The 72089-nt window shown below is 42.5% G+C and overlaps 3 protein-coding genes and 1 pseudogene across 9 annotated transcripts; 3 read left to right on the top strand and 1 right to left on the bottom strand.

The window, feature by feature from the left end:
* The first annotated feature begins 14560 nt into the window (after positions 1 to 14560).
* Positions 14561 to 15871, top strand: LOC148714467 (uncharacterized). The gene has a single exon (XM_088719153.1). It carries the CDS (start codon positions 14700 to 14702, stop codon positions 15642 to 15644), a length of 945 nt encoding a protein of 314 aa, XP_088575279.1. The 5' UTR covers positions 14561 to 14699; the 3' UTR covers positions 15645 to 15871.
* An 18154-nt stretch (positions 15872 to 34025) lies between these two features.
* LOC103716273 (pentatricopeptide repeat-containing protein At3g29230 pseudogene) lies at positions 34026 to 35901 on the top strand (annotated as a pseudogene). Its single transcript, XR_015976768.2, has one exon. The product of XR_015976768.2 is annotated as a pentatricopeptide repeat-containing protein At3g29230 pseudogene (transcript).
* Positions 35902 to 39576: 3675 nt separating this feature from the next.
* LOC103716259 (uncharacterized) lies at positions 39577 to 40249 on the top strand. The gene has a single exon (XM_026808173.3). It carries the CDS (start codon positions 39717 to 39719, stop codon positions 40110 to 40112), a length of 396 nt encoding a protein of 131 aa, XP_026663974.1. The 5' UTR covers positions 39577 to 39716; the 3' UTR covers positions 40113 to 40249.
* Positions 40250 to 45662: 5413 nt separating this feature from the next.
* On the bottom strand, positions 45663 to 66522 carry LOC103716258 (transcriptional corepressor LEUNIG_HOMOLOG-like). 6 transcript variants are annotated; one of them, XM_008804184.6, is made up of 18 exons: positions 66281 to 66522; positions 65923 to 66010; positions 65661 to 65758; positions 64497 to 64606; positions 64080 to 64390; positions 63918 to 63993; positions 63725 to 63830; positions 53403 to 53452; positions 53015 to 53320; positions 52615 to 52701; positions 52208 to 52438; positions 51967 to 52108; positions 51789 to 51898; positions 50407 to 50556; positions 48135 to 48290; positions 47936 to 48052; positions 47591 to 47788; positions 45663 to 46159 (listed from the first exon to the last, which is right to left on the bottom strand). In XM_008804184.6, the coding sequence occupies exons 2-18, from the start codon at positions 65952 to 65954 to the stop codon at positions 46016 to 46018; spliced, it is 2424 nt and encodes an 807-aa protein (XP_008802406.1). In that variant the 5' UTR covers positions 65955 to 66010; positions 66281 to 66522; the 3' UTR covers positions 45663 to 46015. The 6 variants fall into 6 exon arrangements, with proteins under 6 accessions (XP_008802406.1, XP_008802409.1, XP_088575275.1 ...); XM_008804187.6 differs by having other exon boundaries at positions 52003 to 52108; XM_088719149.2 differs by having other exon boundaries at positions 65923 to 66018; positions 66281 to 66516.
* Positions 66523 to 72089: the final 5567 nt, after the last annotated feature.

The raw sequence follows: 72089 nt of genomic DNA, 5'->3' as shown, positions 1-72089 counted from the left end.
GGTTATGTCTATTTAATGAGACCCAATTGATGGGACTTGACCCAATTGGATTGGGCTTGATCCAAATCAATTAGAAGACCTTATTTGATGAGGATTATAAGTCCAAATAATCAGAATTGGATAAGAAGAATCCCTAAATTTTAGGAACTCATCCTTATCTTCTTGGAGAAGAATGATACCTTAATTTATTCCCAATATTTCTACGCCTATCCTCTTTATTTTTGGCCAAAAATTGGCGTGAGAAGAGAGGAGGCGTGGGGCTATATTTTCTATAAAAATGGCATCTTAAATCTTTCTAGAAAGATTTAGATGAATTTCCTAATTTGTAGGGATTGCATGGTGCATGAAATAGGGTGGTCTGCAGCTGAACTTTGGACGCATGAATTCCTATCTTTTAGTGATCCAAAATGCACGAAATTTGGATATGTTTATCTCCTCTTAGCTGCCAAACCACCAAAAATTTTTGGGAATTTTATCAGCCAAATTAGTTGGCTAAATTAGGTGTGAGGCATGGGATAGTCTTTTGGCTATAAAAGACCCCCATGCCTTGGGTTCAAGATATACTATATTTAGAGGTTTCAAAAAAATTTTGAAAAAATTCTCTAAGGGCCTCCATCCCTTCTTCTCTTTCTTCCTCACGTCCATCCTCCATCTTCTTGAAGAACAATCAAAGGTTGAGTGTTTAGAAAGAAAAAGCTTCAGTCATTGCTATGTTCCTGCGCGAGCTAGCACTCCCGCGGAAGACAATCTACCTAGGGCTTCGCGTATATTTCTCATAGAGGCCATTCGTGTGCGTGGATGCGAAGTCAAAGATCAGATCCATAAGTTTCTTCCATCATAAAAAGTATTAATCCTACATCAATATTTTATTTTGGAGTCAGGGTCTAGGTCTGATTCCCCGAGGTTTTACCCTCCTTTAGGGCACCTCACGGAATTATCTCCAGAATCCATTCGATGGATATTCGGAAATTAATCGGAATAGAGTGTTACTCTTGATCACAAGATCAACAAATACTATGAGAGCACCTTGCTCTGATACCACTTGTTGCCCAAGGTGACAAACAAACAGAGGGAGGGTGAATTGGTTTCTCTAAATTTTTACTACTTTAATTGAGACAATTGGTGAGTGAGTGAAATTAAAACAAAACACAATGCAAACACATAAGAAGTATAGTGGTTCGGTGCTCTCCTAAGCACCTACGTCCACTCCCCAAACGACCCCTTGGAAATTCACTATAATTCCGCGGATTACAGTTGGATTGTTTTTCGGGCTCACAATTCAAAAACCTTTATACTTTAGTTTTCCGGGATCACCAAAAACCTATGTTAGTTTTACGGGCTCACCAACAAACCTTCACAGTTGGTTTTACGAATTCTCCAACAAACCTACACCGTTGGTTTACGGGCTCACCAACAAACCTTTACAAGGTGATTAAGAACAAGAAGAAAGTTGAAACTCTTAGATAAGTAAATATAACAACTATGAGCTACAAAGAACAGTTTAGAATATAGTTATCGCTTTGATAAGACTTCTCTCTTTTTTGTCTAGATTGCTTCACTCTTCAAGAGTTGATGGAGCTCTTAATGTTTCTTAGAATCTGCTCAATCACTTTCTTTTGGCTCTTTGAATGAAGCACTTGGATGAAGAAAATTAGGGCTCTTGACATTCTTGTGTAAGCTTTGATATTTTGCAAAAGGATATTTTCTCTAATGAATAGTGTCACTTTAAATACTTTTCCTCATCCATTAGACACCTTCCATTGGTTAGATTTCAAAAACTAGCCGTTATTTGCTGTTGTGAGGTCAAAAAGTACTTCTGCAGAACTAGCCGTTATGCTTCTGCCCGTGCTGGGGTCGACCCAAACTTTTCTGGGGTCGACTCAAACTACTGTTCATCAGACTTGGGGTCGACCCAACTTTCACTGGGGTCGACTCCTGCTATATTGGGGTCGGCCCTCTCAGAAAACACAGAACCTTATCTTTCAGCTGTTTTTCACTGGGGTCGACTCAACTCTTTTTGGGGTCAACTCAAGCTACAGTGGGGTCGACTCAAGTTCCATTGGGGTCGACCCTCTCAGGGATTCCAGAGACACAGTTTTGAACGACACAGCCTTGGGGTCGACTCATGTTCAGTTGGGGTCGACTCCATTAGGGTCGACTCAAGCATTCCTGGGGTCGGCTTAGTGAAGGTTGGGGTCGGCCCTCTCAGTAAATTCCAGAGACTTATTTTCTTAAGGCTTGAAGATGGAGTCGACTCAAGCATGCTTGGGGTCGACTCCACTACTGTTCATCCGTGCCAATTTCGCAGAGGTGTGCCTAATGGTTCCATGATGTGCCGGGGTCGACTCCACCTTTCTTGGGGTCGACTCATTCCACACTTTGCTGCATCTTAAGGTTAGATTCATTCATACAATCAATGAAATATGCTTCAAACAATTTTGAATGTATGCCATGGTAGTGTTACATACTCTTAACAATGAAAGTTACTATTGTGCCCTTAAGAGTACGTTTCACTTGAAACTTTGATGAATTAGAATTTAGAATTCACTATCCCTTTTCTATCGCAAATTTTATCTCATTATTAATCATTGAAAGACATCTTGATCTCATTCTTCTAATGTATCGAGAGTGTCGAACTCAGTAATGATGTATCATGTTAACTTGTAGTATTTAATTAGATATTCCCTCAATGGTTGTGTTAATCATCAAAATAACACTATCATCCTCAGAATTACACACTGCGCAGCATTTCAGATTTGAAAGGGGATGGTGAGGCTGATGCTGGTTTCTTGGTTTTACAAAAGCATGTGTGAGTACAAGTGCTCATACCAATTAATTGCATCTATGACTGATGATCCAAAAGTTTATAGAAAGAGGAATTCAGTATACACAATTTTCACTAGAATAGGTTCCATGTATCAAAATTAGACAGTGCATTGGAAACAGAAACTATGTTCTCATAAGATAAGAAGGTGAATTGACCAAGAGAGAAGAAACTAGACTTGTTAAACACGCCAGAGCAGGTCATGTTCTTCAAATTGCTTCAGCTACCTGAAAATCATCTTCTAGACCAAAAGATCTTCAACAATATTAAGGACAAAAAGGAGAAACTTTTCCAATTGAACGTATAAAAAAGCACAAAACATAAAGCATTCAGTGTCAACAAGAAGCCTTACCATGGAACAAAGGAATTGACCAAACTGATCCACAACATCAGATCCAAAATGTTTTAGAATCAATACAAGAGTCAAAAGGTAAGGAAGATGAGAATCAGTTCTAGAAGCAAAAAAATATAACTAGTCAACATGTGCCAGAGCAGTTCTTGTACCTCAAATTTCTTCTCACTTGGGAGTCAACTACCAGAAGGAAGTGTCTTCAGTTAATTCAAGACAGCATAAATTTATAAGTTGTTCTATAACAATGAAGAACAAGGATAATACAGAAGGTAAAGCACAACACCGTCCAAAAAAAAAAACTAGATTACATCATACTTCAAAAGAAAAGAAGCTAAATCATTTGGAACAAAACTTACAGATATGAGTATATAATGTGACTTCATAGTTCAACAAAACAAATTTAATAAAAATGAAGCAAAAAAATGAAAAAAGCCACTCGAACAAAATAAAAATAGGCCAAATAGATAAATGGACAAAAAAACGTAAAAGACATGAAGGAAAAAATGCATACCTGACAAGAAAAATAAAAAACTTGACTACTAAAATAAAAATGTCAATGTAATTTGAAACCTTCAACAAACATAAAATAAAAAATAAAGCAGTTGTATAGTGAATAAAGCTTATAACTAAGATAACGATACTTTTCATGAAAGATGAAGAAGATTATTTAATAATTCAGATAACAATTTACTAGAAAGGAGGGACAAGCAAAAAATATAAGTCAAATAAGGTAAAACTACCTAAAAACAATTAATAACAAAATCTAAAAGACCACCAAAGCAACCTATACAAAATTGAATATAAAATGAAAATGTCATTTATAATTTTAAATATTCAATAAACAAAAGAAAGTTCTAAATTGCAAGGAAAGAAGATTCACAATGATTGAAAAAGTTGAAACATTTGGAAATAAAATGCACACTATAAAGATGATTGAATGATTGAACAAAGTTATCCGGTACTCAAAAAAGAGGAGTCAAAGAAAAATAAATAAATAAGAAAAAAAGAGACCAAAGAAGTTAATCAGCTCAAAAACAATTGATAAGAAAATGTAAAAGAGCATAAAATAAAGTATACACCTATTGGAAAAATAAACAAATAAATGTCAAGGATTCATATAGCATCTGATACTTAACTGATGAAACATTTAAAAGTGAAATATTTCTGCAAAAGGTATAGGAACTCATAAGAAAAGTTTAAAGAAAAATTACTGAAATTGAAATGCAAAGTCGATTGCAAAATTATAAGTTAAATAGATAGCAACACATTTCAGTTGATGTAACTTGTAAGTATGCAAGAAGAGAAATCTGGAAAAAGAAAAATCATCAATCAAGTTAAGAAAAGCTTACATATATTCCTACTTCAAGAACAAGCTATCGATTATTATCATTGTATATTGAATAAGTAGTCTCTTCTAGATAATCTTGGCCCTTATCCATGTTACCAAGGTCTTGCATGTTTGGACTTACAGATATATCCTTGGGTTGGTCAACACTAGCAATGATTTCCATGAGTGCTATATTATGCCTTCTGCACATGTTAATCTATGAAATGAATGTCAATGTATATGTTCCAATATTTGCACCAAATCTAACCACTGCAAAAACCTCTTTTGAAGGCATTTAACTAGTAGTAGATGACTGCCCAATCTTTCTACTAGTTAAGATGTACAACAAAGTAAAAGATGGAAACAAAAAAAAAAAAAAATGAAGTCAATACCAGAAACATATAGAAGGGAACAACTGAGTAATACTTGGTTGAAAACTCCTCGATTCATTTGCCAAGGATGCCAAACTGAATAGAGAACATTGCCGTGAGACTAAAGTTTCAAAATAAAGACCATTATAATACTAATCTAGAACAGAACTTAGTTCTGTTTCAATTTCAAAAGAAAGGCTATCGTAACCTGAATTTGTTAACGAGAATCAAATCTTTTTCAACGGTTAGACCCTGAAGGGATCTCTTATATCTTATGTATCACAAACGAGTAAACAAATTCGGTTTTCCAGGGTTACGGTTAGAAGCCAGAGGATCTCAGAAATCTCACATCTTAACGAAAAGAAGAATTAGAACCAGAAAGAATCCCAAAATCTCAGGTCTATGGTTTCTCACGTTGTCGAAGTGGGTTTCTAAGGTTTAATCTAAAACAGATTGCAACGATCTTGGGTCAATCCAAGAAAAAGGTGAGGAAATAAGAAGGAGTAGGAGGACCAGCGGATCTTTTCTAAAAAGGAGAAGAAATTGTGAAAAAGAGTAATAATTGTTTTTTAGGTTGAACCGGAACGGATCATATAAATTGGAAATAGTTCACAAGAACCCTAGATAGGTTCAAGAAGAGAAGGAAAGAAAAGAAGAGAAAAAGAGGACGTAGGATTTCAAGAACCCGAAACCTTCATCTACTTGAAGGGATCAGCAGTCGTTCTTGGATCGTTCATCCTCTGGAAATTTTCTCGACCAAGAACTGGACAGATCTTCGAATAGATGCAAAAAATCGACACGTTCTTCACCGACGAGATGGATCGAGCTGGAAAGGGAGGATTAGGATCAAAGCTAGCTTCGAGGAAGATCGGCGGCATCTGTTGAGCGCTGGCTCGGCCTCGAGGGTTTCGACAAGAAGGTGAAAGCGGGGAGAAGAAGGTTGAGGAGAGAGAGAGGAGAAACAAGGGTTCTCCCCGAAGAAAAGAGCGGGCTAGCGGAGATTCAAAAGGAAGGGCGGGTCACGGTCCATGCCAAGGCTGGGGGGAATTGGATATTTATAGCGGCTTAAGGCGGTGCTTTAAATTAACGCGACCATTATATAACCCTTTCGGGCTTTTTCCGCATGCTGTCACGGGAATTTTTTTTTTTTTTTTCGTTACCTCATAACGTAACGGTGAAAAGATGAACGTCGTTATAATGGGCTATTTTGCGTTAGAAGTTATAACGGGAAACAGGTTCGTTATTGCAAGTAATCGCTGATATAAATTTATAATACAAATAATGATAGAAGGATCATAAAACACCCAAATGGACCTCAAATCTATGTAAGCTGTTGGAGCTGGGCCTCCGAGTACACAGCCCTCTAAGCAAAGTCACACCCAAGACACCTAGTAAGGTTTGAACCCAGCTAACGTTATATCCATATATATATATATATATATATATATATATATATATATATATAGACACACACACGCACACACGCACACATACATACATAACCATAGTGCATTGAGAGGATGTCCTATGTCGTATCACCAATATCCATATATATATATATATATATATATATATATATATATATATATATATAGACACACACACACACATACACATACATACATAACCATGGTGCATTGAGAGGATGTCCTGTGTCGTATCACCACCCCTAAGTAAGGGGATGTTTGCATTATTGGGCTGAAAAAGACCTCAGCAGACTTTTTTTCCCACTATGGGATGCAGGTCGGCCCACTCCAAGACTATTCCTAGATAATTATAAATATAAGCCTAACCTAGTCGATAATCTTATGGTTTTGCTCATTATACTAGCTCAATCTATGAATTTAATAGGATTTTCAGTCTAATCATCCAAATAAATTCTAAATGGATTCTAGACGGAGATGACTCCTGCCATAAGTATACAAGCTGGTAGTTTGCTAGATTGATATCATCTTAATAGAAGTGTACACACTGGGTCGAGCTAAGAATGAGTAAGAGAAAGGGAGGCATAACTACCAACCCTCTAATAGAAATATACACCATGTTTTACAATTCGATAATATCTCATGCTTGCTCGACTATATGGCAGATTATGGAACAACTATTAGGATCTGAACAAATCTAATAATATATTTATTAAATACATTCCACTTATAATATATTTTTATTTTATTCTTAAAAAACTAATTTATTCTTCTATTATATAAATTTATATTTAAATTTTTATTTTCTCCTCTCCACCCGTGGGTATCATTATCGAATCTCTCTACGTTGGATGTATCGTTACCAAATCTCTATGCGTTGGATGAATCTTTGGTACACTTGGAACCACCGGATCTTCCAAGTATCTAGTCAAACCGGTCTTCAAGTCTGATGCTCTGCTCGTTACTTGGCCAAAGAACATATCCAGGCTATGTCTAAATCCGTGGATCGGGGCAAGATTTGTTTTTAAAACGACACATGGTACGCGGATACGTGTGGGAGTGATAGTGAAGCATCCAAATTTATTTTTTTTAAAAAAAAAGTTGACAAAGAGATAAAGGAACAGCTTTGAGGCTCTCCCACAAAAACTCTCTTGAATGATGCGTAGCATAGAAAGTAACCTAGTCGATGGTACTATTTGCTTTCCAAAAGACATAAGTGACCCGGAAAGCTTTAAACCCTAAACCATCTCTTAAACGAGTGTTTCTTTGGTTCTTGGCAAAAATCTTCTCCAAGTGAAGCGTCGCCCCCCAAGCTTGGGTTCTCTGCGAGTGGTCGCGTGTCTAAAAATAAAGGGTTGGCATGTTCTTGTCATGACCTCACAAGAAAGAAATCATGGTTCTAATTTTACTTGTAGTAAAGTAGGAATGGAACCGGGGAGAATGAAATAATCTTTTGAAGCTTGATTGATTTGATATTACATCTTTTCTTTTTGTTTGCTGCTTCCTTGTCCATCCTTATGTTGATTGCATTTCATAAGATTAATAAACACGGTTGATGGAGATTTGCCCCATCATCTTTTTTAGAAACAAAATTGATTAAATGCATTGAGTTTGGTAGTTGATGAGATAAGAGTAAATCCACAGGAGGTAGCAGTCACTGGGAGTGACTCAGGCCCTGTTTGGGGGAGCTTTTGGAGGGCCAAAAAGCACTTTCTGGCCCTCCAAAAGTACTTTTAGCTAAAAAATGGTGTTTGGTAAATTTTTTGAAAAGCTGTTTCAGCTTTTGCGGGAAGCTGAAAACAGCTTTTGGAAGGAAGCTCCAATTTGGAGCTTTCCGAAAATGCTGTTTTCAGCTTTTTCGGAAAGCTGTATTTTTGACCAAAATACCCCCATGTAAAAAAAAAATTCCTCCCCAAAAAAGGTTCCTCACCGCCTGTTCCTCTCCCAACCGACCCGCCCCCCCTCCCCCCGGCCCTGTTCCTCTCCCAAACCACCTCCCAACCCACCCGCACCCCCACCCCTCCCCCCCGCATCACCGCCGCCGCTGCCGCTGCTGTGCCTCCCTCTCCCCCGCCGCCGCACCCCGTCCCTCTCCCCCGCCGCCGCACCCCCTCCCTCTTCCCCGCCGCTGCAGTGCCCCGCCGCCACACCCCCTCCCTCTCCCCCGCCGCTGCAGTGCCGCACCCCTTCCCTCTCCCCCGCCGCCGCAGTGTCTCCCCGCTGCAGTGCCGCACCCCCTCCCTCTCCCCCGCCGCTGCACCCCGTCCCTCTCCCCCGCCGCCGTAGGGCCGCACCCCCTCCGGTGCCATCGGCCACCGAGACTGCCGCCGGCCACGGCCCGGCCCCCTCCCGCGGCCGCCGTGGCCTGGCCCCCTTCCGGTGCTGCCGGGTGTGCGGGAGGAGAAGAACGGAGAAGGGGGCAGAGGAAGGAAGGAGAAGAAGAGAAGAAAAAAAGAAAAGGAAAAAAAAGAAGAAAAAAAAATAAAATAAAAGAAAAGAAAAGAAAAGAAAAGAATAAATAAATAAATAAATAAATGCATAAATAAATATTTATATAAATGAATGAATGAATGAATAAATAAATAAGATAATAAATAAATATATTTCAATGGATAAAATAATAAATAAATAAATGCATAAATAAAAATATATATACGAATGAACGTATAAATAAATAAATATAAAGAAAAATAATGAGTGAGTGGCAAATAATCTGATCCTTATGATATTGATAAGTACGGTGAATTTGTCGCCATTGCAAATAGTTAAGTAAAAAGATAATCTATTAAACAAATAAATAGTTATTTATTGTTGTATTATACTATAAATATATTATTATATTACATTATATCATAATACATTAATATGTAATGTTAAATAATTTAATATTATGTTATATTATGAAAAATTAATTTATACTAATAATATATTATTTTATACCTTTATTATTGTATTATACTATACATATTATATTATATTACCTTATATCATAATACATTAATATGTTATTTTAAATAATTTAATATTATGTTATATTATGAGAAATTAATTAATACTAATAATTATATTACCATTATGCTATGCTATGCAATATCATATTACTATATTATAATAATAATATTTTATATTACAGTAATATTATACTATATCGTATATTATGTATTAATATATGTTATGTTTTATCATGCTCTATTGTATAATACTATGCAATGTCCTTTATGGTAATTTTGTCATATAAAAGTACTTTCTCAGTTTGTTTACCAAACATATGTTAAAGTGCCACAGCACTTTAAAAATATAGTTACCAAACAACAAACAGCTTTTTATAACAGCTCTACTTCAGACAGCTCTACTTCCAACAGCTCTACTGCCAACAGCTCCCCCAAACAGGGCCTCAATGCCTTTACTAACGCGGTGCACAACGTTGTCAACCGGAGGATTAGGATTCCGACCTCCACAAAGAATGGCAGCTCAGACCTCTTTGTTTTCGTTTTGTTCAATGGCCACTACTTGGAACCACTCACAATGTTATGCCTTGTTTCACTGTATTTTATAAGAAAAATGCTTGTCACCAAACAGGATCTACTATATGAAAATTTTGGACGAATCATTCTATCCAGTTTTGCAATATTTTATTTTTAAATTTTTATTAATATCTTTATTTCTGTTTAATATAAATCAGCCGATTTATTTTTTTAAAAAAAGAAAACTGCTTGTTGGATTTTAAACTATGAGTGTCACTTGAAATTCCACTTGATCATTGGATGACAGTATGTTTAAAGGATTATCAGAGGGCTTCAAATACACATGTTTGTTTAATGAACGTGAACGTGTAAAACATAAAGGGAAGAGGTGAGACCAACATCAAGCCAAAAAAGAGAAGAAAAAAAAATTATTACTGATATACGTGATAGAAATTAGAACGTATCATCCTTGAATGGTTAGGAATTTGTGAACAAAGACATGGGCGCATACGTGCATAGATGTATGAGAGTACATATAAGAATAAAAGTTGAAGACAGCTTCATTGGATGGATCCTGCAGGGGTCCGAAGGGGTCGGTGATTACCATCCGCTGCTGAGAGATATCCAGACTATGGTTTGTGGTGAGATAGTGCTCCAAGCGAAGCACGTATTTAGATAAGCTAATGGCGCTGCAGATTGGATGGTCTTTTTTGTTGCCGACCATTCGGAGGATCACCTCTAGGTAGAAGAGGCAGAGTTGCCCGGCGCACTCCGTGATGTACTGTTTTTTGATTTTCTTAGTTGTATCTAACTATCTATAGACATTATGTATGATACTTTCGTTTTCAGCTTAAAAAAAAAAAGAAAAAAGGGGCAGCTCAAACTATTTAGATGATTAGATTAAAAATTCTATTAGTCGGACTAATACAACCAATAAAATCATAAAATTACAGAATGGATTAGACTTATATTTATAAATAAATAAAAATAATTTTGGAATGGATCGATCTGAATCAAATGATGAGAAAAAAGAAAAAAAAAAGATAGATTTTCTTCTCCTTATGTATTTAGAAGGATTTAAGGCTTCCATGTTCGTCTACTGCTAGAGTCTTACGTCTTCAATACTTCCCTTCTAATGGCAAATTCTTTAATTATTGCAAATGCAATCGATTGACACTTTTATTTATTTGCAATCCCCCCCACTCCAAAATAAGAAAAAAATAATAAAGCGTGTCGTGATGCACCGGGCAGAGCAACCATCTCTGCTGTAAAGGTGATAAAAAAAAGCGTCATTATCGGCTTTCATATAGCTTATAAATTTACTCCCGAGGTACAACAATTTGAAAGATTGAAAAAACCAAAAAAGGTCAAAAAAAAAAAGAAGATATGTCAACTCTTGAAGGTCAAGCACTGTCCAAGTGCAATGATCTAATAGTCAATGTAATAAATAATCTAACCTATAGTTGAGGCATTTGAAGCACGGACGTGAGTCGCCTCGCCACCTACTTTGGTGGCACTGCATGCCAGGTGGGCCATAAGGTGGATCCAAAGACCCCGTAAATCCTACTGCAAGTGGGATAAAATATTGCAGTTGACGAGAACCATCGGAATTACTCAGTGGGTCACATGAAACCATCAGAATTATTCATAGCCCTTGGAGCAAAGTACTCATCTTCCTGTTATATTTTCCCCTTTTCAAAAGCTTATTTTTGATAACTTTTTAAAAGAATATGCATCTTAGGACAAGCATAAACATAACATTATAAAAAATAAGAATCCAGAAGAATCTACATATTTATTGCAGACTATTTTGGCCATTAGAAGTAAAGCTGGACAAAATCTAGAAGAAAAATCTATCACATTAAAAAGCCGACGAGTCGTAAGCCAAATTTCCGAACATATTAATTTAGTCGCATGACGTTCGATTGAGACGATTTTTTTTTTAAAAAAAAAATCAGATAATTTTTTGAGATCTACAACATGATGTCCTATGTTTTAGAGGTTCGGGATCTGAAAATGGCCGATCAAACCAAAAGTTTTCTTTTTAGGTACGACTTTAATCGAGCATATTTTTCAATCCGAGAAGAATCAAAGAGTGACAGAAGATAAACTTGATATAAAAATCGATATCTATCTTCAGAATATTTTTAGCTTTTTGAGATTATTTCTATTAGTAAATTCTATTTGAAGAAGAAGAGCCTTATTAGACAAGAGCAAACTTTATTATTATAAATAAAAATTATGTACTTTAATTATATGTATATATATATTTTAAAATTTGAATTAAGTGAATTGGAAAAAAAAAAACATCTTTCCAACGAGATCAAATCATCTCTTATTAATTTACACCCGCAATCCATGGACTCAAGGGACATCCATTAAATTTCCAGCTCACGCTTAACAGCAAACTAACAACTGCACCGCTGCATGCTGCATTTATGGTACTGCCATGCTGATTTAGAGGGCAAGGAGTACTGCAACCGTGCATCGGAGCCGTTCTGTGGACGGAGCCGCCCTGTTAGGCGGCGATGGTTAATGTCATCCGTTCGTATTCTTTGGGAGCACGGAATAAATCATTGGAGGCTCCTCTAGAAGACTACAGCATGTATCCAATCGTATTTTACGGCTGTTCTTACACCCTTGTAAGAGTTCGAGCATGCATCGTACTTTAACCGTTCAACACTTCTAGGCTTACGGTGTAATTAATTCTTGTATCCAATAGTGTTTCTTTCTACTGTTTTTATGCACTATTGTGAAAGGAGGCATTGTAACTTTTTTTTAGGTTTCATGAAAGTGGAATTTTAATTTTTTTTGTTTCCTTCATCGAATTTATTTGGGTCATTTTTCCTGATTGGATCATAAAGAGTTACAAGGACTATATTTTAGCTGATAAAATCATTTTTTCCTAATTTTTTTTTTACTATAAACATTGCTTATTTTTATCATTGAAGTCATTCTTGCGTCGGCATGTGACTGACCCCATCTCACTAAATTTTAATTAACCACAAGGGGCGTGAGGACTATAAATAACTTTTGATCATTTGATAAACTACTCTTCCTATTTGACATTATTTCATCATAAATATTGCTCACATATATCGTTGAAATCGTTCTTGCATTCAATGAGTCCACTCAGACTTCTACTCTTTTCTTCTCTTCTTCTTCTTTTTTTCTCATGGTAGATTTGTTCTTTTACTAATCACTCTTCCACTTGGTTACATACTTGTTTGCCGCACTGCTCATCTAGTCACCACCACACCCAACCTATTAGGCTATTTATTAGTTACTACTTCTGGGCAGGGCATGAATGAGTTCCATTGATCTAGATAAGTTACTGGGCAACATAAAAGTACTGAGATAACAAACAATCTCCGCAAACATAGGGTTTAGTCACTTGAGTTAAGTCACATTTTCTTCAGCATGACATTTGATTTAATTAGATAGGCACCTCATCGAGAAGTCCAAATTATCTTGGATGTTGGACAAGTGCACAATTGAGATAATTGAATGGCTAGAAGTAGTTATAATTTAAATCTTGATTGCCAAAGAGTTATAGCACATTATTTTGAATTCCCTAATTAGTAAACAATGTCTGAAAAATACAAACTAGATAGACATCTGCTCGTTTGGAACAAGAGCAATGAGTAAATGCATGAAGATATAATCTAGAATGTGGATAATAACCTTCTAGTACAACAACATGCTTTTCTTTTTTTAGGCAGTTTACTTATCAAAGACGCTGCTAATTTAGTCGTGATAGAAAATTATCGTCATCATCTATGCCACACCAATACAGTCTACCATTGCATCAGCCAAAGAGACTAATCAATAAGTGCGGTGATGTGACAATTGGTCGATGTAAAAGCTCAGATTGTTTAGCTAAAAATCCGTCAACTCTAGGCAAGGATCAAAGTAGTTGTATAGTCAAGAGTACATGAAATATGTTAATTCTACAAGCATTGTTAAAAAAACACATATAACCTTCTAGTACAACAGCATGCATGCCTTTCTTTTTTTGGGCAGTTTACTTATCGAAGACACAGCTAATTTAGTCGCGATAGAAAATTACTGTCATCATCTATGCCACACCAATACAATCTACCATAGCATTAGCCAAAGAGATTGATCAATAAGTGAGGTGATGTGACGATCGATCCATGTAGAAGCTTAGATTGTTTAGCTAAAATCCATTGACTCTAGGCAAGGATCAAAGTAGTTGCATGGTCTAGAGTACATGAAATTTGTTAATTCTACAAGTAGTGTCGAGAAAACACATATAAAATTGTAATGGCAATTCATGCATAACAAATATTTAAGTTGATGTATTTGTTTGCAATGGAACCAAATTAATGAATGGATGAAGGAATGTGGGTAGGAATTAATGAATGGATGTGACCATAAAATAAAGGATTCATTTATAAACTCTCTCTTTGTTGCTTTCACGATTCCTTTGTATGATGATGAAACTTTTAGCTAGATCCCTTGAGTGTTGGATGGTTATGTTATACGATTAGGATGTGAGATAATGACCTTCCTCCTCCTATTTGTCGTATGTCACGTTAGAGTGTATGCTCACATTTAAAACTACCTACCCATTATTTTCTAAAATACAAAAAAAAGGGCATTCACTTTTCGCCGAGGACCTGCCATGCCATCCCAAAGGAGGAGAACAGCCTAAAGAAAGGGCTGCCGGATTGATGAGCCGTGTGGGGAGCAGGTGAGCTCCCCAATTAAACTGGGCAAGTAAACAACCGTGTCCTTTCTCTCACGGCCAACCAGTAAAGCGCGTGGGCTTTAAGAGAATTGGTCCTCGGCCACAAGGGGGGAGCCACGGACCGTTGGGTTCATTTAGTGAGCCCCGGCCTATAAGAGGAGGGCTCGAACCATCCGGGTCGGGCAGAGGCAATTGGTTAGCAAGTAAACCAAAGCGTAAGGATATGGGTAGGGCGAGTGGGTGGGCGGTGCTCTCGGTGCTGCTGCTCTGTTTGAGTGGCCTGGTGGTGAGTGCAGTGGGGAGGGAATTGGGGAGTGGTGATGGAGAGGAGAAGTTTTTTTGGAAGAAAAAGGGGGTGAAGTTTGGGATCGGTAAGGGAGGAGGTCTAGGTGGTGGATTTGGCAAGGGTGGTGGGCTTGGCGGTGGAGAAGGCGGTGGGTTTGGCGGCGGCGGCGGTGCTGGTGGAGGTGCGGGAGGGGGAGTTGGCGGAGGTGCCGGCGGAGGTGCAGGTGGTGGGTTTGGAAAAGGTGGTGGTTTAGGTGGAGGGATTGGAAAGGGTGGTGGTCTTGGCGGTGGTGCCGGTGGAGGTGCGGGTGGTGGATTTGGAAAAGGTGGTGGAATAGGTGGCGGAATCGGAAAGGGCGGAGGTGCTGGTGGTGGTTTTGGAAAAGGTGGCGGAATCGGGAAGGGCGGTGGTGCCGGGGGTGGTTTTGGAAAAGGGGGTGGGATAGGCGGTGGAATCGGAAAAGGTGGTGGACTTGGCGGTGGTGCCGGGGGTGGGTTTGGTAAAGGTGGTGGGATTGGAAAGGGTGGTGGACTTGGCGGTGGTGCTGGCGGTGGCGCAGGAGGTGGTGCAGGTGGTGGACTTGGAGGGGGTGAGGGCGGTGGAATTGGTTTTGGTGGGGGATTCGGCAAGGGTGGGGGAATAGGCGGAGGAGGAGGAGGCGGTGGTGGTGGAGGTTTCGGCGGTGGCGGTGGCGGCGGGGTCGGCGGAGGCTTTGGCAAGGGTGGCGGGATTGGTGGCGGCTTTGGGAAAGGAGGCGGGATCGGAGGAGGATTTGGAGGAGGCGGTGGAGGTGGCGGTGGAGGTGGCGGAGGGTTTGGAGGAGGTTTTGGAGAAGGTGGTGGTGCTGGTATAGGTGGAGGGATCATTGGAGGAGCACATTAAATTAAGTGGGCAGTACGTACGTTGCATGGCCAACTTAATTTGGTCCCTTTATCATTGTTAAGTCGCTATGGTGTCGTCCGACTCTGTCTTCTTTCTTACCTTTTTTTTTTTTTTTCCTTGAAGGAAATGTCGTATGTTTCTAATAAAATAATATTCGTTAACGAGTAAATGCTATACAGTGATGTTTCGGAGCATTTATATAAAAAAACCCCAGTTTCAGCAGTCAATTTAATCTCTTCAGCCTCTGACTGGCCAATTAACTTGCTCGATTTCAGTTTCTATTTCAAGAACTCCACCTCGCTGCCATATATTACTCTTGGTATAAAAGCATGTGCGATTGGGGTGCCCGATTCGCACCGTAGATGCTGTACAATATTTAATGATCATCGTAAAAAATGAACGACTATCAAACAACAGAGGATTCTAGGTCGGTCGGCATGAGCAACACCTCCCATTCCCATGCACGGGGATGGATAATTATAAAAGCATTAAATATGAATGACTGGGTAGGACTAAATCTTTGATTGACTTTGCTGGATCGATTTATGATGTTTTGGTTGTTTGTCGAATGGAGTTGTGTGAATTTACATTTTATGATAATTATAATTTTTTATTTTTACATTTATTATATTTATACTTAATATATAGTTTGTAAAATCTAGATGTAATAGGCAAGTGGATGCCTCTAAAATTTTCTGTTGCATGAAACTAGCATAAAGAGTTTTGTCGTTTGAGCCAACCTATTCATAGTCCAAGTTAGACCATAAAACTGCAACTGATGCACCCTCCAAAAAGAAGAATTCTTGCACATGAGTTGATTTGAATTTTGATGATAGATTGCTAGAGCTATCATAATTCTATATACAAACATGAAAATCCTCATCCACATCATCAATGCTAAGAAATCATGTTTGCGGTATTGGACAAGTAGAACTCAGAATTAGCAAATAATATACTGGCATTCTCGATCTTTGTGACAATGGGCAAAAAAGTAAGAACAAAGCCCAATTAGAAATGACACTTGTGCCGAATGCCGATCAGGAATTAAGGATGCTCATTATTAGATGCCAGTTGGAAAGGAAGCTTGACGTCTGTCACTCATTGGGAAGGGATGCTCATGGTAGGGTGGTAAAGTAAGAAAAAAAACTCTAGCCACTCAATCTCAGAGAGATGAAAGACTTCGAAGAGATCGGAAAGTTGCAAAAGTGAAAGAAGAGCCTTATTTTCTTATAAAAATAATTTTGACTTTTTACAATAGATAAATAATTTTACTAGCGTTGTCAATTTAACTAGGCGTAACTGTAGGTTTTACAAAATATTGGATGTAAGTAAAATAAACATAGATTTTACGATAGTTTTCGTAAAGTTATTTTAGTCATTTTAAATTTTTTTTCGACATGGCACTTGTGTTCCATTAAAAGTTAACGGTTTAATTAATGTTCTCTTATGTTATAGGCTAAAGTATTAGATAAAATTTAATCTCAAAGGGGCAAGCGTAGGTTTTTCCTATTATTGGGTGTAAGAGTAATTTGTCCTTAATCTCAGCGAGATTTTTGTAATTTATTCAAAGAAGCATTCGTTAGCAACTTGTCAGCAATCTAGTTGCAATCAATATTGGATGGTGATGTCATTTCACCAATAGAACGGAATTTTTTACAGTGCAATTTTTGCAATGCAAAATATAGTACCATTGTGGATAGCTGCCACATCTTTCATGTTGAAAATACTCAGCTCTTCTTTATCTATTTAGTGCAATAAAACACGAAAACAACATGCTCTTATTGCATCATCGTTCTCAGCAGCGAAAAGGGGACCAAACCATGGAAGTACAATATTAAAAAATAGGATTTAATCTTAATATTCAATCTATTGATAGAGTGCTTGATGTATCCAGAGAAACATTAAAGGGCATTGGCCCTAGCCGTTTATCTAAAGCTTTTTTGGTAGATGGGTAACTTCTGAAGGGCTGTACCTTTGTTGTTGAAGGAGTAACCTATTCCGTGGGATAAGTTCCTTTTCGGCAATTGATTGAAGAGATGAGTGGAGAGAATAACAAGAACAAATTCGCCTCCTCTTTATTTTCTCGCTTTTTGGAGTGTTTAAAAAGTGAACGTAGACAAAATCGTGACTGAAAGAATAAGTTCTTCCTTTCTATGCGATAATTTCATTTAGCCAATTTGATGAATAATTTTATGAGGATATTCATATAATTTGCATATATATATATATATATATATATATATATATATATATATATATATATATATATATATATATATATATATATATATATATATATATATATATATGAATATATATTTGCATGTGTACCCGTACCATTTAACATTATTAAAAAATAAACGACTTAAAACTAAAATGATTGAAATACTTTATAGATAGATAAGCAAAAAAAGAAGTTATTAGGGTACACACGCAAATAACAACTTCACGAAAGTATTCGTGCAATTTCTTATATTTAGAATTGTTATGGGGGAATTGAGCCGCCATGCCCCACGTGATCGGCACGCGTATCCAGGAAAGCTACAGCTGCCCTATGATCCAGCACTCCGACTCCGAGTCGGACCTCCTCGGCTCCGCAGCCCGACCCCGGGTCGGCTGCCCTATGATCCAGCACTCCGACCCCGAGTCGGACCTCCTCGGCTTCGCAGCCCGACCCCGGGTCGGCTGCCCTATGATCCAGCATTCCGACCCCGAGTCGGAGATCTTTTGATAACGACAGGCTATTCTCCAGAGGCACGCCGCGGCCTCCTGCTCCACTACTCCCTGCAACGGCTGTACCCGATGCTGCCCACGATCTCCTGTATCAACCGTACGAAGCGGAGCTCCACTACGCCCTGCCATGACCGTACCCAGCGCTGCTCCACGACGCCCCGTAACGGCCATGTCAGTGGCCATTCTATCGTGCCCCACGACGACAAACCCCCCTGAGAGACCTCCCAGCCAGGTATATATGCGGCTGGGGGGAGAAGGGGGGGTAAGCAATACCTCCCAGAGCACTCTCTCCCACTTGTGATTATCATCTCTCCTCCTCCAATCTCCTCTGACTTGACCGTCGGAGGGCCATCACCACCCTGGTGGTGGTGCAGGCTTGTTTGCAGGTTCCTTGGCGGAAGGTGGAGCGCAACCAGCACCAACCAAGACAGCTCAGGCGGAACCCCGTTCACACCGTCGTGTCAATCGTTCTCGGTTTGGACCACCAGCAACAGTTGGCGCTAGAGGAAGGGCCCGAATCTCAGAACGATCGTAATGGCACGGCGAGGTGGTCGCGGAGCTTCCAATGCTTCCGGTCGCGGAGCCTCTCGCGCCTCTGGCCGGGAGGCTGCTGCGTCCCCAACACACTCTCAGCAGCATTCCACCGCTTCTCCTCCCATTCAGACGGTCGAACCTGCTCAGTTCGACCAGCTAGCCCAGCAGGTTCGCACCCTCGCGGAGGCAGTGCAGAATCTGCAGGGTGTGATCTCTCGGGTGCCGCAGCGGGCTCAGGAGCCGCTGCTCCCCGAGCACTCGCCTCTTCCTCACAACCCGCGCTCCTTCCTCTCCCATGGAGAGGAGCGCCGGCGCGGGGAGGATTCTCGAGTGCGGTCCATTCTGCCAGGACCTTCTCATCGGAGCTGCGCGGGGTACGAGAGGCGGACCCGGGCGCGTTCTCAGACACCCCAGTCCTCGAGGGGCCCGCACTCCAGTCGGTCCCCCTCGCGCCGCTCCTTGTCTCCCACCCACCGGTCGCGCTCCCTGGACCGGCGGGTGGACGATCTCCACAGACAGCTCCAGGTCCTGAAGGGCCACTCCAAAGATCCCTTCGCCGACTTGGAAATCTCCTCCCAGCCGGCGCTTGCCTCAAGGATCCTGCGAACCCTAAACCCGCCGGGGTTCAAAATGCCGGCGATCGAACCCTACGACGGGGCGGCGGACCCACGGGACTCTTATGCTCCTCCATGGAGCATCGGATCCTCTCCTCTGCAAGGCCTTCCCGGCGACCCTCCGCGGCCCGGCAAGGGCGTGGTTCGCCGGCCTGGAGGCTAATTCCATCCAGTCCTTCCACCAGTTCACCCGTCTCTTCATCAGCCATTTCGCCGTCAGTAGCCGGCGAAGACTGGTCTCCGACTCCCTCTTCGATGTCCGGCAGAACGAGGGAGAGAGCCTGCGGGATTATCTCACCCGCTTCAACAAGGCAACACTGGAGGTCCGGAATTTGAGCCAGGAGGTGGCTCTCTCAGCCCTGAAGCGAGGCTTCCGGAAGGGCAGACTCACCTTCTCCCTGGACAAACGCCTGCCGCGGAGCTTCCCGGAGCTGTTGTCTCGGGCAAACCAGTATGCAGACGCCGAGGAGGCAGCCTCCCACCGGAACAAGGAGGCCGCCGAGGCCCCTCTAAAGCCCGGGAAGAAAAGGCGAAAAGAGGCACCCCAGAGGAGGAGCCCGACGCCTCAACGCCGGCGCAGAAGCCCGTCACCAGCAAGGAACCACGGCGCCACACGCCCTCGTTCTCCGCACCGACGCTTCAACCGGTACACCCCACTCCTGGCCCCCCGGGCCCAGATCCTCATGGAGGTCAAGGGGCGGGAGGACCTTCCGGTCCCGAGGCAGATGAAGAAGATCCCTGGGAGGAAGCCTTCTCGGGCGTACTGTGAGTACCACCGAGACCACGGCCACGATACCGAAGACTGCTTCCAGCTTCGGGACGAGATCGAGGCTCTCATTCGCCGAGGGCGTCTCGGTCGATATGTAAACGACCGACGTCCCCCCGCAGACCCGCGTCCAGCCGACCCGGCCCCTCAGGAGCCTCGGGAGCAGAATCGACCCGTTGCGGGAGTGATCCACACCATCACTGGGGGCTGCTCTCGGCCCGTGAGGAACGCAGGGGGCTCGGCGGAAGTATCAGGAGTGGCCGTCGCGAAGAGGCAGCGGGTCGGAAATGTAATCACTTTTTGTGATGAAGATGTAAAGGGGGTTCAGACTCCCCACGATGACGCCATGGTGATCTCTCTCACTATGGCGGACTATGATGTAAGGCGTGTTCTTGTGGATAGTGGAAGCTCAGCTGATATTTTGTATTACGAGGCCTTCCAAAAGATGGGCTTTTCCCGACAATTGTTGCACAAAACATCCACCCCCCTCATAGGATTCACTGGAGACGCTATCTCGGCCGAAGGTGTCATCGAGCTGCCTGTGACTGCGGGCATCGCACCCGCAGAAGCCACGGTACGGCTCGGGTTCTTGGTCGTCCGTGTCCCCTCGGCCTACAACGCTATCCTCGGACGACCCGGACTGAACGCCCTTCGCGCGGTGGTTTCTACCTACCATTTGCTCATGCGGTTCCCCACAGCGGCCGGGATTGGAGAGGTCCGAGGTGACCAGCCGACCGCACGACAGTGTTTCCTAGCAACTCTCAAAGGGAAGAAGCCCATGGAGGCCCTAAGCGTCGAGTCACTTGACGCCAGAGACGAAGTGGCCTTGCGGCACGGGGAGCCGGCCGAGGGCGTAATCGAAGTTCCCCTCGAAGAAGGCCGCCCGGACCGCACGGTCCGGGTCGGTGCCAACCTCGACTTGGAAGCTCGGCTCCGGTTAGTGGAATTCCTCCGAGCCAATGCAGATGTGTTTGCCTGGTCGGCGGCCGATGTACCTGGGATCGACCCGGAGGTCGTTTCTCACGCCCTCAACGTCGACCCGACCCACCGACCAGTAAAGCAAAAGAAGAGACACTGTGCCCCGGATCGGATCCGGGTGGTCGACCAGGAGGTAGACAAACTCTTGGAGGCAGGTTTCATAAGAGAGGTGAGCTACCCCGAGTGGCTGGCAAACGTCGTACTTGTCCGGAAGGCGAGCGGGAAGTGGAGGATGTGCGTCGACTATACCGACCTGAACAAGGCGTGCCCCAAGGATAGCTTTCCGCTTCCACGGATAGACCAACTGGTCGACGCGACTTCCGGATATCAGCTACTGTCTTTTATGGACGCCTTCTCCGGCTACAACCAAATAATGATGGCTCCACAGGACGAGGAGAAAACTGCCTTCATAACAGACCGGGGGCTGTACTGTTACAAGGTAATGCCCTTCGGTCTGAAGAACGCTGGCGCCACTTACCAGCGCCTCGTCAATAAAATCTTCAAGGAGCAGATCGGCCGGAATATGGAGGTGTACGTGGACGATATGCTGGTAAAAAGCCGCCATGCAGACCAGCACATTGCAGATCTGGAGGAGACTTTCACCACCTTGCGAAAGTTTCGCATGAAGCTAAACCCAGCGAAGTGCGCTTTTGGTGCTTCGGCCGGGAGGTTCCTCGGTTTCATTGTCAACCAGCGCGGGATCGAGGCCAACCCGGACAAGATCAAAGCCATCCAAGATATGTCCCCTCCGACCAAAGTGAAGGAGGTTCAGGAGCTCGCTGGAAGGGTCGCCGCGCTCGGACGATTTGTGGCAAAGTCGGCCGAACGCTGCCAACCATTCTTCAAGGTGTTGAAGCGCCCAAAAGACTTCCTCTGGACGGCCGAATGTCATGCGGCGTTCGACCAGCTCAAGGAGTACATGGCGTCTCCTCCCCTGCTGTCCAAGCCGCAAGAGGGGGAGATGCTCTACCTTTACCTGGCGGTCTCCCCAACCGCAGTCAGCGCAGTACTGGTTCGGAAAGAGGCAAGACTTCAGAAGCCTGTATACTACATCAGCCGAGTCCTCCGGGATGCCGAGACGCGGTACACGAAGGCTGAGAAGATCGCCTTCGCGCTGCTGACTGCGACCAGGAGGCTTCGCCCCTATTTCCAGGCTCATTCTGTCACCCTTTTGACCGATCAACCACTGCGGCAGATTCTCAGCAATCCAGAGAATGCGGGACGGCTGGTGAAGTGGGCAGTAGAACTTGGTGAGTTCGACATCCGCTACCAGCCCCGACCAGCCATCAAGGCCCAGGTGCTCGCGGACTTTCTCGCTGAGTGCACTGTGCAGGAGGCGGAACCTAAGCCGCCGGAGACACCCAGCCTCGATCTCCCGATCTGGACGCTCCACATTGACGGGTCGTCGAACCCTGAAGGTGGAGGGGCTGGGCTGGTCCTCACCAATCCCGATGGAGTGATAGCCGAGTATGCCTTGAGGTTCGGATTTCCAGTGACCAACAATGAGGCGGAGTACGAGGCCCTAGTCGCGGGACTCAAACTCGCCAAGGAGCTCGGCATCCGGCGTCTGAAAGTCTTCACCGACTCCCAGCTGGTGGTCGGGCAGGTTCGAGGGGAGTTCGAGGCGCGGAGCCCGACCATGCAGAGCTACGTCCGGAAGGTGCAAACACTCATTCCCGACCTCGGCAGTGTTGACATTCAGCAGGTCCCGAGGAGCGAAAATGCCAGGGCCGACAGGTTGTCCCGCCTAGTGGACGCAGACGCGCACAACTTGTCGAGGGCAATCTACCTGGAGACCCTGGATGCCCCGAGCATTGACGGGGCTGGAGCGGTGATGGCAATTGATCCGGAGCCGTCTTGGATGGACCCGCTCGTCGCCTACCTCGCCGAAGGAATCCTCCCTGAAGACGAAGATCAGGCCCGGCGGCTTGTAAAGAAGTCCGCCCACTACGTACTTTATGAAGGGAGGCTGTATCGGACCTCGTTTACCGCCCCCCTCTTAAGGTGCCTCCGCCCCGCGGAAGCGGCCTACGCCCTCGGCGAAGTCCACGAAGGCATCTGCGGATCGCACTTGGGGGCTAGGTCCTTGGCGCATAAGATCATGAGGCAAGGCTACTATTGGCCGACCTTGTTGGAGGACTCGAAGGACCACGTGCGGAAATGCGACGCCTGCCAGCGCCACGCCAACGTCCAGAGAGTCCCCTCTGTCCCCTTGGCGCCAATCACCGCGCCCTGGCCCTTCGCACAGTGGGGAATGGATATCCTCGGACCATTCCCCGTCGCTTCGGCCCAGCGGAAATTTTTGATTGTCGCCATCGACTACTTCACCAAGTGGGTGGAGGCAGAGCCACTGGCCACCATCACGGAGGCACAAGTCCGGAAGTTCGTGAAGAAGAACATCATTGTCCGATTTGGAGTACCTCGGGTCCTCATCTCGGATAACGGTCGACAGTTTGATAACAAGCACTTCCGGGACTTCTGCGAGGAATTCGGGATCGAGCATCGGTTCACATCCGTGTCGCATCCCCAAACCAACGGCGAGGCCGAGGTCACAAATCGGACAATCCTCCAAGGTATCAAAGCGCGGATCGGCCGGACGGGGCAAGCTTGGGTCGAGGAACTCGAGAATGTCCTTTGGGCGTATCGGACCACACAACGGACTCCTACTGGAGAGACGCCTTTCAGCCTAACTTATGGCACGGAAGCCGTTGCCCCCGTGGAGCTCGGACTCCCCTCGCCTCGGGTGGCCGCGCACCGACCCGAGGCCAATTCAGAGCAACTCCGAGGGAACTTGGATCTCTTGGAAGAGGCAAGGAAAATGGCTCAGGTACGGATGGCAATGTATCAGCAGAGGGTGGCCCGATATTACAACTCCAAAGTCCGACCGAAGCTTTTCAGAATTGGAGATCTGGTGCTGAGGCGAGCTAAGGCATCTCAACCTACGGAAGGTGGGAAGCTAGCGCCAAATTGGGAAGGCCCGTATAAAGTTCGTTGGGTAAACCGACCTGGCTCCTACCAGTTGGAAGCCCTAGATGGCCGAGAAATTCCAAGGGGCTGGAATTCCGCTAACCTGCGGATGTATTACCAGTAGAACAACAAGGCCAGAAAGACAATTTAAAAAGGTGCAATACTTTTCATTTCAATAATTTCTGGTTACAGTGGCGTGCTCGTGTGATTACAAGGAATTCCCAGAGGGGAATTAGGGAGTAAAGAAAGTAAAGAAGAGGTGGGGACCCAAACCCTCAACCCAGGGCGGCTGCAGTCCCACCAGAAGTGGGTGCTTCTAACCGGAGGCGCCATCCAGCACCTCACCAAAAAGAGGAGGAGCCGCCGCAGAAGAAGCTCCCGCTGCCCCCAGGGGAACGCCGCCTCCAAAGGATATTCCCATCTTCCCCAGTGGTAGGGAAGAGAAGGGATTCGAGGGGGAAGAGTATATGGAGGCGCGGTCCCGGATTGAGCGTCCGGCGCAGAGCTCAACTGGGAGGCTGAACTTCAAGGAGGAGAGATGTGATCCCGGATGAAACGCCTAGAGCGGAGTTCCGCCGGGGAGACCCTCCTTGTTGATCCCAGATGAAACGGCTAGTTGGCTGAAGTTGTAAGGGGAGCGCCTCCCCTTTCCTTCGACAGGAGTCTCTCAGTCATATGCCAAGGAGGAGGTCCGCGATCCATGGCAACCTGCAGCTCCGGCTTGGCAAATTCCATCGTACCTGCACCTGTATTTATAGCCAAGCTGCGGCCCCCTGGTAGTTCCGATACGGGTGGCTCCAATAAATGCAGGCGCACTGAATCCGGAGCCGTTCCGGCTCCCGAGGCGTATCTCCCCGCGATTTCCTAAGCGTCATTCTCCTTAAATCGCATTCTTTGTGTAGGACGATCCGGGTGACGTATACCCCTAGGTCCACGTGTCTCCGCTCGCGCCCAGGCCGCATCCTCCTCGAAGAACCCGCGTATCGCGGCCGCTCAACTAACACTCCTCACCAGCAGCAACTGGCGATCCGATTTCCCAGGTAACGCATTAATTAGCGTTTAATACCCTTCTCGTGTTCCCCCCAGGCAACGCTTGGAGGAGAGGAGAAACACGGTCGCGGCTGGGCACAGAGAAACCCCGATGGGCGGCGAGCGACAAGTGGCCGACCAACGAGTGGAATGTCCCGAGGCTCGGCCCGACCAACGAGTGGAATCTCCCGAGGCTCGGCCCTCGGATGCCTGGCTAACCCGATGATCATCCCGGGAGCAGACTAGCCGGAAGCCCCGACCGGTCGCCTCGGCTTGCGCCAGCCTTGGCCGACCAACGAGTGGAATCTCCCGAGGCTCGGCCCTCGGATGCCTGGCTAACCCGATGATCATCCCGGGAGCAGACTAGCCGGAAGCCCCGACCGGTCGCCTCGGCTTACGCCAGCCTTGGCCGACCAACGAGCGGAATTTCCCTGAGGCTTGACAACCCTCAGATGCCTGGCTAACCCGATGATCATCCCGGGAGCAGACTAGCCGGAAGCCCCGACCGGTCGCCTCGGCTTGCGCCAGCCTAGGCCGACCAACGAGTGGAATCTCCCGAGGCTCGGCCCTCGGATGCCTGGCTAACCCGATGATCATCCCGGGAGCAGACTAGCCGGAAGCCCCGACCGGTCGCCTCGGCTTGCGCCAGCCTTGGCCGACCAACGAGCGGAATTTCCCTGAGGCTTGACAACCCTCAGATGCCTGGCTAACCCGATGATCATCCCGGGAGCAGACTAGCCGGAAGCCCCGACCGGTCGCCTCGGCTTGCGCCAGCCTTGGCCGACCAGCGAGCGGAAGAATTTCCTGAGGCCTAACCCTCGGATGCCTGGCTTAGCGCCGGAAGAATTTCCTGAGGACTAACCCTCGGATGCCTGGCCTAGCGCCGGAAGAGTTGCCTGAGGCCTAACCCTCGGATGCCTGGCTCAGCGCCGGAAGAGTTTCCTGAGGCCTAACCCTCGGATGCCTGGCTTAGCGCCGGAAGAATTTCCTGAGGCCTAACCCTCGGATGCCTGGCTTAGCGCCGGAAGAGTTTCCTGAGGCCTAACCCTCGGATGCCTGGCCTAGCGCCGGAAGAGTTTCCTGAGGCCTAACCCTCGGATGCCTGGCTCAGCGCCGGAAGAGTTTCCTGAGGCCTAACCCTCGGATGCCTGGCTTAGCGCCGGAAGAATTTCCTGAGGCCTAACCCTCGGATGCCTGGCTTAGCGCCGGAAGAATTTCCTGAGGCCTAACCCTCGGATGCCTGGCTTAGCGCCGGAAGAGTTTCCTGAGGTTTAACCCTCGGATGCCTGGCCTAGCGCCGGAAGAACTTCGGGAATCAAAAGTCAGCAAGAAGCAACCAAGAGCTAAAAAAAAAAAAAAGAGGACGAGGGCGAGATGAAGAAATATTCAACGTGCATTAATTTTCAGGGCAGAGGCCCATACAATTGGGCAAAACGCCGACATACAAAAATAAAAAAGACAATAAAAGGTACAAGAGGTCAGCTTGGAGGAACTCCCGGGTCGGGAACGCCGGGCTCGTCCGCGGGAGGTAGGGAAGCAGCAGGAGAACCAGCAGGCGATGGCGCCGGAGAGGAGTCCAGGAGGGAGATCTCGCTCAGGTCAACTTCGGGATACTTAGCCGACACCCTTGCCAGGCCCTCCTCGAAGCCCAAGGTGAAGGCTTCGGCCCCCGCGTCCGACGCGTCATGGACAAACTCGTCAGACTGGCGATAGGTCCGCACTGCCTCCGACATATCATGGGCGAACTCGGCGGACTGGCGATAAGCCTCTACCGCCTGACGCCCGATTTCCGCCCTCTTCTCGGCCAGCTCCGCCTCAGCTCGCTCCATAATCTGAGCCTTGGCCTCCAAGACCTTCGCCACAATCCGGCCTTCGGCCTCAGAGGAGACCCTCAGCAGATCAGCCTGAGCCTCTTTATGCTTCGCCTCGGTAGCAACCCGAGCGGCCTCGGCTTCCTTCAGGCGCGAACGGAGCTCTTGGACGTCCGTGCATGACTTCTCCAGGGCCGACTCCAGTTCGCCTAGTTTGGCTTCAAAAGAGCGGATTCGGTCGCAGGCGTTGTCGGCAGACCGCTGGGCCTTCTCCCACCGCTCTCGATAGTCCGCGATCTTCCGGGACTGCTTTTCAGCCCGTTCCTCCGCCTTCTTGACCCTGCTTTCGAGGCCCGAGGCGGCTTTGAGTTGCTCCCGAGCCTCTGACAGTTGCTCCTCCAGGGCGGCGAAGCCGAGTGCCCGCTCTTCGGCCTCCCGGAGCCTCGCCTCGAGGTCCCCGGTCGTCCTGCCTGCCGCAGCCCGGCCTCCCTCTTCCATTGCTTTCAGCCGGTCCTCGGCCTTCGCCAAAAGCCCCGCCTGTTCCTTGTAGCACTCCTCCAGACGGATCATGTACTGGGCGAGCTAAGAAATAGGAAAAATAAGGGAGTCAGGCGGAGAACAACAGAGCCAATAAATGGTGAAAGACGGCCAGAAGAACACTCACCGACATGAGACAGACGCAGCTGGCGGCCCCAACGTCAGAGACATCCAACTCCCGGACCCGCCGACGGTCCTTCTCCAGCAACACTGTTTCGATGAGATTTCGGGCGCCATCGGTAGTGAAGGCAGACCCCGATTTCTCCCCGGAGCCGGATGGTGGTTCTGCAGCCTTACCCTTATCCATCGCCTGGGGAAGAGTCCGGCTGATCGCGCTCGGGGCGGGGGTCGCCCCAGGAATTGATAGGGTCCCGCTCGGCCGGGGCCTCGGCGCGTCCCTCCTCGAGTCATCAGGAGCCGACCGAGTCGAAGGCCGGGTCGGGGACCGATCACGTCCGACCCGTCCGTCTTGAGCAGGCTCAGGTGGCACCTCCGGAGTAGCGGCAACCTTACCACCGGAGGGCTGATACAGCGTCAGCTGCCGGTCGGTGCCCACGACATCTCCCTGACCGGTGGGCCCGGACTCGTCGGTCGGCATCGGAGGTATCTCCTTACGGGACTTCTTCGCCGGTGGGGCCCCGCTCGGAAGAGCTCGTTTCCTCCTCCGGACTGCTTCCAGCAGGGACGCCCTACCAACAGCCTTCGACTTCACCGACCGCATGACGTCGTCGACCTCTGCAAGAAGGACGGGATGGTCAGGGACTGAGAAACCGAAAGGAAGAAGGAACGAAAGAGAAGAAAAGAGCTAAAGAAACGATGGCGGACTCACGGTCGGTGGGGACCGAGCTCAAACCGACGTTCACCAAGGTATCCTCAGAAATAAGGCGGCCCACCGGGGGAAGCTGGCCCTCGGCGACCAACCCCTTCAAGGCGGCGACGCCCTCGGATTCCTCCCTCGACAACTTCGACAGGCCAATTGGGGACTTCACCGGCGTCCCCCAGATTGCCCTGATTTTCCAGGAGGGGTCTGCATCAACGAAAAAGAAGCGCTCCTTCCAGTGGTGAATGGAGGTGGGACCCTCCTTGACAAGGCCGCACCCTCGCCGCGCTGCGAAGCACCACCACCCTTTGTCCTGGGGGTGGCCGCTCAGGCCGTAGAGCTCCCAGAAAACGTTCAAGGTGGCGGGAATCGCATGCAAGCGACAGAGAACCTGGAAGACCGTCAGAGCACGCCACGAGTTCGGCACCAGTTGCGTCGGTGCCATTCCTAAACCCCGGAGCACCTGTAAGACTAGGTCTGAAGGGGGAAAGCGGAACCCGGCCTGGAGAATGCCCTCATTGATGGCGATCTTCCCTCGAGGAGGATGAGACATCCTCTCCTCAGGCCCTGGGAGCGTGACATTGCAGGCCTCGGGAAGGTGGTACCGAGCCACAAATCCGTCTAAGTCCTCGGCGACCAGTTTTGACTTGATGCTATCTGCTCCCACTTCGCCCATCCCTAATGGCCAATCTACGGTCAGGACGGGGTCAAGAAGGAGGGAAAGGCCGGAACGACTGGGGTGCACTAGTACAAAAAGAAAAAGTATGAAGAGCTCAAAGTAGAAGAGTGGGAAACTCACTTGAAGAGGAGGAAGAACGGCTCCGAGAGCGTCAAAGGAAAAGCAAGCGAACGTTTCGGCGGCAACAATGGTAGCGCAAAGGAGAAACTCGAAAATGTCCGTAAAGAAGAAGACGGACGGGGGAGGGCCCCCGATTAAATAGGCGAAAGGGCAAGTGACACCTCGATGACGCCAGAAGACGCCTGGCCGCCGAAGGGTCGCTCGCACCCCAAAGGCGAATCGACACCATTAAGGAAGGATGTCCGCCGAAATCCTCAGGTTGCCAGGTCAGCAGCAACCGCCATACGCCATAAAGAAGGCGGGAAGCTTGAAGCGCGCGCGCCTCTCCGAAGGATGGCGGCAATCTCGAAACATCACTCCCTTCACCTGTTCCCCTTCTGGTTCCAGGCTCGGAAGTGGGGGGCTACTGTTATGGGGGAATTGAGCCGCCATGCCCCACGTGATCGGCACGCGTATCCAGGAAAGCTACAGCTGCCCTATGATCCAGCACTCCGACTCCGAGTCGGACCTCCTCGGCTCCGCAGCCCGACCCCGGGTCGGCTGCCCTATGATCCAGCACTCCGACCCCGAGTCGGACCTCCTCGGCTTCGCAGCCCGACCCCGGGTCGGCTGCCCTATGATCCAGCATTCCGACCCCGAGTCGGAGATCTTTTGATAACGACAGGCTATTCTCCAGAGGCACGCCGCGGCCTCCTGCTCCACTACTCCCTGCAACGGCTGTACCCGATGCTGCCCACGATCTCCTGTATCAACCATACAAAGCGGAGCTCCACTACGCCCTGCCATGACCGTACCCAGCGCTGCTCCACGACGCCCCGTAACGGCCATGTCAGTGGCCATTCTATCGTGCCCCACGACGACAAACCCCCCTGAGAGACCTCCCAGCCAGGTATATATGCGGCTGGGGGGAGAAGGGGGGGTAAGCAATACCTCCCAGAGCACTCTCTCCCACTTGTGATTATCATCTCTCCTCCTCCAATCTCCTCTGACTTGACCGTCGGAGGGCCATCACCACCCTGGTGGTGGTGCAAGGCTTGTTTGCAGGTTCCTTGGCGGAAGGTGGAGCGCAACCAGCACCAACCAAGACAGCTCAGGCGGAACCCCGTTCACACCGTCGTGTCAATCGTTCTCGGTTTGGACCACCAGCAACAAGAATGATATACATTCAAAAAATTCATTTAAAAAAATTAAAATTTGACCAAAACTTGCATTTGCATGTGTATCCTTATAAAGCTTTTTTTTGTACATCTATCTGTAAGAATATTTCAGTTATTTTAAATTTAAATCGTTTATTTTTTAGCAGCATTAGATAGTATGGATACACATATAAAAAAGAAAAAAAAAGATATACATGTAAAATAAGTAATTTATGAAGATATACATACAAATAGTAATTTTATGAAAATATTCATATAATTTTAAATATTTTGGAGAGTATATATGAAAAAAAAACCTCTAAAATTAATTGAATATATTTATTTTTTAGACTTATTTAATAAAGCTATTCGATGGCCTCCCTGCGTGTCCGACAAAAACATCCCTCCATATATCCCCTCTATAATACGCACCCTACAAATACGCATCATTTGGCCGACTTTGTAGTGTTAGCGGCAATTCAAGAAAATGTGTAGTAGAAACAGAAAAATAGAGTTTTTTTCTAAATTTAATAGGTTGTTAATAGCAGATGCTTATGGATTTGATTTTGTAAGAGTTTTAGGTCTGATTTTTCCCCCCTCTCAATGTAACAAAGAAAACAACCACCTCTATAAGTCTCTATATAACTCGTTATGAAACTCCTTCTAATCACTAATTTGTACTCTTTTGCATGCACTCTTTCTTTTCAATGCATAACTCTTCTAAGGAATTTAAAAAAAAAAGAATAAACCCTCCTTTAATCACTAGTTTGCTCTCTTTGGCATGCACTCTCTTTCTTTTCAATGCATAACTCTTTTGGCTCCAGACAAGGCTCCGGGACCAGATGGGTTTTCCCCGTTCTTCTTTCGACGATATTGGGGTATTATTCAGACAGCGGTGGTTGAGGCCATTCAGTGCTTCTTCTCCCAGGCGGTGATGCCAGGGGATTGGAAGGCTACCTTCATCACGCTCATTCCGAAGCGTCAGGAGGCGGCCGAGCCCTGCCACTTCAGACCCATTAGCTTGTGCACTACCTTGTATAAGGTTGTGGCCAGAATTATGGTTCGGAGGATGAAGCCCCTTCTGCCTGGCATCATCAGTCAGGAGCAGGGGGCGTTTATAGCTGGCAGAAACATTTCCCATAATGTTCTGCTGGCTCAGGAGATGATGTGGGACCTTCAGCGAGCATCGAAGCGACATAGCCTGATGGCTATTAAACTGGATATGGAGAGAGCTTATGACAGGATCAGATGGAGATTTCTTCAGCAGACACTGGAGGCGTACGGATTCCATAGGCAGTGGATCGACTGGGTGCTGGGGTGTGTCAGGGGGCCAAAGTTTTCGACTTTGGTCAATGGCACACCTTTTCCTTTCTTTGAGTCTACTATGGGGCTGCATCAGGGATGCCCTTTATCTCCTTACTTGTTTATTCTTTGTGCTGATATTTTGTCTCGTGATTTGCAGAGGGTGTGTGCCCGTAGGGAGTTGGAGGCCTATGTTCCCGCCCCGGGGGCTAGTCCTCTTTCCCACTTACTCTTCGCTGACGATTGTCTTCTCTTGGCCAGGGCGCGGGTTTCTGATGCACGGGTCCTTCGTAGGGTGGTAGCAGATTACTGTATGGCGTCGGGCCAGAGAGTCAACTTCCAAAAGTCAGCTGTCCGCTTCAGTCCGAGTACGGAGAGCAGGGTCAGACAGGAGATTCGGAGGATTTTGCAGATTCCTGAGCAGGAGGAGACATTGACCTACCTGGGAGTTCCCATCACAGGCCGCAGATTACGAGTGGCAGAGTGTTCCAGCCTGGTGCAGCAGGTGGAGAGCAGGTTGGAGGGATGGAGAGCAGTTTCCCTATCTATGATGGGGAGACTGACTTTGATCAGATCAGTGTTGGGGTCCATGCCAGTTTATCTCATGGCCAACACTGTGGTTCCGAAGACGACCTTACTGAGGATCGAGCGACTGTTGCGGTGCTTCCTGTGGGGGTCACATGGCGGAGGCCGCGGGGTGCATCTGGTAACCTGGGAGCACGTATGCCGGCCTACCAGCGAGGGCGGTCTCGGGGTGCAGTCCCTGCTGGAGCGTCGCGAGGCCTTCATAGCTCGGCATGCAGCTCGGTTCCTGCTAGAGCCACACGGGCTGTGGAGTCAGGTGATGGCTGCCAGATATGGACGTGACGGCTCAGAGGTGGCATGGAGTGGGCGGCGAGTCTCCTTCATGTGGCGTGAGATTGGGAGGTATGTGCCGACGGTGTCGGCAAATACCAGGTGGATAGTAGGCGATGGGTGGAGTATTGATGTGACTGTGGACCCATGGGTGGACACTGTCCCACTGAGGTGCTGGCCGACCATGATTGATGCTGCGGCGGCGGAGGGACTGCGGGTTTTTGATCTTCTGGCCCCAGGAGAGTCAGCATGGGATGATGCCAGGTTACGTCAGCTGTTTGGGGGACATCTAGCTGAGAGGATCCGGTCTCTTCCGGTGCCAGGCTATGGGGGGCCTGATGTTAGGGTTTGGGGCACTTCCTGCCGATCCAGGGTCCGACTGGGAGATCTCGCCGGTGTTATCCAGCAGGAGCATGAGCCAGGACCGGACTACACTTGGATCTGGAGGTCAGGGCTTCACCCGAGGGCTGCACTCTTCCTATGGAAGGTGGCGTGGGACCGTCTCCCGACGAGAGCAGCGCTGAGTAGGCGAGGATGTGAGATCCCTGCGGAGTGCGGGACATGCAGTGTGGAGGAGTCGGTCGATCACGTGCTTTTCCAGTGTACGTGGGCGAGGTCGGCATGGCAGTGGGCAGGGTTCCCGCAGGAGGTCTGGCATGGGAGGCCTCAGTTTTTACAGACGATGCAGCAGTGGTTGGCCCGCCCTCGGACATGTCAGGAGGCTATTCGAGCGACTTGCACAGCACATCAGATCTGGCTGGCAAGGAACGCTCGTACCCTCGGTGAGCGCAGGGTGTCACCGAGGTTCGTGGTGGAGCTAGCGCGCGTTCAGGCATTGGAGATCAGATCCTCTTCAGATGGACCTCTGATAGCTCGGGACACCTGGGGTTCTCTTTCTGCTTCGGCAGCTTCTCAGATGGTGTTCTTCACCTGGGAACCCCCACCCCCGAGTTTCCTCAAGGTCAATTTCGATGGATCGGTTTTGGATGGAGGCGCGCGAGGTGGTGCGGGCTTTGTGATACGGGACCCGCACTCTAGAGTCGTGGCAGCAGGGGGCTGTCAGCTGTTCGGCACGTCGGTCCCCGGGGCAGAGTTACGAGCTGCCTGGGCCGGTCTTCGATATGCGAGGCAGGCTTTGCAGGCTGGCTCGATTGTTTTGGAGGGCGACTCAGCCACTGTCATCAGTTGGATTCAGAAGGGGCTGAGGGGTGAGGGCTCAGACCACCCCTTGGTTCGGGACATAGGGATGATGTGTGGGGTTGGGGTGGCCATTCAGGCCAAGTATGTATTTCGAGAAGCCAATGGGGCAGCCGACTGGGTGGCTGCCTTCGCGGCTCATCATTCAGGATACACCCTGTGGGTGGGGGAGGGGGAGCTGCCTCTGGCTCTCCGTGAGTTAGTATTTTTTAACTTTATTGGATGTATTCGTACACGTTTTGTATGAAAACCCGCTTTTAGAAAAAAAAAAAAAAAAAGAAAGGAGGAAAAAGTGATTGCGCTCTCTCTCTCTCTCTCTCTCTCTCTCTCTCTCTCTCTCTCTCTCTCTCTCTCTGTGTGTGTGTGTGTGTGTGTGAATGAAAACCCTATAATTCCTTCCCTCCTAATTTGAATTCGAACTCCATGTCCGTGTCCTTCAGGAGAAGGATTTATCAGCTTTCCAGAGACTGCAACTCCATCTCCCATCTCAAACAACTTCTCACGCAAATCATCCAATCCCACGCCTCCAACCATGCTTCCTCTCTCGCCGCGCTCCTCTCCTTCTCGGCCACCTCTCCCCACGGCGACTTGCGTTTCGCCTCCTTGCTCTTCACCCATTTACCCAATCCCAACTCTTTCGCCTACAACTGTATGATGCAAGGCCTCGTCGATGCCCGCCTACCAGACCAAGCATTCCTCCTTTACCTCCGAATGAATCGGGAGAGTTTGGCCCCGGACAACTTCACCTTCCCCTTTGTCCTCAAAGCTTGCTCGCTTCTGTCGGCCGTGAGCACCGGCAAAGCCATCCATGCAAGGATTCTGCAGCTCGGGTTTTCCTTCGACCCCTACATCCAGAGTGGATTGGTACGAATGTACTCGGAGTTTGACGAGGTCGGGACCGCTCGTCACTTGTTTGATGGAATCCCGGAGAGAGATGTGGTTCTTTGGAATTCAATGATCGGGGGGTACGTCAAGTGTGGGAATTTAGATTCGGCTCGCGAGTTGTTTGAAGAGATGCCTGCTAAAAATGTCGGCACATATAACGCACTGATCGGAGGCCATGTGAAGTTTGGATGCATGGATGATGCTTCTAGATTGTTTGAGGAAATGCCTGAGAGGGATGTTGTGTCATGGAACACGATGGTCGGTGCTCATGCAAGAGCCAGCTCTGTGGCAGTTGCAAGGGAGCTTTTTGATCGTGCACCGCAGAAGAATGTCGCTACATGGAGCGCAATCATTTCGGGGTTTGCACAGAGTAGTCGATTTGTCGACGCTCTCGACGTGTTCAAAGACATGCTAGTCAAGGGACCAAGGCCTGACCAATCTATCTTGGTGAGTGTTTTATCATGTTGTGCGCACCTCGGGGCTCTAGAGCAAGGAATATGGATTCATGGCTATATCGATAGGCAAGGGATTGAGGTGGATGACTTGCTTGGTTCATCTCTCATAGACATGTACTCCAAGTGTGGGATGCTACAAGGGGCGATATCAGTGTTCGATAAATTACAGAAAAGAGAAGTCTGCTCATGGACTTCAATGATTCATGGGTTAGCCATATATGGGCATGCCCATCAAGCATTAGAAGCATTTGAAGAGATGGAGAGATTCAAAATTATACCCAATGCTGTTACATTCATAGCCATCCTCAGCGCTTGTTCTCATACAGGAATGGTAGCCAAAGGACGTGAAATTTTTCATCGGATGCATCAAGTTTATGGAATTATCCCGACGATAGAGCATTATACTTGCATGGTTGATCTTCTAAGCAGAGGAAACCATATAGAAGAAGCTCGAGACCTCATCAAGTCAATGCCGATGAAACCGGATGTGTTCGTGTGGGGTGCATTGCTCGGAGGTCTAAGGATACATGGCCAACATGGCCTGATCTATGAACAAGAGTTGGGTAGAGAGATTGTGAAGTTGGAGCCGAGGGACAGTGGGGCATACATGCTAGTGTCAAACATTTATGCATCAATTGACCAGTGGGATGATGCTGTAAGGACGAGGAGGATGATGGAGAGGTTTGGAATTAAGAAGAACCCAGGGTGTAGCTTGATTGAGGTGGATGGTGAGGTTCATGAGTTCTTAGCTGGTGAACGATCAAATACAAAGTCTGAACAAGTGTATGAGATGTTGGATCAGATATATAAAGTAATAAAGATGGATACTCTGTTATGAACTTGTTGAGTTTGGTTTTGTGGGTTCAGGTGCCAACTAAATAAGCTGATCATGGCCTACATTTGTCTGCGTAATTATTTTGTTTTGCCAAATATTATGTCGGAACCTACACCTGTTAAAGCTTAAAAATACTCAGACAGACATGAATGGGTTTGCTAGTTTAGCATAGGTTCCAGACAATCCCATGAGGGCATGGTTGGAGATTCAGTTTGTAGGGCCAAGAAAAAGATCAGGGTGGATAAAACTGAAGAAGAAATTTTGCATGCTTTTCCTGTTTCAGAGTATAAGAACCATGTTTGGTCAAAAAGATGAAAAAAGCTATAAGAATCACAGTAAAGTAGATTCCTAATGTTGGCATAAGGTTACAGTCTTCAACCATTCCTCGAAAAATATGAACATTATGATTCAATTTCAGATCAAACACAAAAATACTAAAGATTTGGATTCTGAACTTTAGCTATGTGTCCTTATAGTTTTTTGTTTTAAGTTTATAGACTTATGATAGAAGGATGCCATCATTTTAATAGACAAAAAATAAGTGGCAAATTTTGATTTTATCTTATTTTATAGTTCACTTCATAGATTAGCATTGGCTACACAGTAAGGATTAGCTTTCTCCTAACAACAAATAATGCAGGCTGATGCAATCTCACAAGCTTGCCTCCTGTTCCATCATGTGCAATTTGGTGCAAGCCACTTTATGCTATAAACCACCCTCATATCATCTAGAATAAGCTTTTGGACGATGCCGCTCGTGTTTGCTCAAAAAAGAGAATTTTTCTGTGGTGGTGAACCATAAACTACATTCTATTTGCTGAAGTTGAGGCATATCTTGGACTGAGAACATCTCATCAGCAATTTGAATTGCTTTTTTTTTTTTTCATATATGAATTATGCATTAATATCATAACCTTTCTAATAGGAGAAGGCACCTTATCATATTAACAATACATTTTAAGATTCATGAATCTCAAGTTTGCATTATGAACGATATCATAGTGTACTGCAGACTAATTATCCTGAAAGAAGCCAATGACACCCCCAAGTCCCAACAGAGAGATGATTCTCCATGGAACTTCTAAAGAAACACAGTACTCTCGAAAGGCTGCTTAAAATTCCTCGGCACTCTTCCAACATTTTTGCCATTGTTGTTGTCACCATGTCCGCGGAATGAGTTCTCTCCATTCTTCTTTTTCTTGGAAAGAAGATAGTCTTTCTCCCAAAAAATTGTTGCATCGAAACAATTCCATATTATCAAAAAGGTTTACGCCCCCGTCTGCATGGGGCACGTGAGACACCCAGTGCCCACATGGGAGCCACATGAGGGAAGAATACGGGACTTTCCTGCCAGATATTGTCCGGTTCCGGGGCTTCACGCAAGCGTCCTTCATCCCTCCACGGTTTTATTTTTTACCCAAAATGCGTCTGCAGGATTTGGAGACACCCGCCTTATATGCCCAGGCTCTGGATAATCCTTTTAAGAAGGACAAAGCCGTGAGGGGAATATTGCCCATTAAGAGCTGCATACGACACGCGTCGCGCGATACGTACGCACTTTTTCTAAGCGGACAATATCTCTGGTCGGAATGCAGTTACTTTTCCGCTCTAATAGACGGTAATAAAGATTATTTTATTTTCTTTTTCAAAAACAAAGGTGTCAAGAAGACATTGAATCCAATGAACATTTTTCATGCCGAAGGACATAGATTTTTCTTGCTAGTTATAATTAGTCTAAAATGACAACAGAATAAGGTGTAAAGACTTACCTTGATAATGAAGCTATTTGATAATAAGGTTTGTCTTCGCTAGACTAACGATGTGCAATGCTAGGGGCTATCAGATTGACTGCTTTGTTAAAATAGGAAATTGCGTCATTCTAGATGAAAAGATAAAACCTTAGTTGATGACTAATTATCGCCATTGATTATGATGTAATTAATACTTGCTATATTCTCTTAATAAAGATTACTTTATTTTCTTTTTCCAAGCGGTAGGATCGTCGTGCACAAAAATGTCGAGGGGACATTGAATCTGATAAACCTTTTTTATGCCGAAGGATGCATATATTTTTTGCATCGGCCATAATTATTGTAAAATGACAATAACAAAACCCAAATACTTACCTTAATTATGAAGCCATTTTATTTATATTGACTAACGATGTGCATTGCTGGTGGCTATTAGATCGATTGCTCTATTATAATTAAAAATTTCGTCCTTCTAAATAAAAAAATAAAACCTTATTTGATAATTAATTATCACCAGTGATTATGATGCAATTATTGCCAACTCTACTCTCCGCAAACCCCTACTTTAAGAATTTTGGAATTTTCTAAAAAATCTAATTTATCAATTTCTTCGAATATTACTATTCACCATCCAAGGCCTTATGGTCCATAATATTTACCCTTTGTAAAACTTTTGTCGATTAATTCTTCTTGAAATATTTATAATAAATTGCACCACCTCTTGCTGCCCAATGTAATTGTAAAAAAGCGACATACATATTTCATATTGCACGATAGGTTGCACCAGATCAAGTTCAGAGTATGCCCACCGCCGATTGAGTGGGCCCCACCCAACTGAACGGTCGAGATGGGAGCACACCGAATTTGGTTGGACCCGAGGAACACTCACTCGACCTACCCCGTCATAAATCATTCTCCAATAGAGAGGGGCGTTTTGGTCATTTACGAAAGAGGAGTAATCCGAGGTAGCGAGCCCATACGGCTCCCACCGCACCCCCAACCGCGGTCCCGACACGTGGCGCAATCACACCCCCTTGGAACACCATCACGTTCGGGGGCACCGACATCCCACCGTCTTCCAGATTCTCCTCTTTTCCGCTCCCCACGCGTGCATCCGTCCATAGAGTTAGAATGACCATTTTGCCCTTGATGCAGACTTGGGTCCCCCACTCCAAATTGAGAAGCCAATTGCCGTCGTCGCTATCTCCATTCGCTGGAATTTTCTAGGGTACCAAACCGGCCCGATGGCCTGCCCTTATTTACGAAACTGCCCTCTCCCACCGTTTCAAGTGATCCCGCCGGACCCCACCACCAGCGAGCGTCCGATCTCCATCAGTCCATCAGACGGATACCATTCACCTAACAGATCCACATCGGCGAATGTAAAGAAAATGACCAGAATACCCCGCATTCTTGATCTTTTTAGCAATCAAAAAAATTTCTTAGAAAAGTATCACACCATTAATAGGTGCCATTCAATGACATGCAGACAACCAATCACATGATGCCACGCGCAAGGTTCATGGGTGAGCATGGAAGTTTACTACTATTTTCATGCGGTTGCAAAAATAAATTAGGTAAAAAATGAAGGTTGTTTTCGTCAATTCAACAATAGTGAGATGGCAATCTAGATATTGTTCTAAACAGTAGGGACATAATTTAATGTCCCTCACTATATATATACAGCTCTACCTCTTCCTCTGGAAATCCTCTCCTCTCAAATCTCCTGCCCCTCTTTTTCTGCTCTCCCTCCCTCCCTCCCTCTCTTTCTCGCCTCTCTCTTTCCTCCTCCGGTCTCCGGTCGCGAGCTTCGTCCGTTTGCCGTCAAAACGGCGGGTGGCGGATCCCGATCATCCTCTTTTCACCTTCTCCCATCGCCTGCCTTTTGTCCTGGCTTTTTACAATTTTACCCCTGAGCTTTTCGTCTTTTCACACCCTAATCCCATCTGGTTTGGTCTTTGTCGTCTTTTTCGGTTTTTTTTTTTTTTTTGATATCTCTCTCGCCGTTCCTCGTAAAATTATTTTGGCTCGCACGTGCTGACGTGGCGGGAGGAGCAGGAGAGCAGGGATGTCGTGCGACGCGCGTCCTGGATCGACACTTGGGGCGTCCAGGAAGCGAAAGGACCGGGAGTGGTCCGACGCGCTTCGGATCCAGGTGCCACACAAAGCCGAGCCGAACTCCTCGGCGGCGGCTCACGCGGCTCCGTCGAGCAACCGGCTTCTAGCCGGTTACCTGGCCCACGAGTTCCTCACCAAAGGGACTCTCTTCGGCCAGCGGTGGGAGCCGGTCCGGTCCGAACCGGAGAAGAGCGTGGAGACGGTTCGACCTGCGGCCCGGGACGAGCCGAACCCGGCCAAGCCGCAGAGGGCGTACGTGGAGGTGTCGCACTTGCTGAAGATGGAAGGTGTCCAAGTTCCGGGAGTCGTCAACCCGACGCAGCTGGCTCGGTGGCTCCGGATGTGAGGAAGGAGGAGGGTCCGCGGGGCACCACACCGTTTCCAGACGTTACGTGGCGTGGATCTCCTGGTGATCGGACGGCGTTCGACTCGTGTACTAATTTAAAAAAGAAACAAAATCTTCGGCCGCCGCCGCCGCCGCCGCTGCTGCGCTCGCTGCATGCATGAGTCTCGAGGTGGTGGTAAGTGAACCGAGACCCAAAAAATCGAAGGAAAAGAAAGAAGAGAGGGAAAAAAAAGGGCTCCGGAAAGAAATGGAGCTTCCCCTTTTTCTTTCTTTCTCCGCTCTGAAAACTAGCTTTTTAATTTGTTTGTTTGGCATGATATTTATGGTAGAATGGTGATTATTGTTTAAGTTTGCATTAGTGAATCTTTTGGTGTCTCAGATGTGCTCTTAGTAATAATCTGTTATATCTTTTTCTGATAGAAAATAATATTTGTCTAAGATAGTATTAAGATGCATGCATGCAAAATAAAACCTGGAGTGAATAATGTTATTTTCCTCTTGCACTCGAGCTGCATCTGCGTAACATATGAGACGTGAATTTGTGAAAATCTCGACATATGCGATGCGTGTGGTATTCATGAGTTATGTAAGAAACTAAGAATATGTGTTTCATGGGTGGATATGATCCTGTCAACCGATGAATATATTTGCAACATATTTGATCACAAGTCTTTCTTTTTTAAAAAAAGAATTTATATACTTTTTTATAGTAATCACTTGTTAAGCGATTGTGTGTGTGTGTGTGTATGGTGAGTTAAGAGATGATCAGGTGAAAAGATGAATTCGTCTAATGGAGGCAAAGGATAGAGTTTACACCATAACAGTAAATATTCAAATAATAATTAGAAGAGTTAATTAATCTTATTGGGGCATTTCGGATCATTCTTTCCATGGATCCTCTCTCAAGCATAGGGGACTGCATATATTGTTCTTAATAGAAAGGAGGATAACCCTGTCATGCCAATGCTTATAAATTTGGGTTTGGATCTTCTACAACACATGTTTTGCACCGCAAAGAGCTATAAAGCCTTAAATAGCTGCCACATTATTGATTTCGGAGATGGACAGCTATTTCTCGTGTCGAGAATTCAATCAATTATGCTCGATGCCAAAAACAGCATGCACTCAAAACAAGCGGCAACCATCTGTCTCCAATATAGATGATGTGGCAGCTATATCCAAAGCGGTGCATCTCTTGCACCATAGAGGATTTCGACTCTATAGAACTATCTTCTTCTTCTTTTTTTTTTTTTTTTTTTTTTTTTTTTTTTTGCGATGGATGTTGCTGGTTATTTGCTTAAATCCTTGGTAATGGCATGAAACTAATGCCATCGGATTGAGTATGGTCCACGTTTTTGTAAACCTTAAACAATTTTGATCGAGTTAGAGGTCTGAATTTTATATTTCATGCACTGCCATTGAAGGATTGGATTAAATCCAGATTTGAATAATAAAAATATATTAAAATAAACTCTTCAAAAAAGCCTTTGAGTTGGGTTGAGGTATGTTAAAGACCGCACACTTCCCAAAATGTGTTGGTTTCATTTCGGTGTGGGCTAGATCCATGTTCCCACCAAGTGCCAAAAATATATATTGAATACAAACTAAACTCATCTATGGTTTCAATAGTTTATAAATAAAATAACCAATTATATACTATAAAAATTAAATCATGAACAACAAATACTTTGATAGTTAACTATATATAATAAATGATCCGACTAAAAGTTGAAAAAAATGCATTTGATTTATTGCCAAATACAAATACCAAATATGTTCCAAAACTTGGTTATAGATGTAAGAAATACCGGGAACTAACACCAATTTTGAATTATCTTCTCCAAAGTATAGTCCTAAACCAAGAGAAATGAAGAAAAGAAATTCCTGCAGCAAATCTCAATTAGTTTAGAATTAAGACTTAGTTGAATTGAATCACTGAAAGCTGGGTACTTATGACTTGGGTCCGAGTTCCTCTTACACAACCTTAAAATTTATTAGCTCAATACATTAGGTGGGAAGAATTTTTTTTTTTTTTGCAGAAAATCATCTAATTTTAGCAATATGACAAGGCGAGGAAGAAAGAAATTTTAAATTAAGTGGGAAGAAATCGCAACAATATCAGCTCAATAAATTAGGTGGGAATTAGCGGAAAGTCATCTAATGATTTTAAATAAACAACATGATCAGGCCCATAAATACATGTTTGATTGGTTTATAGAAGCTCGTTTATATTACAACAGTTATTCTAATGATTCACAGTGGAAACATAAAATAATGCCCCATGGCTGGAAATTTCCAAGAATATTTGGTGCCTATAATGGTGATCACAAAAAAAAAATAATAATAATCCTCTGAAGTATACTCAGGTGGGGTGCAATTCCAATTGAAATTGATGAACTTAACCACACTTTTGTTCATGGCATCAGTTCATGGTATTGTCCTCGGCGTCTTCGGCTCGCCAGCCACCGCTTTTTGGATCGTTTGTTTGGGCGATCACCACGCGGCTTACACTGTTTGCTTCGATTTGCTTCCATAAATACCTTGCCGGCGGCTTTGATGCATGGTTTTAAATATGGCAGAAATCTTGGGTGGATTACCCTCTCTTTCTTTTAAGAAAACTAATTGATGACAAGATGCATCGATCAAGGACCAGCCCTACATGCATACGTTATCAGATACTTGAAAAGTTGCACTGCAAACCAATAGGGATCGATCTCTCCAGCAAGTTTCAAGTACTAAGATCCCATTTTCAAATTAAAAAGCAGAAATGAAAGAAAGAATTGACAAGAAGTTGGTAGTCTAAGTTGCCACAAGTTTAATTCTTCTTATGAATAATAATTTATTAGCTATCAGGACAAGAAAAGAAATCTTGACTCTCTCTCTCTCTCGCAAAACATGGGAAAGTTTGATCACTGATTCAACATTAAGTTCGCGCAGTTTAAACATTAAGTTCTCTCAAATCTCAAGTCAGAGCATGCACACAAGAAGCCAACATTGTAGTGTTACAAACTTAACTTTTTTTATTGACTTTACTATGCTAGCTAGGGATAATTTAAATGAAACAATGTGGCCCTTTCATCTTTTTGTTGTGGAAAAATTTGAAAAAATACAAACCATCCTAAATTGAATACTTGAATTAGTTGATCCTTTGTTTGACCCCTTGATTTTTAATGTGACTTAGTGGTGCGGTCAACATATTAGACCCTGCAACCAGTCTTGTTCTAGATTGCTTTACACATTCTAAGACAAAAGAAGCAGCAAATAAAATTATTTATTTGCACATACGTATGCTGAAAAACTATAACGGAAAAATTTCTTATGCCAATCTTGCAACTTATATGCAAAAATATAATTACCTTATCAGCAGCCACATTGACCTTTTCCCTCACAACTTCGACCGTCTTCTTTACATCTCGGGGTGTATCTTTCTTGTTCTTATGATGAGTCTTTCAGGTCTCCCTCTTTATACTCCATGAGACTACCACCACTCCAGGATCTAGAGAGGATGCACATAGCTTTATAACCATGCATATGGAAATATTATTTTTGTGTTTTGAACTCAGGACACTCAGGTCGTACTGAAGCAATCTAGTTGTTGCATTAAGGCCTGCCTTCTCCCTTATTAAAAAAAATATAGAGAAAGAAAAAGGAAAAGAAAGATTTAAGCAATCATCAAGCAATCAAACCATATAAGAATTAGTCTTCCGCTAATAAATGAGTGTTTGAAACCAATGAAGAATTTGAACTTGTGATAACTTCAAGGACCTCATAGCCGTGGTGGCAGGGACTCTAAGAGGCTCCACGTTCTTCTAGCTGTGGATTGGCCAAGGTGGCGGAGCTCGGGGAAGACTGCCGAAGCAATGAGAAGAAAGGGAAGGGAAAGCGACTGAATAGGGACTTCATTGCACCATTTATATAGACGAGGAAGACAGTTTCTATTCATGGGAAATGTCTCTCTTGGCATGCCATGTGAGTAAGCTACGAAATGAAATGAGAAGGGAGAGAGAACCAAACAAATCAAAATAAAATTAATAAAAAAACCAAACCATATATTTTTGAAACTCTTGATAAGATTCCTAATCATTTCGGACTAATAAATGATATTTTTTAATGCTATGGGTCCCAAAATTGGCACAAAGAAAAAATCCCTGCACAGCTGGCATGTCATGTATCAGGAGGGGATTAATGCAATTAACTAGATTACCACAACATTCAGGCGTCATGCTCTAAGCACGAACCCTATTAAGAGATGTGGACCAAAAGTTTTTTTCCCTCTATTCTTTTTTTTTTTGTTTCAAAGGTTGGATCTCAAAGTCTTTTCAACCTTTTCCTCGACCTCTTCCATGCACTAGTTCAGCTGAACTAATACGTTTATTAGTTTATGATAAATTGGATCATCCACATTTTCTACATCAATTAAGAATAAGTTATTGAAAAAAAAAGAAAGACAATAGTCTTATCAATAACTTATCATTACTTATTCTTATCAGTAACTAACGCACTTTGAATCATGACCCCTCTTCTTCCCTTCTTGGTGCAAAGATAGGAACCAATCACCATCAGTTTGAGAAGAGAATTTTAGTATGCATATAACTTAATCATAACAAAAGTGCAACATTTGGTGCATCAAAATTTTGATTGTTATACTGCATGTACGTAGGCTCGACCCCTAATGGAGTGTACACTTCATAAAGTTAACTTGGTCATGGAAGTTACATTTCTCAAGGAAATTTGTTCTCATGAACTGCTTAGATGAATTATATCCAACTCCAAGCAACAATGTTTGTTAAAAATTAATAAGCGATACAGCTTTTAGCTTCCCTGTACCACAAAACTAAAGCTGACTCTGACACTGCTGTTCGTGAGATCTAATCCTAATCACTGCAATTACAATCGTTTTTCCTTTTCTCTTCCAATAACAAAAGGAGGAGATTACCCCTATACCAAGCAAGAATAAAACTCCACTCGCTCTGCATCATGAGATAATGATCTTGACTTGGGGCAAAAAAATTACATTGGCATCTGGCCATTCTTGATAGGACACATTCTGTTCTAGCAAGATTCTCATAGACAATGAAAACTGACTATTTGTTATGCGAGCCGTCGAGTTCTAGAGACCTGGTGTATCATTTTGGAGAAAACTCAAGTCGAGTTCTAGAGACCTGGTGGATCATTTTAGAGGGGACTCAATGAAAGTGGTTGAGTGGATTATTCATAAGGGGCCGGAGGTCTTCAACCATCCACTTCTAGAGAACGTCCGGAAGTTACTACAAAAGTGCGACATCTTTCAGGCTGGCTACGTATTTCGAAAGACGAACAGAACTGCCAATTGGATTGCCTCTTGTTCATCATTCTATTGAGATTCTTTGAACCCGTTGTGTACCTATCTCTTCAAGAATATTTTGTTCTTTAACTCAGTAAGTAATGCTCATGCGAGATTAGTATAAGCTGCCACTGTACAAAAAAAAAAAAAAAAAAAAAAAAACCACTGACTATTTGTCATAATCATAAGATTCATTTTTTCAAATAGACTATCAGAGGATCAGCGTATAAGAAAAATGTCACGCCAAAATAAATTATGCCCATCCCATCCAGATGCAGGTAGGATGAACAAAATCCCAATATGCTGAAAGTTTTTCAACCAACAAAGGTTGATGAGGCAAATTATCCATGTACATCCATATGAATTTACAGAAAATACGGCACTATGACCTGCTGTTTTCTTTTGATACAACCTATGACCATTACACCAAATTTGTGATTTTATTGCCTTCAAAACCTCCACCTAATTGACAGACAAATATAAAAAAAAAACAGTACTGCGCATCATCCTCGCTTCACTTTTCACTTTTTTTGACAGCTGACAAAGTGCCATCAAAAAGAAGTCCAGTCACCAACTTTGCCTATTTCCATATCTTAACAGATCTGTCATGACTCACAGAGGCAACAATTCCAGTGAAAGGCGACTGTGCCAAATCTGCGATCAAGCCTTCATGTGCCTGAACCGTCATGGTCTGGTTCTCAGCCATGTTCCACAGCTCCAAAGTCTGCAAATATTTGAAAATATATTAGAATCAGCAAAACTTTTTCAAGCCTTACAGATGCCTCTTCTGAAGCCTGCAAGTGAAAACTACACAGCATATGACTGAATTACTACATTGATAAAAATATTGACATTTCAAACATCACAAGGATCTATGTCATGGGTAAGAGCACTGAGACCAATTCTAGGAAACAATTCTTCCATGTTTCCAAGACCTTCTTTTGGAACATCCAGGAAGTAAGGCTACATTAGATGTGTTGAGAAAGCTAAGGAAAATGAAAATGGAAATCTAAATTCAACAATTTCGCACTGATTTTTGTTTTTCCTTCTAATAAACAGGATTCCAATATAGCAATACAAGTGTATCAGATGAAAGGAGGATTTCTTTTCTAGTTGATAGAAACTTCAGATTTTTTTGACCTACTGGTGCTAGTGCATCGATGGTCCTTGCTCCTCCCCTGAGGACACATTATGAGCTTGTGGTGCGTTATGCACTATTTGCTGATGAGCCCACCCACCCGCATATGCATGCAGAGATGCATAGACACGCACATGCACACACATATGCACACATATCCGAGGGGTTTGTGATGGGTACAACAAGCACAGACAAGTCGCAGTTGGCGTGCCAAGCATTCTTTAGTTGCCGCAGACAGAAGATCTGCTTGCCCAGATGATGAGCTTATGAGCATTATGCTCAGAGGCACCCTGAAAATGACCAGGACAGGGCTAAACCATCTAATAAGACCTACCAAAAAAACATTAAAAACTTGAGAATTCCTTAAGTTACTTTTAATTCCACCTCCAGAGAATGTATTCCTATGATACTCTAAACTGCAGAACAGATATAGGTTAAGCCGAAAAAACGCAGAAGAATGATCAATATGCGGATATTTTTGCTAATACCAGCAAAGATTTTATAGCCATGTCAGTCAAGTTCTGAACAGACGTACTCAGCTTTCTAAGTGCTGAGCCACAAAGCTATGGCATGTCTCACTTGCTATGTCTAAACAATTGAGAAAAACAAGAGTTTCTATGAAGTAGATGTGTATGAGACAGATGCAACAGGGATAATGGACAATAAAATAGTCCACTATAGAATAACGTCTTTTAGATGGCAACCTAATGGTGACAGGGTTTTATCCAAGTCTTTTTCTCCCAAAAAGGGAAAAGATATAAAACTTTCATATGACAGCCAAAAATTAACATTTTAGATTCTCAGGGAAGGTAAAAAGTTCATATAGGGCCACACACAAGCATGACAGAGGAGCAGCCAAAAATTATCCGACAAGGTAGGAAAACATATATAGGATTTTGGCCTCACATGGTGTTCCAGCAGCCTGATAACCTTCCAAACTGCCACGGAAGGCTATCACAAGAAAGAACTAGGAATTTTCCTCCAACAAGATAACATGATGAGAAGAATCACATTTACCTGATAAGCTCCAATGATCAGAAGTTTAGGGTATCTTGGATGGAATATGCATGTATGGAACTGGTTCCCATTGGAGCTTAGCTCATGAATGCATTCCCCTGATGTCAAAGACCAGACTTTAACAGAATCCTGACTAACAGATGCCAGTTGGTCTCCATTTGCATCCCAACAAACAGAGTGTACTTCCTTGTTATGACCCTGCAATTTAACAAGAAAACTATGCATGATAAACGGAAATAAAGATGGTTAACCACATATATTCTATCATACGAGAAAGTATCCAAGATGTCCATTTTTATTTCCTAGAAAGTACAACTTAGAAGCAATTATATTATGTAACAACACCTGTAACGTGAGTGTCTTCATATCTGTCTCGACATCAATAATGGACACCACATTTTCCGCAGCTGCAGCCAAAAGATGTCCAATTCTGGGCTGAAATCTTACTTGTGCTGTACCACCCTGTTTTCCCAATAGTCTAGATCATTAATTCCAAGAACACAGTATGTTAAATTAAAATTATATTTGAAGCAGCGAGTCCAACCTTAGAAACATGGGAGCATGAATACTGGCTGACATTCCAGTACCGAATTTCACCATTTCCATCACAAGAGCAGAAAACATCCGTCTTCTTAGGATGAAAATCTAGCGAGGTCACTTGGGAGCTGTGCCCAGCAAACGTGTGCAAACTAAAGTTTGGCTACAAAACCAACAAAACAATTGGAGATTGAAGAAGGAAAGCCAATGGTTAGACAGCAAGATATCTGACTTATATTTCAAGCTAAAAATTAGTAGTACATTTCCAAATTACAAATGCTAGTATAAGGGCATTATAATATTAAATGATAACGAAAATATAAAGTATTATAACAAGCATGGTCTACCGTACCATCCGGTATGGGGCGAACTGTACTGTACCGAAAGAAAACCAATATAAAACTTAACTTCAAGTTGGTACAAGCCCTATACTGCCCCATATCGAGGCGTACTGCTCCGTACCGAGGTGTATTGACCTCTACCAAGGCGTACCAAGATGTACTGGTTTGTACTGAGACATACCGACCTGTATCTGGGCGTACCAAGATAAAAATTGAGAAAAATGACTAGAAAGCTATTTCGGTGCAGGAATGTACCGTACTGTACCATACCGAACTGATAAGTATCGATACAGTACCGAGTACCAAAATTGCGGACCTTAATAACAAGCAATAATAACAAGAAATACTGGGACTATATGATCTGGTAGATACATGCTACTCTACAAGTTATTCTGAATTTGGATTTTTATGGAGATTTTCTAATAAGAACACCAAATTGACATTAAACAGACATGTACTAGCATCTACCTCCTGTCACCACTATTTCTTATTCGACTATCACCAACATAGAAGATAAACCCGGCTTACCAATGACACATTTCTATAATTTTGTGTTATTCTACAAGTAGAATAGCATGCAACTGTCAACAATGTTGGTTAACTCATCAGCATGTGATAGAAGAGTGTGGATTTAGCAACTCAAGTACGGATTTGCTTGGAAGCCCTTTTCCCGGCTGCTCTCTTGCTTCCTTTGTTATTTAGTTAATTAGCATAAACCAATTTCAGCTTGAATAAAATTCCAAACTGCTGTCAAATTACCCTAGTTGACACATTGAACTTCCATAAGTTATAACTAATGAATTTATCCCAAATGCATGAGCCACAAGGGAGTCAAGTCTATGATGTTACCCTCAGGATTCGCCTCCTACATCCAGAAAAGCAAAGGAGTAACTCACAAAGGATGTTGATCTAAGAACCTATGAGGATTAAGTAAAAGAAATAGAATTAGGATGAATTAACATGATATATACAACTGTAATAGAGTTAGGATGTTGATCCGGGAATCTATGTGGATTAAAGTAAAAACAATATTGTTAGGATGAATTAACATGACATATACTACTATAATCGTATGCATGTCCATCCCCAAATTCCACTCGACCATGGGATCCAGCCCTCTACAACTCCACCTGCAATTTTGATTTTTGACTCTGTTCCCCTCTTTTGTTTGTTTCTTTTCCTCCAACAACGCCCAATCCATCTTTCGTATTCTACACCACCTGTTTGCATGTACATTGCATGTGCTAAAAACTAGTAATTAAATAACTGTGAGGTGGAGCACAGATCCACCTGGGCCATGCAAACTGGGTTATTTTAAGCACACGAGGCTATTCTCCCTTTTTCTTTTCTTGTTAAGCAAAAGGATGATGCCGATATCATTCTCTTAGACTATGCTTCTTTCAGATCATTCAGAGATCCAAATCAGTCCATGAATCTAGTGGGATTCGTGTTCCTGAAATCCAGGACGAGATCCAAACTGATACAAAATTCCAGTGAGACTCATTCCAACTCTAACCAAAAGGGTGTTTCAGCATACATGTATTCTCAGAGCAGATATACTTTGAAAAGAGTACTGCAGATCACAGCGCAATTCACCACACAATTTGCACTGGTCCCATGAGGCAGCTGGGATTGGTGTTAAACAGAGGAGGTAGGTGGTGTCAGGCAGGGAGGTAGAATTCCCAATAATTGATTGCCTCTTAGGACCAAGGAACTGAGTAGTGACAGCACTGGTGACCTTTACCATTTTCCTTTTGGGAATAAAACATGAAAATTTCCACACAACAGAAATATTCATGCTTCTCTACGTAGTAGCAGGATATGCAACCAACAAATATATGATATAGTTTAATGTCTACATATAATAATAAAGCAAGTATTAACTAGAAAATAACAAATTAAAACACCATCAGGAGTTAAAAGTAGAGATTTTTTTACTTCAGCAGCATTCCAAAGTCGCACAGTTCTATCAAAAGATGATGTAACCAGCTGAGTTGAGTTTGGCCTAAAACGGATATCCGTAATAATAAAAGAGTGTTCCTCAGGAGTGCTCTCTGTTTGTAGAGTATCCATGTTCCAGAGAACAGCCTATAACATTAAAGATTAGATGGTAAATCCTAGAATTCCAGTATCAATTAAATAGAAGATAAACTCTACCAGATAAATGCATGCAACTTGAAGATGGATATATACATCATGTAAAGCTACATATGATAACCAATAGCACAAAACAGTTGACAGTAATATGACAAACCAAGAGAGCATATTATCATATAATAGTTTACAAACATAGTTATAAAATTTCAGCGAGACAGAAAAGGATTGACACCCTTTCTCTTCCACGCCTTTCCTCTCCCAACAAACCCAAGGCCCAACCACTTCTTGGGTGCAGTTTTGGGTTTTCAAAATTTTATTTCTTTACAGTATGGTATCTAAGTCCTATGTTTGTTATGGAATAAAAGGATTTGGATGTTCCTTCTCCTCCTTTGAGGCCTCTGTTGCTTGCTTTCTCCTTTTCACATTTAATCTCTTCAATCCTATCTTCTTCCACTTCCTTTCCCTTCATATGCGCTTATCTTCTACGAAGGTTCGCCGTACCGGCCCGAACTAAGTGGTACAGAGCATACCGTACTGATACTTCGTACGTAAAAAAATTTCATACCGACACTGTGCTAGTGAGGCATCGGTACAGGGTTCGGTATCGAGATGGCGAACCTTGCTTCTACCACAGCAAATAATTTGAGATTGAATCTAAAATTATAAACATCAAAGAAATTCTTAAAAGCAGGTCCAAACTACAAAGGAGCTTGTGGCACAAAAACCGTTGCATAGGCAACCTTGTGACAAGATACAAACTGTATAGAGAATCAAATGAGACTGCAAGTTTTAAATTTCTATATTCACCCCCGCACATGCAAGACCCAATAACTTCTGTGTGTATCCAAGAACTTTTTCAATTTATGATTTATTTGGCAACACTTTATATTTGTGCAGGTATGTCATAAAAAATCTATGGCCACGTTCATCTCCTTAATAGAACATGCAAAATCTAAACATAGGCATAACTTAATGGTAAAGTGCATTCTTGGAGGATTTATTTTATAATGACATATGAACTGAAGCATACTTTCTATAATTGACTGAAAATATTTAACTCTGCTGCTAATAATATGTAGCCAAATCCTTGAATTCGGCTTTGCTCAATATGACACAATCCCCACTTTTACTAGTACTTACACAACACAAATCCTTCTATATTGTATCATAGATATATTAGTATTGCCGAAAGTATCTTTTATTGCAAAAGCTATTTAGTTCACCTTCTTCTCATGCCCAGCACTGGCCAGTAGCTTTCCATCTGAAGAGAAGTGGCAGCAAACAACTTTGCCATTGCTTGTACGGATAGAACTGACTTCAGTAAAGGTAAAACCTGAAAAGAGAGTGCGAACATGTTAATGGTTATCTAGCAGAAGTTCTGATGTGATGACAGAAAACTACCCTTTAAAGACTCTGTGTTGTGTTCTGCAGGACTACTTTTCAATGCAGCAAATATATCTCTTGCATCTCCATCTTCTTGTGACAGAAATGATTCCACATTATCATCCAAAGAACCAACATCCCCAAAGTGCTCCAAGTCATCCTGTTGTTTAAAGATGCAGATAGTTTAAGGTGGATAAATTGGAAAGGACTTCCCTAGCTTGCTTGCAAATGACATTGAAAGAATTGTGCCAGGAGTTACCATTTGATTTGATGAAGAAGCAAGTCCACCTGTTCCATCTGCACCATACATCATTAAACTTTTTGACATGTTGGTTACATGTTGCAAATTACCAGCAGCTGCAACTCCATCACCAGGTGTATGAGTGGATGGAGTTGATGGAGGGGAGTTGGGAGAGGGTCCAACAGTATTTCCTGTACCAGTACTGTTTGCAGCTCCAGAAGAAGTAGGTGGTTTCCTTTTCCTAACATTCTGGATGTTTAAGAATGTGATTTACAATTAAAGAAATGACAATGAATGAACTTAGACTTAAGAAAACTAGCTTATGTAGCATAAGCTGACCATCATTGCTGAACAGCTACCAGACTGGGCAAAGAAAATAAATATTTCCTTGAGAGAAGAAATCAAAAGTGAGAGATAAATCTGACCCTATTTGGTGCTTGTCGCAACTGTTGTTGCTGTTGCAGTTCCTGTTGTTGCTGATTAGAGGATTGCTGCATCTGGGCCACCTTCGACTAAACATTTTTAGTCAGTACAAAATAAAGATGCAGGGATAATCATATAAACAAATATAAATAATACATTTCAAAACCATCTAAAGGCCAAAAGATCCAGCATGAGAATTAAAAGTTCCACAATCCACAGGAATCTAAATGATACTTCTTTTTCAAACTAATGAAAAATATGAAAAATGTCATGTAAAAGTAGACAGAAGTGGCACTTGTCAGTGACTGGCATAGACAACAGAAGCAGTGTAAGAACCAGAGGGAGGAAGAGAGATTAGACTCACAAGATTACTTGTATTAGGTGACCTTTAAGAGAACTGACCTTCATTAGATATTCAGATTGATCCTGTCTGACCATTGGAGAATTTGATTGAATTGGGGAACCGATCGATCCATCATTTCCACTGACTTGACCATCTTTACCATTCAAACCACCCCTAGGCAAGGCCCTGAATTTTCGTGGATCCATTTCCCCATAGTTGAGTGAGCTGCCTAGGCTAGTTTGCGCTTGGGCCTCTGCTAAGAATTGTTGTTGTTGGTGCGATGGGAAAAGTTGAAACTGATTTTGAGTAGTCATAAAAGGCTTTTGCACTTGTGCACCTAAACTTGGGCGTACTTGGTCAAATCCCTACAGAATGCAATAAATTTCTAAACTTACTACAAAGATTACCTGACTAAATGAGAAAAGTGAATTCTTGTACAATTCTTACTGTTAAAGGCCATCCCTTCAATGGGTGACCACTAACACCTTGGTTCAATCCTGTAAAAATGGACAAGGCAAGGTAAATATGTCTCACAATGTAAATATTATACCGAAACAATATCATGTTGGCTCATGGCCCATATTTCATTTTTAAAGAGCTAAGATATATGTTCTCCCTTTGATAAGCTTTTGTTGTAAAAGGTCATTGAATATACACAAGAAACAATTTTAACACACCTATATGATTCCAAATCCAATTTAAACACTAAGAGAACAGATAATTAGTGCCATAAATCTAAATAAGATTGTAACTTTGAACAGTAGGAGAGTAAAGGGGGGCAGAGAGAGAGAGAGAGTGAGAGAGGAGATTCAGAAGTTTATAGATGGTAGAGGTAGACTGCAAAATGTAATCAAATTTTACAGACTGGATGATCAAAAAAAAGGAAGGGGATAGAGTGCAAAAGGACTACCACATCTCCTATGCTATTCACAGTATATGAAATGTGGTTAGATCATCAACAACCAAATTCTTTTTTCATATATATATATATATATATATATATATATATATATATATATATTGATATATAAAATTGGTTAGATTATTTCAAACAGATCCTTGTGTAACACATTTCTGCAGTTTTTTATGTGAAGGAGCATTATTAAGAGACCCTTTCAACAGCAACTTCGTCATTGTACTGGTAATAATCTGGTGATCTTAACCATCTAGGTGGCGATGAATGTTGGAACATTTTCCCACTAGCCCAGGAACAAAGACAGCTGAATAGTCTAAATTTAGACTATAGATGGGGTAGGTTCATACAAAATAGCATGATATTGATAAAACGATGTGAGTAAAAGACAACATGTAAATAAAACAAGTGCTAAGTTACACAGTTTGCAAAGTTATAGGGACATTAATTTAGGGTGAAAAAAAAAGATCAAGATGCCCAAATTAGCATGTGAATTTCACATGCTTCAAGTGCATGCAACAAGAAGGCAGTTATGGAAAAACTCAGTCAATATTCTATGTTCTAACCAACATGCCTGTGTACTATTTAAGAAGGAAATGAGGTAGGTCATTCTTTTTTGTTACATTTGAGAAATACAGAGGGATAATTACCCAGGTTTGATCTCAGAGTGGCTCCTAGAAGCACGAGCTAAGGAAAGACATGCACCCAACTCCCACTGGCATGATATAGAACACCTTACATACAATAGTTTACTCTCTCTTTGCCATCTAAAAATATGCTCAAGGGATTTGATGTCATACTCTTTTCTCTTGGTCAATACCAAATGTAACTTCCTAATCATTTTTCTCTACATTCTCAGTCTCGTATCCAGGTTCTTCAAGGAAGATGCTCAAAATTAAGCTTGATAATAATAGAGTTGCATACAATGACATTTCAGTTGGGAAGCATGAACACAGATACAGACATGACATGATATGGATACGATAAGGTTATTGTATGAGAGATCTTTGAAAATTAGGATATATTATCGCTAGGATACAACAAGCTACAATCTCTAATAAAAAAACCCTTCCGCCCATTCTTGGAGGTATCCTGGAAGTATCTTTGAGTGCATATGGAAGGTATCCCTAATGCAATTTTTAATTTTGAATAGTAGGATACTTAACATAAGTATCAGACACATACTCTAGAAGTATCAGAAAGTATCGGCATCTGATAAATATCCAATAAAGACATGACATGTGATTTAAAGTATTTGTGCTTTGTAGCAGTTTAGTTATGCAAATTTCACAGACACAACGTCAATAACGAATAGCTTCTTCAATTCTTTAATACAATATAACACAGTGGGGGGATTTTTCACCAGGAAAAACATCCTTGATTTTTGATTCTACACTCCAAAAATTAGGTAAATTTTTTCGAGACATTCTCCACATAACTGAAGAGATCCACCTATGATCCAGCCTAACAAAGGATATGATTTTGAGATCTGACTTTTCATAACAGCAATTCAGCAAGATGAGTATGCATGTACTAGAGATAGGAGAGGGAAGGTAGGAAATTAACTGAACAAAAGAGAATAAAAGGGCACAAAAACTTCAGATCTTCCATAGCCTGTAGTTCACAAGATATAGGAATCATTTTGTAAAGAAACCCTAGCAAAATATTGATTCGACAATTTTACATATGCCTGAAGCAAACACCCCTTCGTGCTTTAAAAAAGAGGAGAGGGTGTGGAGAGGAGCATGGGCACCCGAGAGAGATGAGGTGCCTGTCCATCCTTCACTGTATTTCCTACATTGGTTGGACAGCCAATAATAGCACCCACCACTTAGTAGCTAATTTGGCATCATAAGTTGTCACTTTGTTTGGTGACCTAAACCCTTCAGTCATCTAATCTCAAACATATAATAGGATAGAAAAAAAAGAAAAATCCCTTAGAACAAAAATAAAAATAAAAAACTGAAATTAGAGCCCCCACAGAGCAATTAATATTAATATCAGCATTTGAAAATTTGGAATCAGAGTGGTGTTAGTATCACCAAGAAACAAACACTATCCATGATGTGTTTAACTACCCCCAAAGAGCCAATATCCACAAAAACATCGTCTTCTGTTGCGAAAAGCATAAAACTAGCAATTTTTTTTAAAAAAAACACTTCAACTATGGGCAATCATAACCCTCAACCCCTCTCCCCATAATTTAGGTTCAGCTTTATGAATCCTCATTTGTTAAGCATTCTAATTTAGTGTTATCTCTAATGTTATGTCAAGCTTTTCCATATTTTTTCTTCTAAGTTCTAAGCATGTTACTATTAACCTCTTCCTAAAACCTTTAAGTTTATTTAAAGTATCATGTTTACTAAATTCACCTCAAATTTCATTTACATGCCCATACCATTAGTCAGAAGCCTACTCCCTTTATTAGCTTTACCCTAAAATCACAAAGTTTGGAGATAAATTATGTTGCTTATGCAGGTTCTAATGTTGAGTTCAAGTAAAATGAAGTTTAAGCTTTTACCCCCATGGGATCCCCTAACTTCTGAAAATCCTTAATTCCTAACTCATATAGCTTCTGTATCTTCTGAAATTAAGAGTTTCATCACCTCGTTGTCCTGCATCATTTAATGTAGCTAATGTTATCAAGACTCTAGTATACAATTTACATGAAAGGTTATGTTCAAGGAGTAGCCAAGCATTCACGCTTTGAAAGGGATTGGATAAGGTACTGAGCTGAAAGAATATCCTAATTAAAGTTCAAACATCCTTATGCCCTTTCTTCTTGGTGTGTGACAATCCTAGTATCTATCAAAGCATCAGAGGAAGAAAGTTCTCCCCTCCAAAAATATCCAAATTTTCATATAAAATGAGAAGAAAAGCATCATCCTCCATTTAGCCACATGATCATAATTAACTAATCCCTTAATAAGACAGAGCAGTAGAGGAAGGAGAAAAGACAAAACCAAGAGAGGAACAGAAGCCTAATTAAATTTGCTAATTAGTGCTGCTATCTCGCTTTCTCTTTCCTCAATTACTGCTATCTCCTCACCCTCCCTCTTTCATTGGTTTCTCAGTCAACCTCAAGGTTTACAAAAGAGGATGTTATAATGCTTCCGCTGTGTAACAGGAATGACAACTGTGACTTTACATTCTTGTTATTCATCCTAGGTTTGAACTTTGAACGTAATCTCCTCCTAAAGAACTGAAATTTTTGGGTTATAGCCCAATTTGTAAGTTTGGAGCATCAAAGAACAATAAATGCTTACTTTATTATTGGCTGTTAAACTTTAAGGAGTCAACAGCGACAAGAACAACTTAAAATAAAAGAACTGCTAGCCAAATTTTCTATACCAGATTATTTTTAGTTCTCTTAGTGTCTTAAACTTTACTGGAATAATTCTTGTAAGGGAATATATCATCAAAACTTGGCAACGATTTTATCTCTTGTTGGTTCTATACATTGTATGAATTTATTCATTTTTTTAATACATATAATCAGAATTATTATAAAAAGCTTCGAAACAAATTAGAGATAAAAGTGGATTCGGTAATAAAGAAAATTGATACTATCTAACAATTTAGATTGCTTCTATTTACTTTACTAAAAACAAAATGCTAAATAACATATTATAATGTTATGCCAAGTACTAAGTATGCTTTCCATGTTCTTAGTAAATAGACAAGTATAACAACTCTTATCCATGCATCGTTAACCAAATACGTTAAATTTGGAAATCCCTACTGCTTACATGGAACTTATTCATCAAAGTAGGTCCGAAATTTGGGTGAGTTAACTCACATACAAAATTAATTATTAGCATATTATTATTAATAATTTAGATATAATAAAATCCTTGAACTAAGCAAAGTGTATATGAAATATGCAATGAAAGGCTTAGACCCAAGGATCGTTGTGCCAGTATTGAGGCCCATACCGGTTGCCCAGTGGCACGGTTTGGTATACCCCTATGTCGTTCCTCGCAAGCCCGTACCGACACAACGAAAAGGGCAAGAAAGAGGGAGAATGGGAGAGGGGAAAAGAGAGGAGGGGGGGAGGGAGGTAGAAGGCTGAAGGAGGGTCACGAAGGGGCGGAGGAAGGGTCCACCCTCCCGTTCCCCTATTTCGTTCGAAATAGGGATCTTAGAGGGGGCTCCTTTTTTATTTTAAAGAAATTAAGTGAAGTCGGCAAGGAGGAAGAAATTAAGTGAAGTCGGCAATCCCCTTGTCGACTTCACTTAATTTCTTGAAAATAAAAAAGGACCCCCATCCAGGGCCCTTATTTCGAATGAAATAGGGGAACGGGAGGGTGGAGCCCTTCCTCCGCCCCTCTACACCCCGCCCTAGCCCTCTGCAACCCTCCGTCGGCATCCTCCAAGCATCTGCCTCCCTCTTCCTCTCCCTCTCCCTCCTTCCCCCTCTCTCTTTTTTCCTCTCTCCCGTTCTCCCTGTCCCCCACCCTCGCCTGTATCTCAAACAGAGGGGTGGAACCATGCCGATCACCCCCGGTACGGTACGCCTCGAACTAGGCGATTCGGGACGGCATGAAAAACCTTGCTTAGACCTATATGCTGATATAGAAATTCTTATTCGTCCCGAGAAAACTTTTATAACTTGTATTCATTTTAGAAAGTTGACAAAACTGACCTTCATAAACTTCATCTCACAAAGTGAAACATTCATTTCCATATGCTTGCTTATGGAGATGGAAAAATTCCATCATATTCTAAAATTAGATGAGTTACAAACTTGTTGACTTGACAAGCTATTGTTAGACATGTAAATTGCATGTCGTACGGTCCAACTGGTGCCCAACAACAATAAATTATAAATATAAGTATAGAACAAATCCAACCTTGTTAACTAATTAAGATTTAAAAAGACCATCACAGCACATCGCACTACTTATTGACTAAAATTTGATGCGAAGTACTTTACATAACCACTTTCTAAAACCCTCACTCCTTCAACGTTGTTTAGTTCACGGAACCTGGCTTTTGTATGAAAGCTTAAGAAGCTTGTAAAAATTAACAAATAAAAAATAAGAGGTCATAGCTGTCCTCTGCTTCGTCCCCTACATGGTGGCAATACTTGAGACCACCCCCGCCTCTAGTAGCACCTCCATCATCACAACATCCTTGCTAATGACCACCGTATACCACTCTCTCATACCTCATGTCCTTTTACACACCTGGCTTCACTAATGCCCTCATGGAATTAACATGCGCCCTCCACATAGCCACAGAGTGTGCCCCATCCATCACGTCTACCAACCCCTTCTCCAACATTCCCCATCGCCCTTGGAAGCTCTTTGCACTATCTTGCCTCCAACGTCGCATGCACCATGGCATCAGTGGCACCTCGATCACGTCATTAGGCTCCTTGATCTTTAAAGGGGGTGGCAAAGAGATGGAGATTAGTGCAAATGGACAGTGGCCAGGTCAATGAAGGGAGGGAAGGGTTCATACTTCATAGTGCAATGGAGGGTGGCCAAGTCAATGAAGGGAGGTGAGGGAGAAGGGAGCACCGGCAGCGAAGGTGACATAAGGCGACGGTTTCGCCAAGGGCAGTGGTGTGGCGAAGAAGAAAGAGTCGATGTACACGACGTAAAGGCATGAGAAATGGGTGGTGACAATGGCAGGGGAGAGGAAGGCTTTGATGAGGAAGTGGTCGAAGGGAAGCCGACGAAAGATGGGGCAAAGGATGACTTAGGAAAGCTGATTAGAGGAAAGGAGGCCTCTTGGAAACTTCTTATTTTTTTTCCTTTTTTTGAGCATATATCACATCTACAAGCATCCCTACTTTCCTGCGAAAGCCAGGGCCTACTAACTAAACCGCATCCCCTTATCCTTCTTTTGACATTAGGGTTCCATTTACCGTGATCCCGACGTGCTAATGTAAGCAATCAACTTGGGAACTATGAAAAACCAAATTATTAAGTATCGCACAAATCAGCAATTGAAATCTTGTCTCATACCTATCACCATGCTACTATCATGAAATGGTGGTTCGCAACGAGATACCAAAACATCTTCGGTAATCTAAAATATTTTAAATAACTATAGTTAAAATTATTTTGAAGGCTCCCCATTGGATTATAATATGTATATTGAGAAATTAAATAATCGCCAAAGAACTTTATTTGCTTGTTTCATTATTGACTCTAAATCTAATAACGATATATTTACATTTTATCTCAGTTTTAAATAAATAACCTATTATGTGAATAGTAACATGATTGAACAACATTATTAGTTTACTTTTCCTGTTCATTCTTTCCTAATATAGTAGTAATTATGGACCATCATAGTAGATTATATCTTATTTCTAGGAAAGTCAAGCAACGCTTTCACCGAACAAATACGAGTCGCCATTTCCATATTGAATATTAATACAACAACAAAACATGATTCTTGCGACCAACCCCTCCATAAGATAACACCCTCCATTCTCTTTAAATTAAATCAACTCTTTTGACCTTTCATCTAACTGATATCTTCACATAATATCCTAAATAACAATATATTGTCCACTATTTTAATTTCACTTCCTTCCTAATATGATATACACATAATATCAGTCATTACTTATCAATTGTTCCATTGTAGTTGTTAAGAACAGTCATATCTTAACTTTTCAATATTTATCGAATGTATTTTTATGATTTCAGACTCCTAAACAATTTAAAATTATTCTACTATATAAACAATGAAATATATAATTTATTTTATAAATAGTGTCTTGAGAAAATAATGTTGTTATTTTGTTTCCATTGTAAAGGCTAATGATACTTATTATTTTATTCCAACAATTCTAAGCAAATAGTGAACATTGTAACCATAACTAAAAGAATTAAGAAGGATGTGTTATTTAGGATATCTTGCTCCAAAACCCCTCCTCCCTTCAGTAATAAAGGCATTTGTTATCTGGGATATCAGCATCGTTAAAACCTAGTCTCAAGGGGAAAAAGAAAAATAAAAAAGGAAAACAAAGGAACAAAGTGATTGATAGAGCCACCACCAAAGAAAAAGACAAACTAAAAGGAGGAAATAGCAACATAAATTAAAATAGAAGGGGGAAAAAAAAGAAAAATTAGGAATTCCACAGTTGTCCAATGTCTATCTCTCCAATTACGGAAATATCCTCTTTCCCATTCCACCCTAGGTAGTGAATGGCAAAGACTACCCCAACATTGAATGCCGTTGGCCTCTTTCTCAAGGACTGCACTACCTTAAACCTCTCCTCGTCCACCAATGGCTCCCCCTGCTTCGTCTTTGGGGGCATCTTCATTGTCTTCCTTGGAGTCGCTACCTGAAGCAGTGACTGTAAGGGAGAAAGATATGCGAGAGTGAGAATGAGATAGGCAATGCAACAAGCACAGCCATGGGCTTAGGCAAGAGGGCTTCGACGATAATAGGAATAAGCAAAAGAAAAGCCTACAAAGACATGTGGGTCGATAGAGATAAAATATCTTAAATGAATAATTTTCTAAACGTCTAATGGCAATAGGAGGAAAGAGAGAGTTTGGAAGATAGGAAGAGTCAAATTTAAAGTACTAGTACCAGTAACTGTACCGGTACCTTACCCATGTGGTGTGGACTGGTACAGTAAATTACCGTACTGACATACCATACGCTTCTTTGTGCAATGACAGCAGAATGGAGCCAAAACACCTTGTGTTGGCACGGTACCGGTACACACTTACCAGTACTATTATCTTACCAGCCAATTTGGTAGACGATATATGGACAGTAGGCACCAGTACTTATATCCTTGGAAACAAGGATATAATTGGAATTTAATTAAAGATTTATAGTAATTTTATATTCAATAAGCCCTATAAGTATAGCATCAAGACATAGAAATGAACCAATGAAGCATATAAAAAATAGGCATGTCTATCCTCTACAATCCTTATTGCTCTCTCTGTAGAGCAGTGATTCTTACAATAACAAAAATTATTATACGAAATTGGCAACTACGACACATGAAATATTGAAATAAAGAAAACAAGAAGTGATGTTCCAATCCCCATTCTTTCCACTTAAGGCGCTTGTGCTCACCATAACACTCGGTGGACCTACTTCAATGACTCACATTCAGTTGGTTCTTTTTATCCTGCCACACATCGTGAGCCTACATGATGTCACTATCCTTGCCACCTCCTCCATACTACCTCTTTGGTAGCCGCTCCACCTTTTCAACTTCCTCATCCACCTTTGTAGCTTTACTAACCTAATCCAACCACAAGGACAAGTGAGCTCTCCCAATTGATGGATCATTCGGAAGCGCTCAAGTAGTGCATCAACTAAACAGCTCTTTCATGATGGTTTGTTGATTTCCATATTTTTTGCTTTTGCTTTAACTTTTGAACATAGATTTCAATAGAGTTACAATGCTCTAGCTTTAGAGATCCATTAACACATCTTGCTCCTTAGGTACCATAGTTTCTCTAAGGGGTTTTACCATGTTATTTTCCTTTCCAGAGGGTTGGCTGCCTATACCACGGTCCCTTGCATCTTGTAGAAAATGAGAAGTTAGGCTCCATGCATTTGGCCTAATTAATGATTCAAACTCCAGCAGTATGAATGTGGAGTACGGCAGCAAAATTGTTCACTCCTATCAACTGCCCAATTTCTTTTCCTCAAATGCTTGGCATTTAATGGAGCTCCCAGACTAGGTCATTGGCATATTGGCAGTTCTAGACTTACCAAACAGGTCGAACTTGCTTAATTGTCCAAATTCCTGAAGGTTTCAACCAAGGTTTGCCGAACGGGCCGAATCGCCCGGTTCAGGCAGTACCGAACCGACCCGGTGCGAAACTGAGTCGGTTCGTCATTCATATTCAGTTCCGACCCCTACCGGCCAAGAACAGTCCTTTACCGGCCGGAACCGGTTGGTTCGATGTGAACCGGCCAGAACCGGTTGGGTATGGGCCATCTGTCACTGCCTTACCGATTCGGTTCGGTACGGAACCGTATCAAGCGCTGACCGATACAGATCCCAATGCCAGTTTTGCGGACCTTGGTTTCAACCATGCTGAAGTTTGTCGAAAAACACTAAAGTGTGGTTGAGCTATGCAAGTCCACTAAGGATGTCACACAAACCTCCACATCTTAGTTGCGGTAATCCTATGAACCGCCATCCCTTCACTCTCAAGTAATCCTTTTTGCTTAATACTTTTTGGCTATGGTTTTAATAAACTATAGGAAATGATATTTATGTTAACAGCTTACAAGAAATGATATGATGTATATTTCATATGCTTCTGTGGAGTTTGCTTATGCTATTTACTTGTTAAGAAGATTTTAGGGATTTCTCACCAATGGTCCTATAGCTTTTTCTTATGTAACCTTCACATTTTAACCTTGTAGATAAAAAATTAAAAACTTTTTTTACCAAGAATAATTGAGCCATCTATATTATTTATTTACCCCCATGGAGATTCCCAATTTTTCTACTCTTTTTAGGAAAAAAAACATTACACCCATTAGCTTTTAATATTTCTCTAATTGATGTCCTATTCTCTATTGTTGAAATCCCAATTATGAACTTAGTGGCCTATGTCCATCATGTCAGGGTTGCATGTTTTAATTGGTGAGATCTTGCACCAAAAACATCACTAACCTGCAAGGTCTTTCCATGCATGCTCATGAAAAATATTTATACAAAACCCTCGTGCAATACCAGGATATCAGAAATTGTAGTGATTGATGCTTTTTGTCAATACACCATATGAGATCACCAAGTACCACCAACATCCTAGCTTCAGGTTATGCACTCAGTCGCATTTATCATGCCTATTTAAAACACGTGGATGAGAAGATTAATTTCAGAATCTTTGCATTAGTTACTTACCTGCAGCACCTAATGCAGCTTTTGCTTGTATGTTTCCCTGCCCATATAACGAAGAGGGATCCATGGGCAAAGATCTCTGCCCTACACCCATCTCACTCTTGATTTCCTGCAATAGTTATAAGAAAAATGAATAACAGAGAATGTATAATATGAATAAATGAAGCGTTAAAAGAGAGGTGGTATAAATAGTTACATTTGTCTGCTGACTTCGTGCCTGAATATGCTGCAGAGCAGCAGATACACTGCCTGGACTACCCTGGACCAGTTGCCTGCCTCAGAAGAAAAGAAAGAATAACCTACCAACTCCTGGTTATTTAGTGTCTACAAAATATTGACATGAAACAGTAGATACTACCCAGGATGGTTGGTTGCTGACTTAAGAAGGGCCATCCTCCTAGCATCAAGCAGTTGTTGGGATGCCTCAGAATCCACTGAGTGGGGATGCCTCATACGTTCTTCATACATTTTAGCAGCCAATACAGTAGCTGGTGGCGTCCCCGACATTCCATCAGAGTTTATGGCATTTAAAGTACCATTGAGAGCAGGATGGTTACCATCCCTACGCATCATCTGAGGATGTTGCTGTTGCATGAGTTGCAATCGCTGCATCTGGAATTGTTGCTGCTGCTGCTGCTGTTGCTGCTCCCTTGCTTTTATCTGTTGTGCCTGCAAGCAAACAAATATTTCGGTGGAACACCCTCTTGGGTCTTGGCAACTAAAAATTTGAAGAGATTATAGGATCAGAAACAAGGTACTTCTTTAAGAACATTACCTCTATGTAAGCTGCAGCAACCTCAGAATGCTTTTCATTGGTCCTTGCAATGAAAATATCCCAAAACACAGACCACCACTCATAAAGGAATCCTCCCGGAGCATCAATTGCTGCACACTTAAGCTAAAGCTTACGTTTCTGCCCGGTAAATATCTTATGTACAGAAACAGAAATTTTCTATTAAAGATAGTTTATGTTCCAATTGCTGGAATGGCATTGCTCAGATAAAGGACTTTAATATAGAGTCCCAAATTCATGCTGATCATAGCCCAAAACAGAAATATTATATTGCATCATATCATGCCGTGCAAGTCCCATTTCAAAATAGAGGATCCATGCTCATATCCACCTATAGCAATCCATCTCGACCAGCATGAACCAAGTGAAATGACACAAACTAGAAGAAATAATACAGCAACACAAACCCCACTACACCAACAATATCCAACCAGGATGGTCCGTACATACTATATGCATGCATAATGGCATCTAAATACTTCAGGAGAAGCCAATATTCAAAGGAAAAAATGAAAAAAAAAATGGAAATCAGAAACCAATTTGCAATTAAATTTTTAAGATAGCAAAATCAGGTAACCTAGAAATCCATATTCCCTGCAGAAGATTAGAAGATGACAAGCTGAAATGAGAGACATCAATTCTTAAAAAAACTTATCTAGAGATTAATCAGGATAAAGGTGTACATAGAATGTTAGAAATGCTCAACATCTATGCTCCTACATCCTCCAGAGTTTCTATAACTAACCTCTCAAAAAAAAAAAAAATTGAAGGTAGAAAGAACATGGACATCCAGAGTTTACAATTGTTTGTAACTGGAATTCCTTTCTGAAAGAGAAAATTAGAGTGGAATGCATGATGCAATAAGTGTCACAAGAAGGCATCAAAACCATCTGTAGTTCAACTTATTACCTCAAAATACAACTCATTGTAGCAATACGTCCCCGGAACATCATCCTATATAAAAAACGTGTGTAATACAGAGAGAGAGAGAGAGAGAGAGAGAGATTTCTTGGCGGCTCTGTGTATTCATCAGCATTCACAATAATTTCACAAAGAAATTTGAGTTCTAAAACCTCGACATTTACTATGTAAATACAAACATAGGAAGGACTTAAATGACATACAAAAAGAAATGAAATTTATTACCTACTGGATCTCCTGAAACCTTTCCTTCAGCCATGAAAGCTTTTGCAGTTGCTTGCAGATTCCGTTTCAACAGATAGTCATGAATATAAACATCAAGCCTAATAAAAAAAGGAAAAAAAGGAGTTTTATAATTTCAATAAAAGAAACGATAAGAGCAGTAATTTATCTACAGTCGGTAATTCAGCATCATAGGAAACCAGAAGAATTCAAACGAAGTAAATCAAAAAAGAAAAAGAAAAAGAAAATTCTATCGAATACACACATCTTATCTGCTTCCCAGTTATTCTGCGCCATCCTTAAGCTCCAATCCAGAAGACCCAAAGCACAAACGTCGCACAACCGTCACTCCGCTGATTTCCTCGTCCGTCACCCAAAGAAGAAGAAACAAACAGTTATAATCGAACTATTCTTTAAAGCAAGCACAGTTGACAAATCTCGATTAAAGAAATTAAGCCTCCTACACGAAAACCGCTTCAAGATCACATCCCACATTATCAAAACCCACACAAAAACCCCGATTCCGTCTCCCCGCTTCCGAAACCCACCCGAAGTACCGGAAATCGTGGCAAGAAACGCGATTTCAGATCCAAGAACCGACTTTCTAGAGCCAAGAAACCTACCGTTAGCTCCACCCCGCTTCGAGTTGTCGAACTGCGACTCCCCCAAGAACGCCTCGTAGAGTCGGAAATCAGAGGAAGGATTACGGCGAGGGAGAGAACCGAACCCCAGAAGAAACCCCTAGGGTTTCAGATTGGAGAACGATCCCCCTCGGAGAGAAGACCAGCTCGCTCCCTACACAGACAGAGACAGAGAGCGAGAGCGAGAGCGAGACGGTTTCTCTCACGAGTCTCGAGGCAGAGAGGAGAAGGAGAGATACCAACGGAGTTTATATTTCGAGCTTTCGCTTCGGATCCGAAGCTGAGCTTAGGACACCAGAGCGACCAAACCCTTCAAGACGTCCGCGTAAACGTTTATATGCGTGACGATGGATCCTCCGTTTGTGACTCAGAAGGCGATCGGGGCCCGTTAAATAGGACGCTCAGCGAGATTTCTATGCGGACCCTTGGTTTGAATGTCCGAAGGGGGGCCGAGCCTCGGAGGCGTTTCTCTTTGAGGGCTCGCTTTCGCACGGGGGGGTTGCACAAAACTCGTGCGCGTAGCTTGTCGTGTAGGAGGAGCGGGGGGGGGGGGGGAGGAATTTATTGCCTGCACCGAGTGCAACAGCGTCGCCATGCAAGCAGCCAATAGAAACCGCTGATTTCCACGATGATGCGTTAAGATGCACGCTCGACGAACGCGGCCGTAAAAACCAACGGCAGGCCTCATGATGCACGCGGTACCGGCAGGAATTTCTCGTCGGGGAGGAGGGATGGTTGGTGCTGGCGAACCAGGGGCCTGCCACGTGGGGTAGGTGGCGCGCCAGCCCAAAAATGGCCTGTTCTTTGAGGCCCAAATGGAAGGTTCTAAAGGTACAAGATAGGAGGCGGAAAGGGTCATGACCTGATAGAATGAGTTGGGGATCGAGCTTAAGTTTATTTTATCATGAATATAATAGGATAAGAGCTGCTCACAATAACGCGAACCTTAACAACCACGTTCGAGTTGATATTTATGCTTCTGTGTTTAAAGGGTGTGCGCGGCTGTAAATATCTGGTTCTGTAGTGTTTTGGATCTTGTGATTTTAGTAGCCTCTCCTTTTGGTATCAGAGCCAAGTTGGCATTCTCAGTTCATTAGCCCCGAACCCAAGAGGGAGGCTACTGGTAGTACCTCGGGTCGGTAATCTGTAGGCAACTATCTATAGTAAGGGTATTAGGCCGAGACATAAGCGCCGGGGAAAAGTCTCGGTAAGCCAACCTTACTTAGGTAGGGAACTGAGCATAGCCAGAATGGCTGGCTAAGCTGTTGGTGGAAGGAGCATATGGAGGTATAATATCCAGACCCTAGAACTCTTTACCTTATGCTTTTCCATAATTATTAGACTTTAGTTATTTTACATGTCTTATAATCTAGTCTCATGCTGAGTTAATATCATAGTTGAGTGATGGTCCGTAGGAAGGCCATTTGTACCCGTTGATGCCGGGATGGCGAGTTAGGGTGTTCAGGCCGCATCCGTGAGGGACTTATAGACTAAAACTCAGATATGGTATTAAACTTAGCAAGATTGATAAGATTTAAAAGACAAAGTCCTGTGATAGGATAAATAATTCAAAGTCTAGTAATTATAGAAGAAAGCATATGATAAAGAGATCTAAGATCAATGATATTATATATCCATATCTCCTATCTGCCATTCTGCTAAAATTATGGAAACCCCTTCCATACATAAACAAGATAATCATCTTGTGAAAAATGCTCAGCTAATTGAATATCCAAAATCAATGGATGATATTAATAATTGGACAATTCCAAAAATATCACCTAATGAAATTTATCATATAGGTATGTGGGATTTTAGTTCAAAAATGATAATAAAAACGATTGAACAAACGTTCCAAATAGATGGAACCCCTCAAACCCTTAAATTACTAAGGAAAGAGGATATTGAAAAATACAAGAAGAAGTACCAATTCCTACATATAGGAATGATTCAAGTAGCTTTCAAACCATTGACCTTATTAGGAAATAATACTAGTTTAATGTCAACCATCAGAGATGGAAGATGTAATTTATTTAAAGAATCTTTGGCGGCAGTAGTAGAAACTAGTCTGTGCCATGGACCAGTATATTTTAACTGTGTTCCAAACCTTAGTCTGTCTTTGACAGATACCAATTTATATGAAGCTTTAAAATTAAACATAATAACATCTGGCTATGATTTTATTCCAGGATCTGAAGTAATAGCAATAAGCTATAGACTCCATTTTAAGGTATTAAACACCTTAGCACCTAAAAACATAATAGATACCCAAAAGGGTCAAACAACTCTAGTATATACAAATCTAGAAACAACCAGGATAGCCACAAATAGGTTAATCTCATGGAATGAAATAAACTTTCCAGAATCCTGGTCATTGGAAGAAGAAATTCCCACACCACCAATAGTAAATACGAACATAGACCAAATAATTCAAATGACTGATGGGTCTGTAGAAATCATGTTTAATAATTCTACAAGAAAGGTCAAAATTCCTGAAATTGGCAGGTCAATGTCAAGTAGAAGTCTAGATACAAGGCCTTCTACTTCCAGAACTAGAAACAATGAGACAAATGTTGTAGAAGAAATAAATATAAGTAAAAATAATATTCCCTATGGAATTTATAAGAGTAAGGAATCTCCTACTCGATCAGAAATGAGTTTTCATATTTAATGGATTACACCCAAGGAAGTTATATAAGAAGAAAACTCAATGAAGAGTTTCAGTCAGAAAGGAATAAACTATTTAGAGTATGGTATTTGGGAAAATTTTCTCCATTAGAATTAGTATATTATAAAAATAAATATTATGAGGAATTAGAATACTATCAAAAGATAGAATATTTTACCCCTTGGTTTTTAAAATTTTATGCAAATGAAAAAAACCAAGAAATCGCGGTTCTCCAGAAAACATGGACAACTATACAGGATGAAATAATAAATTCACCTTTTCCTCCACAACAAATGTTAAAACTTCAATCAACTGAAGCAATGGCTTATTCCAACTTAAGTAAGATGGAACATTCACATGTTACAATAAGAGAATTAAATACTCTTATTAGAGCACAAAATTATACAAATGCATACTTACATTGCATAGGAACGGAATTATTACAGCTAGAGAAAAAATTAAATGAAATACAAAAGAATATGGAAAGAGATATCCAGATTCTAAAAAAATTAAAGGAAAACCCTGAGAAAAATAAGGAACCAATGACTCCGGTTATTCAGCCTCCACCAGAAGTAAAAAACTTTAAATTACAAAAACCAAATGCAGAATTTATCAAAGTCCTTGAAGAAAGACTAAAAGGATTTCACATAGGAGTAGTCAATAGAAATTCTAGGACTAACCCTGATAGCGAACAGACAAATGAAAGTAGTTCGGAAGACTTATGCACTATGATTGAACAGAATCTTCAAATAAATTCAGATGAAGAATTACCAGAAGAAAATATTCTAGACCTAGAAAAATTTGAAGAGCAAATGAATGAATTAAATATTAATCCTATTAGGTATGAGCCTAGGCCACTAGAAAAATATTACTATAAACGGCCTTCTCCATTAGATGTACTACATGAAGAACGAGAACCATATCAGAATTCTTATTCTGGAAAACACATCTATGAATGGAACATAGATGGAATGTCTGATAAACAAATCTTAGATGTAATACATAGAATAATGATGTATTCAACAATCTGCCAGCAAAATGGAAATACTGATCATGAAATTGTTAAATTTATAATAGCAGGGTTTATAGGTCAGTTAAAAGGATGGTGGCAGGGATATTTAAATGAAAACCAAAAGAATGAAATTTTGGGACATATAAAAACTATAAAAGTAGAGCCAGATAGGCCAACTAGCAGTGGCACTCCAGGAATAGATACTGAACAAGATGCAGTATATACACTGTGTGTTACCATAATCCAACACTTTGTAGGATTAGAATTAAAAGATGGAGATTCAATGAGAACTCTACTACTTAACCTAAAATGTCCAACTTTAACACATTTTAGATGGTATAAAGATACCTTTATGACTAGAGTATTCCAAGTAGGTGATCCTAATACAGAATTATGGAAATCTAAATTCATAGATGGATTACCATATTTATTTGCTGCAAGAGTCAAAAAGACTTTAAGAGAAAGACAAGGTGGAATAAACATCAACTATGACCACTACACTTATGGACAAATCATAGGAGTATGTGTTCAAGAAGGTTTAAATATATGCAATGATCTAAAGCTTAAAAAACAAATTAAGAAACAATCACAAACAGAAAAACACCAATTAGGTGATTTCTGTCACCAGTTTGCATATGACATGCAAGAAAAACCAGAAGGATCTAAGAAAAAGAAAAGAAAGTACAAAAAATATGTACACAAAACACCTCGTAAAGAGTATAAAGCATATAAACAAAGAAGGTACTTTAAGAAAAAGCAACAACAGCAAGAAAAACAGGCTGTTAAGAAAAAGAAGAAAAAAAGGATTATTAAAGAAGATCCTAAATGTTATAGGTGTGGTAGATTTGGACATTATGCTAATCGATGTTCAATGAGAAGGAAAATTGATTCCTTGGAAGTAGATGAAAATCTGAAAAATCAGTTAATGAAACTTATGATAAATTCATCTTCAGAAGAAGATAGTAACTATTCAAGTTCATCGGAAGATGAGATCAATGAAGTTATATCTTCATCAGCAGAAGAACAAATAAGATCAGGAAAAGAATGTCAATGTAATATAGTTCAATATAACAAAGATTATTGGAAATCTTTGGTGGGAATGAAATCATTAAATGTACTGACAAATAGTCAGGAGGAAATATTAAAGATCATAGATCAGGTTACTGATCATAATGTTAAAAGACAGCTACTAGAATTTTTAATAGAAAAGAACCCAAACAACAGGGAATCATCAAAGTTGATATTACCCAATAAAGGATATCAATTTCAGGAAGTAATGAATAGATTTAATCATTCTAGAATAAAAGAAAAACCTGCTTCCTTACAAGACTTGAAATATGAGATAAACCAATTAAAAATAGAAATATCTATGTTAAAACATGAAAATAAGGAATTCAAGGTTAGAATATCTAGCCTAGAAAATGAAAAAAAAGAGACTCAGATATCTTTTCCGGAAACTCAGGAATCAAATGATCTTCCTGAATACTTAAACATATTGAATCAAATAACATACCAAAAATGGTATATAAAGATAAACTTAGTAATCAATAAGGATTTTGTATTAGAAAATGCTAAGGCATTAATAGATAGTGGTGCAGATATGAACTGCATCCAAGAAGGACTTATCCCAACAACTTATTTCCAAAAAACAGTACAGACACTAACTGCAGCTGGAGGAAATAAGTTATCAATTAAATATAAAATACCAAAAGCACACATTTGCAATCAAGATGTTTGTATTGAAACATCTTTTATTTTAATAAAAAACTTAACACAAGATATCATTCTAGGAACTCCTTTCCTTAATGATATCATGCCAATCACTAAAATAGATAACACTGGAATCTATGCAGAAAACCAAGGAAAGAAGCTAATATTTCCATTTATAACAGATCCGCACACTAAAATGATAAATGAAATCAAGGACATCCTTATGAAAAAGGAAAATCAATTAAACTTTCTAAAGGAGGAAGTAGACTTTTATAATATAGAAGAAAAATTGAAAGATCCTTATAATCAAAATAGGATCAAAATAATAGAAAAGCAATTCAAAAATGAAATTTGCAATGAATTACCCAATGCTTTTTGGAATAGAAAAAGTCATCAGGTCA

The sequence above is a fragment of the Phoenix dactylifera genome, chromosome 3, assembly GCF_051530095.1.
Source record: "Phoenix dactylifera cultivar Ajwa chromosome 3, Ajwa_hap1_PhDact_Kaust_v1.1, whole genome shotgun sequence".
In the NCBI taxonomy this organism is placed as follows: Eukaryota; Viridiplantae; Streptophyta; class Magnoliopsida; order Arecales; family Arecaceae; genus Phoenix; species Phoenix dactylifera.
Note: the sequence above shows the minus strand (reverse complement) of the source record. Positions and strands in the feature narration are given on the sequence as shown.

What these genes read in the sequence shown, in the direction of transcription:
- LOC103716258 (XM_008804184.6), bottom strand. Translation starts at nt 65,954, where the DNA reads ATGGCGCAGAATAACTGGGAAGCAGATAAGAT. An exon ending in CAACACAGAGTCTTTAAAGG is followed by an intron (nt 51,899 to 51,966) that starts GTAGTTTTCTGT and finishes CTCTCTTTTCAG; the next exon opens with GTTTTACCTTTACTGAAGTC. An exon ending in GTGCTGGGCATGAGAAGAAG is followed by an intron (nt 50,557 to 51,788) that starts GTGAACTAAATA and finishes TTAATGTTATAG; the next exon opens with GCTGTTCTCTGGAACATGGA.
- LOC103716259 (XM_026808173.3), top strand. Translation starts at nt 39,717, where the DNA reads ATGTCGTGCGACGCGCGTCCTGGATCGACACTTGGGGCGTCCAGGAAG.
- LOC148714467 (XM_088719153.1), top strand. Translation starts at nt 14,700, where the DNA reads ATGGGTAGGGCGAGTGGGTGGGCGGTGCTCTCGGTGCTGCTGCTCTGT.